At 36.5% G+C, this 72,089-nt stretch overlaps 3 protein-coding genes across 3 annotated transcripts; 2 read left to right on the top strand and 1 right to left on the bottom strand.

Annotated features, from left to right (window-relative positions):
- The first annotated feature begins 30,265 nt into the window (after positions 1–30,265).
- On the top strand, positions 30,266–30,784 carry LOC131604870 (pterocarpan synthase 1-like). Its single transcript, XM_058877285.1, has one exon. The coding sequence runs from the start codon at positions 30,266–30,268 to the stop codon at positions 30,782–30,784; it is 519 nt and encodes a 172-aa protein (XP_058733268.1).
- A 6,729-nt stretch (positions 30,785–37,513) lies between these two features.
- On the top strand, positions 37,514–38,239 carry LOC131604869 (uncharacterized). Its single transcript, XM_058877284.1, has one exon. The coding sequence runs from the start codon at positions 37,514–37,516 to the stop codon at positions 38,237–38,239; it is 726 nt and encodes a 241-aa protein (XP_058733267.1).
- Positions 38,240–48,070: 9,831 nt separating this feature from the next.
- Positions 48,071–50,738, bottom strand: LOC131604868 (uncharacterized). Its single transcript, XM_058877283.1, has 4 exons — positions 50,381–50,738; positions 49,868–50,121; positions 49,421–49,822; positions 48,071–49,336 (listed from the first exon to the last, which is right to left on the bottom strand). Exons 1-4 carry the CDS (start codon positions 50,736–50,738, stop codon positions 48,071–48,073), a joined length of 2,280 nt encoding a protein of 759 aa, XP_058733266.1.
- Between the last annotated feature and the right edge of the window lie 21,351 nt (positions 50,739–72,089).

The raw sequence follows: 72,089 nt of genomic DNA, 5'->3' as shown, positions 1-72,089 counted from the left end.
GGAAAATTGGTAAAATGACAAAAATGATCAAAGAAAATTGGTGCCAAAATGATGTCATGCTTCCCTCCTTATATTTTTTGAATTTCGCCCCAGGAAAATCGATTTCCCTCATGGGTAAATCGATTTCCATAGTGAAATCTTCAAAAAATCTGTTTTCTTGCACTATTTTGATTTCTGCCCGATCTTTTACCTGTAAGATATAAACAAAAGAGACAAAATACATATTTTTGGATTTTGGTTAGTATAAAACAAATAAAAAGCTAAAAGTGCTTGATGATTCCCCTGAAAGGAAAAATGAAACCTCAAGATTGTGATCTTGATTGATGATTGAAATGCAAATGATGTATGATCTTAGGGTCAAAAATTGGGGTATGACAGATGCCCCTATTTACGTTTCTTCTATCCGGAGATGTGAGGGTTAAAATCCTCAGCTCGACGTGATTAAAGAGACTTAAATATAACACACACAATTTTTGAACCTAAGGTATAATGTGATGCTAGTGGATGCATCAAGTATGATTATGGAATAGAGAGAAATATAACACTACTAGGGGGATGAGAAAGGACTCCACTGGGGAAAAGGTATGTGTTATCCAGGAATAGTATTGGACTTCGCAGAAGAAAGAGACAGTCGACAGAAGCTTTCAAGGATAAAACATGAAAGGAAATCTGGACAGGAAAACAACAGAGATGTTCAGAAAGAAAGATCTCCGGAACCCACATCAAAGACACTCAGGGATAAACAAGAATGAATTTGGAAGGGACAGCAAATCGACAGAGACACCTCAAATGGTGATGAATGAAACTGGAAACCCACATCAAAAACACTCAGGGGTAAACAAGAATGAATTTGGAAGGGAAAGCAAATCGACAGAGACATCCACAAATGGTGATGGATGAAACTGGAAACCCACATCAAAAACACTTAAGGGTAAACAAGAATGAATTTGGAAGGGAAAGCAAATCGACAGAGACATCCACAAATGGTGATGGATGAAACTGGAAACCCACATCAAAAACACTCAGGGATAAACAAGAATGAATTTGGAAGGGAAAGCAAATCGACAGAGACATCCACAAATGGTGATGGATGAAACTGGAAACCCACATCAAAAACACTCAGGGATAAACAAGAATGAATTTGGAAGGGAAAGCAAATCGACAGAGACATCCATAAATGGTGATGGATGAAACTGGAAACCCACATCAAAAACACTTAAGGGTACACAAGAATGAATTTGGAAGGGAAAGCAAATCGACAGAGACATCCACAAATGGTGATGGATGAAACTGGAAACCCACATCAAAAACACTCAGGGATAAACAAGAATGAATTTGGAAGGGAAAGCAAATCGATAGAGACATCCACAAATGGTGATGGATGAAACTGGAAACCCACATCAAAAACACTCAGGGATAAACAAGAATGAATTTGGAAGAGAAAGCAAATCGACAGAGACATCCACAAATGGTGATGGATGAAACTGGAAACCCACATCCAAAACACTCAGGGATAAACAAGAATGAATTTGGAAGGGAAAGCAAATCGACAGAGACATCCACAAATGGTGATGGATGAAACTGGAAACCCACATCAAAAACACTCAGGGATAAACAAGAATGAATTTGGAAGGGAAAGCAAATCGACAGAGACATCCACAAATGGTGATGGATGAAACTGGAAACCCACATCAAAAACACTCAGGGATAAACAAGAATGAATTTGGAAGGGAAAGAAAATCGACAGAGACATCCACAAATGGTGATGGATGAAACTGGAAACCCACATCAAAAACACTCAGGGATAAACAAGAATGAATTTGGAAGGGAAATCTAGGAATAGAACTAGATGGAGAAGACAAACAAGTATCTGTTTTTTGTAGATGCCAAGTGAGTTGGACTTAGATCTCAAGGTAAGATGTTGACAACAACAAGACCTCGGAAGAATGTAAATGAGTATGAATTTGTTTCTATGCATGATGTTAAATTTTTCTATGCATGATGAATGCTTAATGAAATGCGATAATTTGTGATTATTGAGGTAGACTCTTTTATGAGGCACAATAGGAACTCGATTCCTCAACACGGGAACTCTGCCAATTCTGCTTACGAAGAAGATGCTTGGACATACTTCTTGTCACATTGGTAACTGTATCAGTCTAGTGATCCTCTAAGAAGGACTGATAAAACTGCTTGGGGATTACTGAAGAAGATGGCCCCTTATTGACTAATTGTTGCAAGTTAAATGATCATGGCTTCAGCGGAACGGTATTTAAGGATGAACTGATCATGGCTTCAACTGAACTGTACTCGGGATGAACTGATCATGGCTTCAGTTCTTGAAATGCATGCTGGAATGGCTTGCCCCAGTATAAGTCTTGAAAGGATATTCTGATCAACAAATCTTGATTGAACATCTGAACAACAGGATCTTGAAATAACATGCCCCTGATAGGATCACTGATCAAGTTTCTCGACTGTTTGAACTTCCTGAAAGATGAGTGCTTACTTGCAAATAAAATGTTCATTCAAGAATGGTAATTTTAATGCAATGCTCAAAGCATATTTTTGAAATCAAAATCATTTTTGGAATGATATTATTGATGTAATGCAAAGGAATCATTGTTCAAAACATAAAGGTTAAGACATTCAAAGTGAAAGGTAAAGCAAAGATATGGTATCAAAACAAATGATTGGAAAATCTCATGGGAGTTAGCTTACGCAACCTTGTTGTAGTATGCATTCAAACAAACCTTGCTTCAATTAGGTCTTTTAAAGGTTGTAGCGTGGCCTGGTTCACAGTTTAAGAAACAAAGGATATAAGGCTCAAAATTTGATTGTACCCACCCCATCTTCGTGATGATCTCCAGTCCTAAACTCAATTAGTTCAACTTATGCATTTAGGTTCCAAGAGACTTCTGGAATTGCACCTTTGTAATGATAATAGCTCACAAGCAAAGAGAACTTTTGAGATGGCAGTCACTTCTTCCTTTTGGTAGTCACAACATTTTGTTGTTTAGGAATTATTGACTTCTCTTTTTTCATCTTTTCTTTTTATATCCCTAACTTTTGCCTGAACTGTTTATTTTTGAACTTACAGTCAGTGGGATGCCCTTATTTTTATCCTAAGTCATCCTTTTGATTTGACTTAGCAGGTTTTTCTTTGATTCTTTTTCGATACATTTTTTTTTAAAAGATAGTGACTGCCTTGCTTAATGATTGATAAACTATCATTGGCCTTGATTGACATCTCCAACATTTCTTTGGTGTATGCGGAGGATAGCTTGTGATTGAAACCTTTGTTGAAAGGTGTACTGAATGATTCTCTTAAAATTGAATGCACAGCCAAATTAACTGAGAATTACCCTGCCCCAGGTTAAAAATGCGGGTTTTTCGTACAGAAAGAAACTCCTACTTCGAAGGCTCAAAGGGGTTGACAAGGGATTAACTTCCTTATTTCTCCAGTGTTTGGGAATTGAAACAATGCCTGTACATCATCAGCAAAGTTTTATTTGAAAGCATACAGTTCAACAACTTGGGTATTTCGTTGCCATCATCCTTCCTCCAATCTTTGCATAAAACACAAGTTTGATAGAGAAAGCAAAAGGAAGAAAAAGTTTTGTAAAAGAAGGTATAAACATAGTAGATGTGAATGAATTCAAAATATGCAATGCTCATTTAATTAAAATCACCATTCAGAAACAATCAAAGTTTGAAAGCAAACAATACAATGAAGGAAATACAAACAGTATGGAAACAAGGCCTAGTGACTAATCAGCAACAAAGATGAGCTATCTCGTCTGAAACACTTGGCTTTAGGAGACTATCTGGCTTTACTTGTCTTCAGCCACTTTGATCTGGCAAAGGATTAGTGACAACATTGGGACCAACATCCTTGAAAGATAAAACATTTGTCCTCATCAACTCTTGCACTCTAGTCCTTAGTGCATAACAGCCTTCTAAATCATGACCTACACCACCTTGATGAAACTCACAACAAAGATCAGACTGAAATCCTTTGGAAGGAGGATCTCGAGGAGGAGGCATGGATCTTGTTGTGATCAACCCTTTTCGAACCAAAGCAGGATATAATTCAGTGTACGACATAGGAATAGGATCAAAGCGAGTCCTATCACGATTTTGATCTTGTTTCTGCTTTTTGTTACCTTGAGAAGGAACAGACAACGAATGTTGATGTAGAGTCCTACGAAGCACTGATCGAGGAAAGCAAATAGGCGTTTCCTTCTCTACTCCAAAATATGAATTACATGACATAACAGATGGTTGCCCTTGAGTTGGAGTAGCAACGGAAAAGGCTAAAGGAGTACCCACTTTCTTTGTAACAATCGGAGGAAAATTGCATTCTCTTTTCAACAAGACTTGTAGGGTTTCCATAATCTGATCCATCTGGCTTTTCAAATGGCTAACCTCTGCTCTTAGCAACTCTTGGTCTTGTCTAAGTTCTTCCATACTCTTTAGATACATGCTTCTAGTTCTATGTGTCAAGGAATCAACTTGACAGTAGATAGACGAACTCTGAAGATGGAGACAAACAAGAATAAGTTTTCTGGACAACCTGGATGTATGTATGCAAATGATGCAATTGCTGTTTTTTTGTTTTATTTATTTATTTGATTTTTAAGGAATTCAAGTTATTAATTTGTAAACATCAAAACATGAAGGAGGTAAATCCTATATTGGATCAAAGCTTTGATCAAGTTATCATCAAGATCAATCATCCATTTTGGTGGATTAGAGTTTTCACCCCATCAACACCCAAGATCCATTGAGTTTAATGAAACTTATGATGTTTACAAAGAAAGACCTATGAGTTCCTTAGAAATCAAATGAATGCATGGATGCATGGTTTATGCATCAATCACAATCAAGATCACACATTGTCGCACAAACAGGGTTCAAAGGTTCGACGTCAAGAGCATGGAGTCAAAGTTAAGAACCACCCACAAAGGTATGTACTAGGGAATTTTGTACCTGCCAAACGGGTTCTACAAAGGTTCCCAGAGTTTTCAATCTTCTATCGGATATTACCGGCACGCACAACTGCTCATGGGCGCCAATAATATGCCTAAAAAGACCTCGTCTGAGCGTAGCATCGCATGACAACAAGCTCAAATTGGTACTTGACCTTGTTTCTGCGCTACATCCTAAAAAGGCTTAGATGGGTTAAGAGGGTTCTAGGTCATTCAGCTTCTACGGACACTCATTATTGAAAGTAATAGCGTTCTTACGATAGTTCGTAACAACATCCACTACCTTCCATGAGGCCTCCACTGATTGGGGTTCCACCATATGATGATCATGTTAAGGATTGCTCCTGACATGCAACTATTGGTCTTACCACCTCCTATCTCAAGTTACTGACCAAAGTCCGGGTTAGGACTTTATCTCATTACAGAGGAACCATCGAGCACCAAAAAGAAAAAAAGGAAAAAAACAAACAAAGCACACAATAATATATACAGATAAAAACACACAGATAAACAAAAATAGGCTTAACACACTTAAAACTGGATCCCCAGTGAAGTCGCCATTTTTTCTGTAGCGGGGAAAATCTGAGATCGAAGCCATAGTATTGACTCGACTCAATATTTCAGTAAAAGTAGCCACCGCGCTTTATTATATCCAAAGAAGGGGAGGAGATATTTTAAGAAAAGGTTTTGAAAAGATTTGAAAACATAAGAAGGTTTTGTAAAAAGGGAGAAGATTTTGAAAATTAAAGAAGGGGAGGAGATGAAGAGGCTATCCTAATGCGTAAAATAAAAGCTAAGGAAAGAAACGGTCTAACCAAAAAAGAAACCAACCCTTGACATTATGGGTCAAGGTAAATTTCCCATCCTTTGGAATATCAATACTAAACCAACACATTATCTCTTGGGGATCCAGATGAACTTATTATCTTAGCACCACTTTGCATTAAGCACATTAAAATTCTGACGAAAATCGGGCAGAGTAACGGCTGTTTTCGGGTAAAATCCTTATATCAATGCCTTGGATTTAGCCATCAAGTACTTTCAAGGAAATACCTGCATGCACAAACAGACAACAATCCAATGCCAGACAGACAGAATAACAGCAGAGTAATAACGGAATAAGGGTCCAGAGGTACTAAGTCCATAAGTCCAAATCTCCAGAATGCTAGGGATAGTAATTAATAGTCCGAAAGAGAGCCTTAAACGTTTTTTAGATTTTTGTTGTTTATTAGTGTTTTAGCATAAAAGTAAAGTATGGTCCAAGTGGACAAAAGAAAATAGCAGAAACATAAACATAATGTCCAAATGGATAAAGAGAAAATAGCGGAATATAAACGTCCAAATGGACAAAGAGAAAATAGCGGAATATAAATATGATGAAATGATAAAATAAAGCGATAAAGCGAGAAATATAGAGAGCAATATAATAAATTGCGGAAATTAAAGTTAGTTGTTAAATGTTAAAGATAACCATCTTGAAACTTGTCAAGTATGTTATCAAAGTTAGTAATAAAGATCGATGGTGAGTGAAGGATGTTCTCGGATTTAAATTCAATGGACATTTATCAGAAGCTTGATAAAATCATAGCGACTACACGATAAACTTCCATAAGTCATAAATCAACCGCATACAATTCTCTTCCATATTTGATCTTTTTTTATTCGGGACACGAAATATTGCGCTATGTTAAGCAGATCGCCAAGTGATTTATGTAGAAATCACCCTACAACGAGGCCGGTCAAAACTTTATGTGCTAATGCATGCGAGGGAAGCGATATGTAGATCACTCTCCGAAAGCAATACCGCACGAAAAGAAAATAGGTAACGATCTAGTCTTTACCAAGAATCCATAAGAATTCTCAAGGTATTAAGACTTTCATCGATCAAAAGGAAAAAAGAAGGAGAAGAAGAATAAAATGCATAAAAGATAATCAACTCACACTATCATTAATATCATTCATCTAATATTATGGATTTGGTCATTTCAAAGCTATCAACATCCTAGATCCAATGATATTAATGAAGTGGAGGAAGAAGGAAGCCAAAACAAGCATAAAAAGGCAAAAAACACATTCTGTCCCAGGGGAAATCGATTTGCCTAAGGAGGAAATCGATTTCCTTAGTGCAGGTTTTCAAATCTGGCGCAGAAACGGAATGGAAATCGATTTCCCTAAGGAGGAAATCGATTTCCTCAGTGCAGTTTTCAAAAAATCAGCATTAAGAAGCACAAAACTTGACTTAAGCAAACATACAAACACCTTATGATCACATATCAATTGGAGCACGATTTTTCCATCAATTCACCATCAAATATGACCAATATAGCATCAAAGATGCATTGAACACAAGCAACAAAGATCTACATCTTAGAGTTTAGGAATTTACCAATTCTTGAATCAAATGTTGAAATAGCTTCAAGAACAAGCACAAAGTGTGTAGATCCTTCAAAATTGGAGATGAACAAACAAAGAAAAGAGAGAAATGTAGGAGGTTTAGTTCAAAACTAGTAAGATTCAATGTGAATCTCACTAATTCTTTGAAAATGAACTTTGGGTGAGGGTTTTGGAAAGGGTGAGAAATGGATTTGCAAGCAATTTTTTGGCTCTCCAAGCTTGAGAAATGAATTTGCAAGAACTTTTTTGGCTATCAAAAGCTTGAGAAATGAATTTGCAAGAACTTTTTTGGCTATCCAAGCTTGAGAAATGAATTTCCAAGAACTTTTTTGGCTATCAAAAGCTTGAGAAATGAGGGAGTAGAGACCTCTATTTATAGGATGGGAGCAAGAGTAGTGGTAGTTTGGTCTTTTTGCATTTGGTAATTAACTTGTGTTTAATTGGTGTTTAAATGGTATTTAAATGGTAAAATGGTAAAATGGGGTTAAAAAAGGTTTAATGAAGGGAATTAATTTTGATGAGGTGGAAAATTGGTAAAATAACAAAAATGATCAAAGAAAATTGGTGCCAAAATGATGTCATGCTTCCCTCCTTATATTTTTTGAATTTCGCCCCAGGGAAATCGATTTCCCTCACGGGTAAATCGATTTCCATAGTGAAATCTTCAAAAAATCTATTTCTTGCACTGTTTTGATTTCTGCCCGATCTTTTACCTATAAAATATAAACAAAAGAGGCAAAATACATATTTTTGGATTTTGGTTAGTATAAAACAAATAAAAAGCTAAAAGTGCTTGATGATTCCCCTCAAAGGAAAAATGATACCTCAAGATTGTGATCTTGATTGATGATTGAAATGCAAATGATGTATGATCTTAGGGTCAAAAATTGGGGTATGACACCGTCTCCTTCACGATAAAGGTCTTCACTGTCATGGAAGTTACAGTTCTTTAAAGACCAATACGGCGGGAGCTACGACAGTTCGCGCTTTATGGAGGGAATCCAAGGTTCCTCCATCAATGAGAGCAATAATAGCTCCAGAAGTTATAAATAAGGCTCTCAACCGAGGGATAAGCAAGATGCATATTTTTCTTGGGCTCGCATCAGTTGTGCTGCTCAAATCCGTATAGCTTCAAACCACAAACTCCTGTGTGACCTTTCCGGAATCTTCTTCGGGGAGGTAATCAAAATTATTTTACCGGAACAGTAACCTCAACATTAAGCTCGACACATGAAGAGCCACCGATATCAATCCGGGCACACAAACAAATCCATAATTATTCAATCGGAATCAAAGTTTATCACCAAAATCAAACTCAACACAACAATTAGATTCCAATATGTTAGAACATAGTTTGGTTCTAATCATATTTGTAGTGTTTTGATGATAACAAGCAAATAAATTTTGTATAAGCAAATGTAGTACTCTAACTATATGTTTCTGATTTCAGAAGATGATTCAGTACAAGTACCATCAGAACTTGATGTGCAAGATGAACAAATGCAAAGATGCTCAAGTCTTACGGCAACTTATGATAAAGCACCAAAAACGCTGCGAACACACTGATACAAAAGCTAAACAAAAGATCATGTAGTCTGATTCAAAAAGAAAGATACCGTTAAAGACATAATAATAGCAAGGCGGCTGCAACACTCTAAAATTGCAACTCCCAAGGATGATTGAAGAAGCTATCCACATGCAGCTCATTGGAGAAAACAAAACGAAAAGCAACACGCAAGCACTAAATGTTGTGTTCAAAAATCAAGTTAACGGACAGAAATCTTGAGCTATATATATTCATGTTCGTTTGAAACATCAAAAACAACGATCACACGCACACAAACATCATAAGTCTGAAAATCATCAAAGTGTGGAGATACATAAAACTCGGTGAAGAAAAAGGTTCATATCCAAATCTCAGAGTTTCAAACATTTTGTACTAAACATTAGTGAAATATCACAATTTTTATTAAAGCTTTTTAGAAGCAATTGTAAACACTGTTAGTTGAAGTTACTCTGTAACAGATCCTTAAGAGACCAGCTGGGTCAGAAGTCTCAAGAAGTCTAGGACTAGTTAAGTCTTAAAAGTTGTTTAGTCATAAATAGTTGGTTTATGCGGGTTGTTAGTCACCAGCAGTTTCACTCGTGCATTGTATTGTTATTCACACCAGTGGGTTGTGCAATTGTAATCAAGTTCTGATTAGAGTGGATTAAGTCCTCGTTGAGAGAGGCAAATCACCTTGTGGAGGGTAAACTGGAGGTAACCTTATTGAGAAGGTGAACCAGGATAAAAATAACTGTGTTCTGTCTATCTTTATTCCAAACAAAAAAGAATCAATTATTCAACCCCCTTTTCTAAGTGTTTTCTCAACCTTCAATTGGCATCAGAGCGTCGGGTTTTGGGTGCAAACATTTTACCGTGTCAGAAAAGATCCAGAAGGAAAACACTATGGCGAATGACTTAAACAAAAATGGTTATACAAAACCCCCTGTGTTCGATGGAGAAAATTTTGAATATTGGAAAGATAGAATAGAAAGTTTCTTTCTAGGACAAGATCCTGATCTATGGGATATTGTGGTAGATGGCTACAATCATCCTGAAGATGCGGGTGAAAATATAGCTTGGAAGAACATGACGGATAAACAAAATAAAGAATTCAAAAGTCATCACAAAGCCATAACTATTTTGTTAAGTGCCATTTCCCATGCAGAATACGATAAAATCACAAACAGAGATACGACACATGATATATTTGAGTCACTCAAAATGACTCATGAAGGCAATGCTCAAGTCAAAGAGACAAAAGCTCTGGCCTTAATCCAGAAGTATGAAGCCTTCAAGATGGAAGATGACGAGACCATTGAAGCCATGTTCTCGAGATTTCAAACTCTGACTACTGGCATAAGAGTTCTAAACAAATGATATACTAAAGCTGACCGTGTCAAGAAAATAATTAGAAGTCTACCAAGAAGATGGGGGGCAATGGTTACAGCATTCAAAGTCGCAAAAAATCTAGATGAAGTATCCCTTGAAGAACTCATCAGTGCTCTAAGAAGTCATGAGATTGAGCTCGATGGAAATGAGCCTCAAAAGAAAGGTAAAACTATAGCTCTTAAATCTGTTAAAAAACTTGAAACTAACTCTTTGCAAGCCAAGGAAGAATGCTTAAATGAATCCGGATCAGAGGAGGAAGACGAGTTGTCTCTTCTTTCCAAAAGAATGAATCAAATGTGGAGGAGCAAGCAAAGAAAGTTCAGAAATTTCAGAAGACCAAAATACAAAGGAGAATCCTATGAATACAAAAGGACCAGCAGAAAGGGTAGTGTATGCTATGAATGTAATGAGCCAGGACACTTCAAGAGTGAATGTCCCAGACTGCAAAGGGAAAGGCCTAAGAAGAGGTTCGAAAAGAAGAAAAGTCTTATGGCTACGTGGGATGATTCTGAATCATCCGAAGACGAATACAACTCAGAAAATGAACACGCCATCCTAGCATTCATGGCCACCAATGAAAATAGTTCATATTCAGAAGCAGGAACTAATGAGGTATTTTCTGAACTTACGAGAGAAGAGCTAGAATAAAGTCTATCAGAACTTCTAGAGAACCACAACAAATTAAAGTTCAAATATAAGAAGCTAAAGAACAATTTAGTAGATGTAACAGAAAAACTTGAAATTGAGAATGCTGAGCTTAAAAACAACAATTTGAAACTTGTAGAAGATCTAAAATATCAAAAAATCCTTAAGTCAGAAAGTTCTTCAAGCACTAAAGATATTTTGAAAGAGTATGACGATGGTTTTCAAAAATTTCTTGCTAAAGGTATAAACAGAAGTAAAATAGCTTCTATGATTTATGGTCTAAGTAGAAACAATAGAACTGGTATTGGTTATAGTACACCCAAAGGAAAGGAACCATATCAACCTAAACCGGATGATGAAATGGAAATCACATATAAACCACTGCACACACAATTTATGTTTGGACACACTCATGACATCAACTATACATCATACTCTGATAGTTCTCATGGCAGACCTAAAGTCATACAGAACTTTAGGCACACTAACACAAAAGAACCCAAAAAGATATGGGTACCTAAGAAGAAAATGATCTATGTTGCAGATGTCCTTAGCAGCAAAGTCAAGACACCAGTCATGGTACCTGGACTCTGGATGCTCGCGGCACATGACGGGAAGAAAGTCTATGTTCCAAAGCTTGGAACTTAAATCTGGCGGGGACGTTAGATTTGGAGGGAACCAAAAAGGGAAGATTATTGGTTCAGGAACTATCGGTAAAGGTAACTCTCCCTCTATAACTAATGTATTACTAGTAGATGGATTATCCCATAACCTATTGTCTATAAGTCAGTTGAGCGGCAACAACTATGATATAATCTTTAATCAAGAGTCTTGTAAGGCTGTTAGTCAGAAAGATGGATAAATCATTTTTACTGGTAAGAGAAGGAACGACATTTATAAAATTGATCTCTCTGAACTTAAAACTCAAAAAGTAACTTGTCTTCTGTCTGTTAATGATGAGCAATGGGTTTGGCGCAGAAGAATGGGACATGTTAGCTTGAGAAGATTATCTCACCTTAACAAACTCATTTCGGTAAGAGGTCTCCCAAATCTGAAGTTCAACTCAGATGCTCTTTGTGAAGCATGCCAGAAGGGAAAGTTTTCAAAAACCTCCTTCAAATTAAAAATGTTGTTTCCTCATCTAGACCATTAGAACTTCTGCATATTGATTTGTTTGGTCCAGTTAAAACTGCATCAATCAGAGGCAAGAAGTACAGATTGGTCATTGTTGATGACTACAACAGATGGACATGGGTAAAATTCCTAAAACACAAAGATGAATCACATACCGTGTTCTTTGATTTCTGTAACCAAGTTCAAAATGAAAAATAACTTAAAATCATAAAGGTTAGAAGTGATCATGGAGGAGAATTTGAGAACCATTTCTTCGAAAAGTTCTTTAAAGATAATGGAATCTCTCATAATTTCTCCTGTCTTAGAACTCCTCAACAGAATGGAGTGGTAGAATGTAAGAACAGAACATTACAAGAAATGGCTAGAACTATGATTTATGAAGCAAATATGGCTAAGCATTTATGGGCAGAAGCTGTTAACACATCATGTTATATTCAAAATAGAGTCTCCATAAGATCTATTCTTGAAAAGACCCCCTATGAACTATGGAAGAATGGAAAACCTAACATTTCATATTTTCATCTGTTTGGTTGTACTTGTTTTATCCTTAATACTAAAGAACATCTGAACAAGTTTGATTCTAAAGCACAAAAGTGTTTTTTCTAGGATACTCTGAAGGCTTAAAAGGCTATCGAGTATATAATATAGAAACCTTGATTGTTGAAGAATCAATCAACATCAGATTTGATGATAAGCTTGGCCATCAAAAGCCAAAGCAGATTAAAAATTTTGCAGATATAGATGAACATATCACGAATCTTGATGATCCAGAAGATAAAGATGGTTCAGAAGTTCCCTCAATCACATCAACTATGGAGAATCTGAGAATCTCTGAAGAAAACCATCATAAAAGATTTCCAAAACTCAATACACATCATTCGGAAGATGTTATACTTGGCAAGAAAGATGATCTTATCAGAACCAGAGCATTTATGAAAAATAATGAGAATTCATTATTTGGTTTAGTGTCAATGATTGAGCCAACTTCAGTAGATGAAGCCCTTCAAGATGCGGATTGGATTATTGCCATGCAAGAAGAATTAAACCAATTCACCAGAAATGATGTATGGGATCTTGTTCCGAGACCTGAAGGATTTAACATATTTGGAACAAAATGGGTGTTTAGAAACAAGATGAATGAGCAAGGAGAAGTCATCCGAAACAAGGCTCGACTGGTTGCTCAAGGGTATAGTCAACAAGAAGGTATTGACTATAATGAAATCTTTGCCCCAGTCGCCAGGTTAGAATCTATTAGATTATTAATTTCTCATGCTGCTCAATATAACATAACATTATATCAAATGGATGTTAAAAGTGCATTTTTAAATGGCTATATTGAAGAAGAAGTGTATGTTCATCAACCTCCTGGATTTGAAGATCCAATATATCCTGAACATGTTTTTAAACTAAAGAAATCTTTATATGGACTAAAACAAGCTCCTTGAGCTTGGTACGAACGCTTAAGTTCATTCCTTCTAGAAAAAGATTTCACCAGAGGTAAAGTTGATACAACACTATTTCGTAAAACATTTAAAAATGATATCTTAATCTGTCAAATATATGTGGATGATATTATTTTTGGAACTTCTAATATCTCTCTTGGAAAAGAATTTGCTGAGTCTATGCAGGCAGAATTTGAAATGAGCATGATGGGTGAGCTAAAATCCTTTCTAGGAATTCAAATAAACCAAACTTCTAAAGGTACTCACATACATCAAACAAAGTATGTCAAGGAACTTCTGAAGAAATTTAAGCTATCAGAAAGTAAAGAGGCAAAAACCCTATGCATCCTACTTGCATTTTAGGTAAAGAAGAGGTAAGTATAAAGGTAGACCAGAAGCTCTACAGTGGTATGATTGGTTCACTACTCTACCTAACTCCATCTAGAGCTGCTATTCTATTTAGTGTGTGCTTATGTGCAAGATTCCAATCAGATCCTAGAGAATCATACTTGACCTCTGTCAAGAGAATTCTAAGGTATCTGAAAGGTACTACTAATGTTGGACTTTGTTACAGAAAATCTAAAGAGTTCAATTTAGTAGGTTATTGTGATGCTGATTATGCTGGAGAGAGAGTAGAACGTAAAACTACATCTGAAAGCTGTCAATTTCTAAGAAATAATCTGATCTCCTGGTACATCAAAAAGCAAGCCATAATTGCACTATCAACTATAGAAACAGAATATATTGGTGCTGCAGGCTGTAGTACTCAGATGTTTTGTATGAAAAGTCAGTTAGAAGATTATCACATCTATGAGCGTAAGATTCCTATTTTCTGTGATAATACTTCTGCTGTCTATCTTTCTAAAAATCCTATTATGCACTCAAAAGCTAAACACATAGAAATTAAGCATCATTTCATTAGGGATTATATTCAGAAAGGGATATTAAGCTTAAACTTCACTAATACAGACCATCAATGGGTTGATGTTTTCACAAAACCTCTTTCTGAAGATAGATTCAAATTCATTCTAAAGAATATTAGTATGGAATTGTGTCCTGAATGAAATTATGATCAATATCTATTGTGATTCGGTTGCCTAAACATTGAACTATCTGATTTACAACTTCTCACAAGTTATAAACAGGAATCATATAGAAATATCTGACCCACTGGGCTCAGAAGTTTGTTTTCTAAGATGAATCAGAAGTTCAGTAGATAAAACTGCTAACTCACGTTAACCTGAGAATTTGAGCACATGTTCAATCTCTGAAAGGTCGCGCGTGCAAAAGCTAATGAGTCATAAGTCATTGGTAACTATTGCCCCAATTTCTCTACATTATCCCTAAATGTCTTTAATCATAACGCTACTATTCCTTGGTCACTTAAACATTTTGCATGCGAGTCTATGCATTTATTTCTTTTGGAAAAACGTCTCACTTCCATCGTATCTCACTTATAAAATCCAGTCCTGTGTCAAAAATCCAACAGTACTCTAAAATCAATTTGTGTCAGGTTTTCTTCTAAGTCTTCCTTGTTGTCATGTCTTCTTAACCAACCCTTACCGTAATCAAAGAAAAATTCTTATGGTTAGCCAGAAGAAATGATCATTTTATCGACCTTTGCTATCAACAAGGATGGAAATCTTATGTTGATATTCTTAATGGTCCAATCTTTATCAACCTAGTAAAAGAATTCTGGATAAATGATTCAGTTAGTGAGGACAATCTGAGCATTACCTCCTCCTTCCATGACTGTCAGTTATCCATCTCTGAAGACGTTATTGGTGACGTAATAGGGTGTCCCTCTAGGCACAATGCAACATGTCTAACAATATTTGACTATGAAAATGCATTTGTCATTCCAAATGATCTGAGCAGACTTGCTCGTCGTATTCGCAACAACCCATACTATCTCTCTCCAACAAAACAAGTCTGGTTTCATCTCATTCTCTCGAACCTAATTCCTCGAGGGAAATTCCACAAAATCTTGTCTGCAAGAGATAGATTCCTAATCAATCGGCTGGAATTAAACAAGCCAATCAGTCTTGCTGCCATTATCTTTGGACACTTGAGAGAGTCTCTGAAATCCTTCAAGTGTGGTCAAGACTTCTTTATACCATATGGAAGAATCATGTCCGCTATGTTCGAGTCTGCAGGCATTGTGAGCACTCTTCTCTCCACAGAACATCTTAACCAAGAAGAAGTACTATTTGCTGAACCTAGTGAGCATTTTCCCTTCACTAGAGGAAACTATGAGTATGATTACTAGGCGTCTTAGCTATTCGTGTCTGTAAAAGTCTGTCTTCTTATTAATGAATTTTTCCTTTTTTTGTTTGTCATTTTGTCTGGGATAACAATGATTTTAATACGTATAACCGTTTACTCGACCTAAAAACTCGTACATTTTAAAATTTTTTTTGATTATGACAAAAACGGGGAGAATCAATTAGTTAAATTAGAAATTTTGAGGTTCAAATCATTGAAAAAGAGAAAACTAATATTCTGATCATGAAACACGTAAAGGAAAATTTATTCTAAATGATTTGAACATTGCTAACTAGTACAAAAGTACAAAAAGTTTCTTTATGAAAGTCTGCAGATAAAATCAGAAAGAAAGAATTTCTCAAGAAGTGCACGAACTCATTCTGAATAAAAGATCTTCTGAAGCAAAAAGTGTTCTATGTGGTATCTGAAAAAAAAGATACTTTAGAACTTTTAGAAGATGCAGAAATTACTCAGGGAAGTTATCATTTACATTTTTCATCAAGTATTTATTTCAGGGGGAGATTATACATCTCAGGGGGAGACTATTTCTCTTATATACAAAATTTCTGAACATAACATAAATGTTTTGTCATCATTAAAAAGGGGAGATTGTTAGAACATAGTTTGGTTCTAATGATATTTGTAGTGTTTTGATGATAACAAGCAAATAAATTTTGTATAAGCAAATGTGGTAATCAAACTATGTGTTTCTGATTTCAAAAGATGGTTCAGTACAAGTACCATCAGAACTTGATGCGCAAGATGAACAAATGCAAAGATGCTCAAGTCTTACGACAACTTCCGATAAAGCACCAAAAACGCTGCGAACATACGGATACAGAAGCTAAACAGAAGATCATGTAGTCTGATTAAAAAATAAAGATATCGTTAAAGACATAATAATAGCAAGGTGGTTGCAACACTCAAAAAGCGCAAGTCTCAAGGATGATTGAAGAAGCTATCCACATGCAGCTCATTGGAGAAAACAAAACGAAAAGCAACACACAAGCATTAAATGTTGTGTTCAAAAATCAAGTTAACGGACATAAATCTTGAGCTATATATATTCATGTTCGTTTGAAACATAAAAAACAACGATCTCACACACACAAACATCATAAGTCTAAAAATCATCAAAGTGTGAAGATACATAAAACTCGGTGAAGAAAAAGGTTCATATCCAAATCTCTGAGTTTCAAACATTCTGTACTAAACATTAGTGAAATATCACAATTGTGATTAAAGCTATTTAGAAGCAATTGTAAACCTGTTAGTTGAAGTTACTCTATAACAGATCCTTGAGAGACCAGCTAGGTCAGAAGTCTCAAGAAGTCTAGGACTAGTTGAGTCTTATAAGTTGGTTAGTCACAAACAGTTGGTTTGTGCAGGTTGTTAGTCACCAGCAGTTTGGCTCGTGCATTGTATTGTTAGTCACACCAGTGGGTTGTGCAATTGTAATCAAGTTCTCATTATAATGGATTAAGTCCTTGTTGAGAGAGGAAAATCACCTTGTGGAGGGTGGACTGAAGGTAACCTTATTGAGAAGGTGAACCAGGATAAAAATAACCGTGTTCTGTCTATCTTTCCTCCAAACGAAAAATAATCACTTATTCAACCCCCCTCTTCTAAGTGTTTTCTCTACCTTCACAATCAACCGATATTTTCTGGATTTTAACTCATGAACCACAACAAGAATCACTCAATTATATTTCAAGCATTTAATCGAACATCCAAACTACCACAAAGTGCATCTTATGGAAATTCAAGAAACAAGCCTCTCAACAATTATCAATCCCCAACTTTAATTCCAAGACACAATTTAGTTGCAAACAAATATCAACAATCCAACTTAATACAAAAATATTCACACAATCACTTAATCCTAAAATGAATTATCAATAAGCAATTATTTAAGTGAAGGATTCAAGAATTACGGAGATGAAATTGGAGAGTTGAATTTTATCCGAAGAGGAAGAGAATATGCGGAAGCGAAGGGAAGCCGAGACGGAGAGGTGACCGGCGGAAGGAGTATCGCGCACGATTGCAAGTCAGAAAGGGAGATCGCCGGAAAAATCCGGTTGAAGAGGGGATTCGCGGCGGCGGAGGTCCTGGCCGAAGCAGCAGTGATGAGTGGAGGAAAGCGGCGATCGGAGGAGAGAGAGGGAGATTTGATTTTGAGTTTTTTACGAACTTGGATGAAGTTGTTATTGTTCTTGATGAAGTTCAAAGAAAAAGGTGAGTTTGATTATGGAGAGAAAGAGAGAGAATTGAGAAAGTGTTTGTGGGAATGAGAGTTAATGAGAGGGAAAATCTAAAAATGAAATATATAGTGCTCCCAATTGCAAATTTCAAAAATTGCGCCAAAACGCCTTTTTGAGCCCCAAATACAAGGAAACATGTTTCGGTGCAAAATTCAGACTCGTGACCAACGACAAAATTGAAGATGAAGAAATTTGAGAACCTTTGCTGCGAGAATAGGCTCAATCCGTTAAACGGTGAAGAAGTTATGCGCGTTTGAATGGCGAGAATCATCTGGACATCTGAGGCAGAAAACTTAATTGTGCAGAATTTTCATGCGCACCTTGCAAAGAATGCGACGAAACTCGATCTTATGATAGATATCTAAAGTCGGGGTCTGAAGAGAACTTGTAACCGATTTTTTTTGAAACAATACCGCCAGAATGAGCCTGATACGATAAAAATTGAGGAAGTTATGCATTTTTTAATCTTGTCGCACAGTGTCCAAAATTCCATTTCGACAATAAATTCTCAATGCTTTTGCAATATTCTAGAATTTTTGGTAGGGAGTTGGACTTCGGTCCGAACGTACGGAATGTCAGGGACATCGAGATGGAATTCGTGTCCAAAATTCATCAAGAGATGGTAAACGGTGCATAAGTTATGAATTTTTTATTGTCCGAGAAACAGCGTTTCAACACACTTTTTTGTTGTAAAACTTCTAGTTAATTGCAAATTTGGTGATCTTCTTCAAAGAATCAACTCTTGACTCGAACACATGAAATGTAATAGACCTCAAGACGGTTCTTTTGACATAAGAATCGCTTCAAACTGATTTACCGATCAGAAGTTACGAATTTTCGAACATCCGAAAAGCAGTTGAACAATAAATTTGAATTTTAAGTAGTTTGCACATTCGAGAATCTTCCTTGAAGAATTGGCTTCTGGCCCAAACAAGAAAGATGTAGAGAATATCAAAACTGTCTTAGCAACACGTGAACCAAGCCAAGACAACCTTGCAGTCGAAAGTTACAAATTTTGCACTTGTGCCGTAGGAGCAGACTTTTGATATGAATTGTCTTGAAACGGTGGAAACTCTTTAATTGCTTTAAACAACGAAATAAACGTCTACCATAACTTATACCAAAAAGAAGATGGCAAATTTTAGGATGCAACACCTCACAAAAAAGGTTTGGATCTAAGATGGTCCAATCTTGAAAACTAAAGAAAAAGAATATGTGACATGCAAATTGTACATATTAAAAGCTTTCTAATCACGTTATGTTCAAGAAAACGGTGAACGAGTACCTTGGCGATGCACAAAATTTGCAATTTATCATTACTGTACAAGAACGTTTTGAGACATTTTACTTGAAAATTCACCATGCTACCTCAACAAGAATGAACCAATAAATGAACACAAACAACAACCAATATTATAAAAAATAAACAAAAGGATAAATATAAAATAATGGGGCAAAAATGATTAAGAGATGAATTTTTCTGTATGCAGGGGACCATGCTAAGCGGGCTCCTGCAGACCAAAACTCCCACCAGCTTAAAACATATCCACTTCTAACCTCTCTTACCATTTCTTGACCTATACTAAATCATAAAAGAATGTATAAACGATGGAGTGCCTCCCACAAGCGCTTATTATACGTTGTTAGCTCGACGCCTTTTATTGTTTCGTGCTTGGAAAGTAACTTCTCCACGACACATCGGTGCTCTCGCCACAACGCAACCTAAAGAAAACATCCTAACCCAAACACTTAACAAACAAATCAAAAACAATGTATACACAAGTATGTGTCAAAAGACAAATATTCACAAAACTAAAATATTCAGAAAACTTTAATTAGCTAAACAAATTGAAAAGTGAAGATTTGAGAATTCAAAACTAGTCCTATTTGGAGGTTGAAGGGTCGTCGCAATATCGTTCGCCATAAGACTGTCCCATGCCATAGAGAGGCAGGTAGTCTAAGGGAAAGATCAGAATAGCCTTTCGTAGGCAACCAGAGGATACCTCAGCACTTTGTAGGCAACTTCCGAGGGACGAGATCATATTAGTGTATCGACGGCAGCATCATTAGGGACCTATGATCTTTGCATAATCGAGGTAACATGGCTGAGGTATCCTCGTATTCGAGGGACATGGCTATTCTGCAAAAAAAAACCAAGGCAACAGGCAACAAGAGGGGTTACCACAAAAGCGTGCGTGGGTGCAACAATCATGTGATTAATTCAATATATTATCTTATAATTAGTTATTCTAAATTGATTAACAGGCTTGCACTCCCTAGGATTACTAACCATACAAAAATATAAACAATATAATTAAAGCAATATGGGGAAGGGGAAAAAGAAACCAGCAGGGGGAAAGGGAGAATGAAGCCAGCGGGTTTGACATAAGTAATAATTAAAAGCAGAAAAAATAAAAGAGATTAGAGTTTTAGGGTTACCGACTATTTGAGCTTTGGCGATTGGCAAACCCTGAAAAGGTGGGAAAAATAGAAACCCAAAAAGGAAGTGAGTACATTATCAATTCCATAACAAGTAAAGTTAACCCTAATTAAAAAAAGGCAAAAAGAAATTAAAATAAATATGAACAAAACTTAGCTTTGGATTTGATCTGATATGGTTGGCAGTCGGAGATAGCCTCGGGGTTAACCCTGAAAATGGGCAAAACAAAGGCAGACAGAAAATTGAGTGTAGGCAGAGTTCATTATATTTAAAGGTAAACCCTAAAATAAATAAAATAAATGAAAAATATTAAGATAAGGATTAGATCGGGACTTAACTTTGTAATGGGCATGGAGCGTAGTCAGAAGGAAACCCTGTTGCTAACCCTGAAAAGAGTACACAAAAATAATATTTTAGTGTAGGGCAAATCCTCGTAAACCCTGATTCGGGCGAAAATTGAATAAAGTAACAAATCGATTTAATTAATTATTGGTTTCGCAACCTAATTAATTAAATCGAGGAAAAGAAAATAATTTAATCGGACAAAAAAATGATCTCATAATTTTTGTTAATTAAAACAAATTAATTATGGTTTATTAAAGAATTTAAATAAATAAAAACTAATTCTAATAATTAAAATAAATAAATAGAATAAATAAAATAGATAATATAGATAAAATAAATAAGTATAATAAACAAAATAAATATTATAAAATATTACTATAAAATAAATAAAAGAATTTAATAAAAATATTTTGTTAGAATAAATGTGAAGAGGGAAAAAAACAAATATATATATATATATATATATATATATATATATATATAAATATATATATATATAAATAAAAACAAGTTGTGTAATTAAAAATAAAAAAAATTATAAAAATCTTAGCTTGTGATCGTATGCAGCGCGCGCGTGAGGTAGCATGGTAGACTGGCACGTCCAGATGCGTTGGATTGAAGATGATGATGATCAGATGGTCTGGATTGAGAGTTGCGTCACGCTCACGTGGGTTGGCACGCACTGGATCCATCTGGGGAATAAAAAGCTCGCGCGCGCAAACTTTTGAATTCCAACCAATCAGACTGCGCCACGCAGTCATCTTCTCCACTAAAAACTGTAAAACATCTTTTACAGCGCTTTTGGCCGATGCGCTGTAAAAATCCCTTACCTATTATACCGAGGGGTGTACGTACGTGCTCTTGATATTTTGAGCCTTGCTATTGATTGGAACAGCTTCCTTGGAGGTCCAGAAACGTATTGCAATCGATGAACACCCTTGAATCGCCTTGTAATTCAGAATTGAAGTTTGAGTTTCTATTGAATTTTTTGATCTGGATTAGGGTTCTCTGAATCATAATTTTTGTAACCCTATGGGTCTGGAATGATCATGTATATATAGGTGAATATTTTAGGTCAACTTTTATGGAGAAAATCTTATTGAATCAATCTTTGCAAATTGTGAAAATTTGATTGAAAATATGTTATGAAATCCTTCTATATTTGGCCAAATATCAATCTTTCTTCAATCAATCTCTCTTGCACGAAATTATATTAGCAATATGCCTTAAATGATGATTGAATATGCTTAGAATAAGATCCCTAGCCAAATATTTGATTTTCCATGATTTATATTATTTTAATTCCTTTTTAATTAAAATAAAAAATAAAAATAAATCGACCAAGTAATATATTTTCGTGACAAGGGGATCTTGGGTTCTTGGATGCTTGAGGATCAAGATTGAACTAAAATTATTTGGGCCCATTTGCAAAATATTTCAATTCCTTCACATTTTTCCCTCCAAAATAGTCCAACTTTGACAAGGCCTATCTCTCTCAATTTTTGAGGTATGGAAGTGTTCTAGGACTTTTTAGAAACCTTAGAGAGTCCTCTAACCATTGTTTTTGGTCCCATGTAAAAATAATTTTCCATGCTCCTTGTGTGTCCTTTTGAAAAAAGTGACTTTTTGTTGACCTTTGAAAAGGACCTATAATGTTTTGGTCCAAATCTCCCAAATGAAGCATTTTTAGACTTGGCATGTGAGAGACAAAATTGTAGAGCATTCAATTTCCTTCAAAATGAGCTTTGGATGGAAAATTTCTGATGTTCCATGTGAGAGTTATGGCTGGTCAAAGTTCAAATGACTTTCTCCTATACAAACCCTAATTTAGAAACTTTTGGAATTGTTGATTTCTGATATTTCCTTGATGAACCATGATCAATTCTTGATTAAATGGTGAATGATACTTCAATATAAGGATGTTGACAAAAGATCAGGAGTTTTGACTGTACTTTGACCAAGTTGACTTTTAGGTCAAACTGGTCGACTGTTGACTTTTTGAGCAATTGAGTGACCAATCTTTTCTATTGAGCCCTGGATTTTGTCATGGAGATAATTTGGGGTATCATGGACCCTATGGGATGCTTTGGAGCCTTTGGTTCATTGATTTTCCTTCAGAACAACAAAACCCTAAATCTTTGAGCCTTGTTTAGGAGAGGGTGTCTTTGAGCTTTGTACCTTGATTTGAATTTGAACAAGAGAAATAGTATGGGCAAATTTTGCGGTATGACACTTAGGTAGATTGTTAACATTTGATTTTTGTTGAATAGGTTCTACTTGATTCTCATTGTTGACTTTAAAATTTTCTCCTTGAGGTTCCGTTTGATTTTCATTGTTAATTTTGGAAGTATCTATGTGATTCTCCGATTGATTCTTAATATTCATCTAGAAAGTATCTTCTTGAGGAATTACTATTATATCATCATCACCATGATTACAAATAATATCCTCCTTGGAGGGATTAGATTCATCAAAAGATACATGCATAGATTATTCAATTTTTAAAGTTCTTTTGTTATATATTCTAAAAGCTTTACTAGAAAGAGAATAACCAAGAAAAATACCTTCATCGGATTTTTCATCAAACTTACCAAGATTGTCTTTGTCATTGTTTAAGACAAAACACTTGCATCCAAAGATGTGAAAATAAACAATGTTTGGTTCCTTCCTTTGAATAGTTCATATGGAGTTTTTTTATAATAGGTCTAATATTAACTCTATTACTTACGAAGCATGTCGTGCTTACCGCATCCACCCAAGAGTATTTTGGAAGATCTGAATCACTGAGCATTTGTTCTTGCAAGTTCCACAAGTGACCTATTCTTTCTTTCCACTAGTCCATTTTGTTGAGGAGTCCTTGGCATGGTTGTCAAACTCGCGGGTAGACTCGTAAACTCGTACGAGTTTACGAGTCTAGGAAGTAAAAACGAGTAGACTCGTGCATATAATCTTTTTTTGATAGACTCGAGTAGACTCGGATAAACTCGCTCAAACTCGTATAGACTCGCGAGTCTATTGTGAGTTTACGAGTCTATAAGTTTTTCTGAATTTTGTTTTTTTAATCCTAAAACCGCCCAAAATTCCCCAAAATAATTTATTTTATTTATAAAAAAAACTTTTTTTTGCTTCTACGAGAATTAGAAAGTCTCTCTCCTAGTTTCTTGTTTCAGCAAAAAAAATTTCCTCTCTTCATTGACAGTGTCGCCGCATTTTGTTATGTCTTTTGATTCGTTTTTATAATTCAATCCTTTGTTGTGTAAGTATTTTCTTGTATGTTTCACATGGATGCTTCCTTGTATGTTCTTTTGTATAAAAATGATGCACAATTTTTCAATCAGGTCCATTAATCTTGATCCCCATGTATCAATTTCCATATGACAAAATGGTTTAGAAGATTTATGATTTATTAAAGAAAATACTATAGTCTTTTTTTAAAATAATGCACTTCTCACATGAAAAATTTCTACAAGTTTTAATAATGAATTAATTATTAATGATAATTATAAGGAATCTACGTACAAGTGTTGTAAGGAAAGCTCGGGTGAGTGGATGACCTTGATGATAGAGATATGAAAACACTTCAATTCAGAATCTATTTTGACATAAGGCTAGAATAGTTTGAGTAGAGGCATAATTTTAAATTGCGGTCGCGAGGGTGGTTGCGGTTGTAAATATTGCGATTGCTCTAGAGCTTTAAAGCATCTCAAGATACCGATGAAGGTGATGATGATGATGATGATGATATTAATGGTGATAGTTTAACTGGAGCTTTGGATGTTTGAAGCCATTAGGATATCTGTTTTATGATTTTTTTTTTTTGCTTTATGTAGTAGCCACCAACCAATTAAGAAGAAGTTAGTACTTTAAGTCTTTAAGGATATACTTTGCTATTTTGTTTTTTTCATTATCAATTTTTTTGGCTAAGAAATTTGTTATGGAATATGAGATTTAAATTTTGATGTATTGATGTTCTATAATATATTTATGTCATATATGAGGCATTTACATGTTCAAAAATATATGTGTGTGCCATATATGTGTCACTTACATGTTTCTGAAAGTCATTTTTAATTTTTTGATAGACTCGTACGAGTTTGCGAGTCGAGTCTACGAGTCGAGTTTACGACCCTTTACGAGTCTAAGTAGACTAGCGAGTTTAACAACCTTGGTCCTTGGTGCAGAGAAATTATGAGATATTCCATGTTCTTCACAAAATTCTTCAAAAGAAGCATTTTGAAATTCTCCACCATGGTCACTTCTTATGGAGGCAATTGTTATTGACTTCTCATTTTCAATTGGTTTGCATATTTCTTGAACGCTTCGAATGCATCATTTTTCTGCACTAAAAAGAATGTCCAAGTATATCTAGAGAAATCGTCAATAATAACTAAGGCATATACATTACCTCTGAGACTTCTTGTTCTTGATGGACTAAATAAGTCCATATGCAACAATTGTAGCGGCCTTGTGGTGGACACCACATTCTTAGACTTGAAAGTTGATTTTTGTTTGTTTCCCTTTTTGACACGCATCACAAAGTCTATATTTGACAAACTTTATCTTAGGCAATCCAATGACAAGATCATGCTTTATTAGTTTATACAAATGTTCCATATGAATATGAGCAGTTCTTTTATGCCAAAGCCATGAGTCAATATTGCACGCCATGAGACATCTTACCTTCATAGATAAATCATCAAGAGAAATCATAAATATATTATTAATTCTTTTACCTTTAAGTTTAAACTCGTGTGTGACTTCGTCATCTATCAAGCATTCATCTTTAGTGAACTTGATCTTGAAGCCTTTGTCACAAAGTTGGCTAATACTAAGAAGATTATGCTTTAGTCCTTCAACATAAAGAACATCTTCAATGGATGTGAAAGGTGGTGCACAAAATTTGCCTATGCCAAGAATCTTTCCTTTATTGTTATCTCCATAAGTAACATAACCCTTGGCCTTAAGCTTTAGATTTGAAAAATTGTTAATGTCTCCCGTTATATGCTTGGAACAACCACTATTGAGATACCATAGATTTGATGTGGTCTTCAAGCATACCTACAAGACAAATTAAGTTTTGTTAGGTACCTAAATTTCTTTGGATCCTTCATAATTAGTACCTTTCTTTACCCAAACATAATACCCACTTGCTACACTAAAGTTTCTAACATAGCAAGCATTAGGTGTATGGCCACTTATACCATAGTAAAAACATGTAGGAACAAAATTACTTCTATATCTAGGAACATAAGGTTTCTTTTTAGGAATTTTTTTATAGGATGGTGATGAACCACTTTAGGCTTGTTAACATTCTCTTGGGATGTTTGGTCACTAGCCTTAACAAAAATAGTTTTGTTAGAACTTGGTTTTGAGAACTTTGAATAACCAAGCCCACTTCTATCATTAGAATATCTTTGTTGACTAAGGACACCCTCCAAACCAATTTGTCCTTTTTCATATCTTTAAAGGACTCTCTTTAATTGGACAATTTGGAAAGAAAGTGATTCACAAGAGTTACATGTAGATTTTTGTTTTTCTTTATTAACATATTGTTTCTTTTCAATCTCGAAATCTTTTTGCATAATATCAATTTTCTCTTCAAGAGATTTAATTTGTTTCTCTTGTGTTGATATGGTTCTATATAACATTTTGCATTCACTCAATAGGTCATTTATGCCACCTTCTGAATCATCATCATATATGGAAAATTCATTACTATCCTCATCGTTCTTTTCATAGGAATTGTGTGAAGCCATCAATGCTAGATTTGCACTTTCGTCGCTATCCAAATCGGATGATGAACTTATCTCATTGTCTTCCCATACCACACAGGCCTTTTTATGCTTGAAGTCCTTTTTGCCTTTGACACCACCATTCTTGGAGAGTTTAGGACAATCTGGTTTTATATGACCTTGCTTACCACATTCATAACATGTGACATCTTGTGTTGAAGTGGAAGCCTCCTTTTTCCTGAAATGTTTCTTTCATTTTACATGAGAGGATTTATCGTTTTTACCAAAGAACTTACCAAGTCTTTTAATAAGGAGCATGGAACTTTCATCTTCCACTAGTGGATCATCGAACATAGAATCTACTTTCAAAGCGATGCCTTTGGATTTTGTCTATAAACATTCGTGCTTTTCAAGTCTTCCGAGTTCAGTTTCGTATTCTTGAAGTTTTCTGAACAGTGTTGTGAAAGTCATTTTAGTTAGAGTTTTCTTCTCGGATATTTCCGTTACCTTTGTTGCCCTTCCCTGGTTAAGGATCTTAGGACTTTAAGATTTTGTTCCTCGGTAGAGAGTTTCTTTCCAAGAGCGCTTAAATGATTTACTAAGTGAACAAATCTCTTTTGTAAATCAAGAATGGATTCTACAGGCTGCATTCTAAATAACTCATATTATTGACTCAATGTATTTAATGGAGATCTCTTAACTTCAACGGTTCCTTCATGAGTTTCTACTAACGTATCCCATCTTTCTTTAGCTGTTGTACATGCCGAAACACGAAATAATTCATCCATGCTAAGTGCACCTTGAAGAAGATTGATAGCCTTTTATCAGCAAGAACTCTTTTCTTATCTTCGTCATTCCATGAGTCTTTAGATTTATCTGATCCAACGCTATCGACAACAGTTGTAGGAACAAAAGGACCATCTTGGACAGCCTCCCATACTTCTTCTCCTTGTGCTTCTAAGTAAGCATTCATCCAAATTTTCCAAAAATCAAAGTATTGTCCACATAACAATGGAGGTTTGCTGTTGCTACCATTGTCTCTAAAAACTGGATTTTGATTTGTGGAAGCCATCTGAATCTTTTAGGAACAAGTTACCTATAACCTGCTCTGATGCCAATTGTAAGTATGAAGTGCGCCTAAGAGGGGGTGAATTCAGACAAATAAAAATTTCTAGTTTTAGAGACAAGGATGTTCTTACTTTCTGGTTTGGTTAAGTGTGGATAAAGCAATAAAATACAGAAAGATAAAGGACACAATGATATATCCTGGTTCCCCTTACAATCCGAGAGTACTCCAGTCCCCTAACGCAGTAAGAGATTTTCACTATTGTTGGTAACTTGTACAACACACAACAACAACACCAAGAACAATCTTCTTGGACCAAGAACAATCCTCTTGGATTTTTCACTAAGACCACTTATGAGAACAATCCTCTTAAAGTGCCTAACTTGTTTCCAACAATCCTGGACAACAAGTGAATAATAACCAATGATCTTCTTTTCAACAAATCTGAAAAATAAGATACAATATAAAGAATAATTTGATTAGAAAATTTTGAAATAATGAATCAATCACTTGATTGATCTTCTCTTTCAAGCAACATATCTTTTAATATAATACAAGTGTTTATGAATGTATGAGATGTATCTTTGCAATTTTCACAGAAAATTATGTGCAAAGCTTTTCAATTAAAGTAAGTATATGAACACTTGGATATTTTGAATGTTAAAGAAAATTTATGATTTAGTGATTTGTGTATGAAAGAGGTAATTTGTTATTGTCTGAAAATCTGAGTTTTATAGCCTCTAAAACATCCCTACAAAAGGTCATTATCCAGGGAAGATTGTAATGGTTTAGGGTGAAAAGGTATAACAAAATTCTATTGGAAAAAAAAAAGATTTTTTTGAAACTAGTACAGGGGAAACCGGTTCCCTTAATATAGAATCTGGGTTCCCTATTCCAACGTTAAAGAATTTTTGAAATTTTGAATTGGGTAACCGGTTCCAAAAATGGGGAACTCGGTTCCCATCCATTTGTGCGCAATAATAAGGAGGCAGAGGGTTTAGGGAACCATAGTGTAAAAACTCAAAAAATTTAAGTAAAATGGTTTGTTAGGGTTTTAGATGTTTTGCAAGGTTTATGGGAAATGTATGTATGTTTGTAAACACTTGTTTATGCATTAATTGATTTGTATGCCATATACCTTAATTCTTTTAGACCAATCAAGCTTGAATCCTTTGAGTAAAACTTGAAACTTGTTCTTCAAGGCACATTGATCCATTCCTTTTGCAATTGAGATCTTGTCTTCATCAAAACCAAATAATAAGAAGCCTGTCTTCACAAGGTCGAACATAGCGATGGTGAGCTGTCCTCGACATGAAGGAGGAGCGAGCCAGATGAAGGGTTGGGGGAGACAGCGGTCCTACTGCCCTTAATTGATTGGGTTAAGATATAGGTGTCGTCCTAAGAACAGATATGAATTGGGCCCTTATTAGCCGTCGGGCTAGTCCAGAACTATATATATATAGATATATATATATATATATATATATATATATATATATATATATATATATATATATATATATATATATATATATTGTTTAATAATAGTTTTAATTTTATACTTAACACCTATAAGATATACTGATTTATAAAAGATAATATACAAGAGACATTAATCTTACTATTTTTTGCTCTATCCAAATTTGCTATCTCATTTTTTTTTTCAACTTTTTAATTTTGTTAAAAATAAATATTATTATTTTTTTCATTTAAAACTATTCCATTTTCTATAATTATTTAAAAATTAAAAATAAAATAAATATTCTCTAAACTGTTATTTTAATACAATAAATTATTAATAATAATTTAATAAAGTTAATGGTAGAGTTACTCATATAATAGTTTTTTGGGTGGATTTACTCATATGACAGTTTTTTATTTTTTTAAAAATGTTGGGTAGAGTTATTCATATAATATTTTTTTTTTGAAATTTAAAATTAATTTAATAAAAAATTAAATATAAAAAAATAAATGACATTTAAGTGATGAATTGAATATACATTATCCAACTTTTAGAGATTGGTAGATATATTATCACCTAATATTTATCTAAAAGGATTGTGGGGTAAGAAATAGAGTGAATCTCAACTCTAAGAAATATTATGTTGTGTTTCGTACATATAACTATATCTTTTATTCCACAACGGTAAATGAAACACATTTCATGTGAATTAATCCGGTGTTAGAGATGCATTAATTATCACCAAAACATAACTTGTCCAAGTCGGTGAGTAGAACAAGCACAAATTATAATGAGGCTAGAGAGAATCACATTAATTTATTTATGTAAATGATTTGTTCACAATATTATTCATATACTCACGTTTAAATGACTCGCATATTTATTTGAAATTAAAGTTTGTTGTAAAAAAAGCTTTAATTTTAAAGAAAGTCTTTCTTTAAGTATAAATTCTGTCCCGGATCGCCTCTATAAATTTCAACCATTTTCAGAAGCTTTTTTTTTTTTTAAATAGGCAATGGTATTAATAAAGAGCAAAAGGGTTACTCCTCCCGAATACAAGACTAAAACGGACCTCTAATCAATAGCAAGATAGAGGAAGAACATGCCACATGTGGAAATTACATTTAGAGATACTCTTGGAACACCAAAAAAAATGACGGCAAAGTTTTCAGTTCCAATATTGCTTTTCATAACCATTAACATAGCTAATGGTCAAGCTCAACCAACTCAATCAACCTTGGTGTTCTACCTACAAGATGTCGGAAAAGGACCTAAGGCAACGGTTGCTACGGTTATAGGCATCAATGGTAAGGTTTGGTCTTATAACACATTTGGAACAATATTTGTTGTTGATGATCCTGTTACATTAAGTCCTAGTTCATTTTCAACTCAAATCGGAAATGCTCAAGGTACAATTACAGTAACTTTGCAAGATGGCGCAAATGTGAACATTGTTTTGTCAATTGTGTTCAACAATGAGCAATATGCTGGTAGCACTTTGGAAATTCAAAGTACATGTCGCCAACGTGATAATTTAAGAGAGTTAGGTGTTGTTTCTGGAACAGGAAGGTTTCGATTTGCAAGAGAAATTGCTGTGCTTGAAACTATATCTTATGATCCTACAAGTAGTCAGTCTGTTATTAGGTTGACTATAACCTTGACAATACCTTGAAAACTTATGTATTTTTACATGGTTAATGCTAGTTAAAATAGAACATCATATGATGCAAGATTCATATATGTACCAATAAACTAAAATCAAAGATATCACCCTTTTATCTTATTTAGTTGTATTTTTTTCTTATTAGTATTATCTTTTATTCTATGTCCAACTTGGATTGTGATAATAGACTACTTGAAAAATATTTAATTTGTTAAATTGAACGTAATCATTTTTTTTAATAGGCAATGATATTAGAAATCGCACTAGGGGTGCAACCCCTACATCGAAAAGACTCTAAGAAGAGTTGCATTAGTTCAAAGATAATTTATACCAATCATAAAAAATAAGTCTAAAATCGGAAACACTATTACACATCCATCTCCAAGAGTAAAACATTATGTTGGATATGACCACATTAAAGGCAACCAAATGTTGGATAATAGCATTCCTCATTAACCAAATGTTCCAAATTAAAGGCAACCAAATTAAATTAAGTTTAGCTCTAGTCTTGGCTTCTTTCACCTTGTCTTGAATGCAACCGAAGTTCTTGAATACTTCAAAAGAAATTTCCACAACATTTCCCAACCAAAGAATTTTTTTTTCCCAAACCCCTTTCGATATTAAACATTGGAAGAAGAGATATTCCAAAGTTTCCGGATGATTAGTACAAAACAAGCAATCAAGAGAAGTAGCATTAGACAAACCTTTATTGGCCAAAAGGTCTTTTAGAGTCATCATATTTAATGTCATGTAGTTTTAAAATTCTAAATGTCACAATTTTGAGGTGAAGTTGTTTCTTGAAGGGGTGATGTTGGAGTTTTGTTTGAGGTTTTTGTTTTTAAATTGACTATCAAATGCTCAAATTTTGAACAACACTTTGAGGAATTTCTATAACCTTAGGTGTGCTTTGAGTAGAGGATATAGTCGCTTTAATATATTCTAGTCAAGCAAGTGACAGAGGCTCACAAAAATAAAAAGAACCAGAGCCTCAATAATAATAATTCCTTGGATAAGATGAATAAGGCAGACAATAGTATAACCAATTCTTGCACTAATTAGGGCAAGATCTAAAGTAGTAACAAAAGTGAGAAAACTAGGTATGATTATCAAGGAAACAGCAAAGGCAAAAGGATAATCACCATGAAGTATAAATATCAACAACGGGTTAGAGATAGAGAGGAGATCTTTAGCTTAGATACCATTTGGTGTTAAGGTAAAACCTTGGGAATAATGAACAAGTGTTACATGAATCAAAAAATCAGATACACACAACACCTCGAATACATCAAATAAGAAGGTTAAAATCCAGGAAATTCATACAAAGAACATCAACAACAAAAAAGTCAGTAATAGTTCCACTCGCTAAGATGATTCTGAAACTCACAATCAACAAACACAAGGAGGACATTCATAGCACAATCAACATGCAAAGAGATCAAATCAAAAATAATAATAACACATGGAATAAGAGAACAAACAAGATCAATAGATATAAGTTAGAATGTGATAGGAGAAATAAATTAAAAAGTTGGAGAGAAGAAAGAAATAAGGAAAAACATCGTGAGGTGCACAACACCATGAAGAGCCTAAGAAAATTCCTTTTATGGATACTTTATAGAGAAAGAAAAATTATTATGTAGATAGTCAGAGTAATAACATCAAGCACATGCATGAAGGGAAGAGAAACAATAAACACAATAAAGATGAAAAATCTTCCTATAAAAAATAGGGATTTAACGGTCCATTACCATGATTAGAGGTGTGCATGGTTGGTTATTTTCAAAAATCAAATCATAACTATTTTAAAACCATTTAAATGGTTTAGATTTATAATCATAACCACATTTTAATCAAAACTGGTTATAAAACCGGTTATAAATTTGGTTATGATTATATAACCGGTTTTTTTTTTAAATTTAGTTTTGAAAATTATTTTTTCCGATTTTTTTTTCAAAAAAATAATAATTTATTTTGAACATTAAAATATTTGGATTTGGATAATAACCGGATTATAACCAAATCCAAAATAATTTAACCGGTTAATAACCATTTAATTATATTCGGGTTATATGAATGAATAACCAAACCATTAATAACTAAACCGGTTAATAACCATTCAATTATATCCAGATATTTAAAAGTGATTTGGATTTGGTTATGAATTTGGACATCACAACCGGATATTTTGCACACCCCTAACAATGATTCTTCAGTGGGACATTATCATTCTCAAAAAACCCTTGATTTAAGACATAAGAGCCTCTATAAGTATTTCACCCTTAGCGTGAGAGGAGACAGATCATATTAACACACGAAATACACAAAAAGCTACATTGCTTCACATCTCACGTGAGATGTCTCTCTTATCACCGGAAAACCCCACCCACCAGAGTCTCTCACAGCAGCGGACAAACCCTAAACCACCTTACAAATACTAAAGTCTCTGACTACTATTTCTAACACAGGGTTGTCATCCATTTTGTACTTTTAAGTACAGAGACAAATAGTTGCAACTCTTGGAATAAAAATACAAATTCAAACATATGAATAATTTGTTGAACCAATACAATAAAAATGCTTTGTGGCTTGCATTTGAAATTGTGTCAACCATATTGACATTTAGGATCAATATTATAGATAAACATTAAATCTTCAGGAAGAAAATAACCTCTAACTTTGGGATGTGAGGATCATAGACATATAGAGCCTTAGATCATGTGATAGACAAACCAAGAAAGGAAGCCATGTTAAGAAGAACTGGAAACAAATGGTTAGTGATGAAAGACTAGGTTTGGGAAAACTAAACAAGTGCTAAATATGAAACATCATGTCAACCCATAAAAGCATAATTATAAGTACATTAAGGGCATGTTTAGGGATTGCAAACCGGCATGTCTGTCCCGCAAAAGCCCGCGAATAAATGAGGCGGGGCGGACATATTTGAGAGTGCGGTTGCAGAATGTTGTCCCGCCCCACAAAAAGTTAGGGCGGGGAACGCCCGCGATCATTGAACTTTTTAAGTCTAAAAAATATAAAATTGTAAAAAAAAGCTCATGCCCGTAAAAAACAGAGTGAATACATTCAAGAGAACGGACCTAAAACTTTTCCTCGCTCTGCGGGCCGAACCCGTTTTGCCACCCCTAGGCGTGTTAATTTTAGTTTTAAAAAAATGGATTTTTTTCTTTGTATTTTTAAAAATATTAAAAGGTTTTTTAGATTTGTTTTTTCTAAATTGCAAGACTGATTTTGATATCTTATAATATAAACATACATTATTGAAGATTAAAACATAGTCAAAATCGTAACTTTTACAAAAAAAAAAATTGTATCTTAGTAATGATTTATATGAAAACTATTTGAAATAGCTTTAAAATTAAATAATTTTTTGAAATTTTGATATACAATTTTTTTTTTAATAAAATGATGAAATATTTAAAATAACATTTTAAAATTAATTATTCAACCAACTAAATTTTCATTTAAAATATTTATGAAAAATTTCTTTGTAAAATATTTTTATATAAAATTATATAACACTATAAAAATCATTTTGACCTAAAACTTATAAATTTTGGTTATGAATAGTTTAAATTTGTGTTAATGAGGATAATTAATTCTGAATTGAGCGAGGGAAGTTCTAAAACTTGCTATCAAAACCCAAGAAACATGGTTTCATCGATAGCGATAAAGGTGGAAGGATATTATTAAAAGGGACACCTTCTCTACCCAACACAAAAAATTGGGTAGTGTACCTTCAATCAATCACAAAGTTCTATTTAACTTTAACACGTTTAATTAATTATAAAATAGTATAATTTTTGTTGTTTCCAAAAAGATTTACATTAAAGGTAACTTTACCCAATTTTTTGAGTTGGGTAGATAAGAATTCACCTTATTAAAATTTGATTTGGGTCGAAAAAAAAGCCTTAATATGAACATTTGAATTATCATGAATGGCGATTCGAATGGCGATTTCCGACGTGTTCCATCTTCGGCGCTTTAGGTCGAAGTTTTGAGTTGTGTCTTTGCAGCGGGTTTCGGTGGGCTTTCAAGTGGTTTTTGTTAGGGTTAACATTCATCTTTTCAATTTCGGTTTAAATTCCTGCCCTTAGGGTTAGGGACCTTGTCGAGGAGGTGGTTTGTTTTCTCTGATAAGGCCTGGTGAGCTTCATCGCATCTTTCCCCTGCAATCGTTTCTTCTCTTTGTGCCTCTGAATCGTCTTGGTTGTTCTGTTCCCTGGGTTTTGTGGGTTCTCGTTTGTTTGCGTCTTCGCTTTTCTTTGATGCAGAGTGGTGACTGGAGTAAGGTTTCGTATAACAGGCGCCCTTCGTTGAAATGGGATACCTTTCCCTTTGGTGGGCGAAACCGAAATTTACAGTGTCATGATAAGGAGGTTACTTCCATGTATGTCTCTGAGTTTCCAGAGGAGTCAACTGCTAAACATCTTTTTGAGTTGTTTGGATGTATCGGGAGTGTGGTTGAAGTCGCCATTTCTCCAAGGAGAAACTCGTTTGGGAAGAGGTCCGGGTTTGCTCGTTTCGTAGAGGTAAGGGACGGGAGGCTTCTTGCGGTTCGCTTACACAACATCATCATTGCCGGTAAGAAACTTCATGTCAATCTCCCTAGATATTGTAGGGTTCGGCAGACGGGTGTGAGGAGGATTGCAGAGTTTGTTAGAAGAGATCGCGGTAGGACTCAGGTTAGGAATGCAGGTGTGGGGTTTGGCAACACTAGGGTCGATTCTTTTAGGAATGACAAATCTTATGCTGAAGCAGTGAACAATGATTCCCCAGCAAGTGAGGTTAATGGGGTTTCGAGCAACGCGTTACGTTTCAATTCTTCTTCTGAGCGGAGAGAAAGGTTGGCCAAAGCCTATGTTGGTAGAGTCTGCATTCTAGGTTCTTCTTATAACATACAGACCCATTTCAAATTGGAGGGGGTTTATGCGGTGAAAGTGTCACCTTTAGGGAGTAATTTGTGTCTGTTAGAGGAATTAAAGGAGGGTTACATCAAAGATTTGATAGCAGAAGGGGAGAGTTGGTGGAAGTCTTGGTTTTTGGAGATAGTCAAATGGGAAGAACGATTGGTGGATGAAAGTAGGGATGTTTGGATTAGGATTTTCGGGATCCCGGTTCATTCATGGTCCGCTGATTTCTTTGTAGCAGTGGCTAATCTATGGGGGAGGTTTATTTGCTTAGACAAAACGACGGCGAAAGGTGAAACTTTTGATGTGACAAGGATCTTGATCAGTGTTCCAATTGCTGTTAAGATCCCCGATGCTGTTAATGTCGTGATTGATGAAGTTTCCTTCAAGTTGTTTGTGAGAGAGGATGCTCCGACTCAGCTCAGAACTTCCGTGAAGGATTTAAAATTGGTTCCAACTTTTGGTAGCAATTCTGTTTCGGAAGAGGATTGGGTCGTCGATGACGAGGGAGAGGATGATTTGGGGGGTTCTGCAGACGCAGTGGACAACATTGAACAATTTTCTTCGAAGCACTGTACTGAGGCCAAATCTATGAATAATTCGGCTACCATTAATCGATGGGCAGAAGGGCAAGTTTTATCCGCTGCGGCTTGTGCTCAGGTAGGGAGTTGTGAGGTTAACAGCAGCCAGGTAGTGAGGAGAAATGCTGCCGTTTTAACTGGTAACAGTCTGGATATTAGTGAATCTTTTCAATCTGTGGTGGGCTGTTCTGTTTTTGATGCAGGTGAAAAAAAATGGGGAAAAGGATTAAATACAAGAATGTGAATGGGGTGGGAAATACTAGTAGAAAATATAAGGGTGCTGGCAACATTTTTAAATCTACATGCAGTAGCACAATCAAGGAAATCGGGAAGGCAAAGGGAGTCGAATCTTTAAATGTGAGGGAGTATGGAGTTAATAGTGGTAAATCTTCGGTGTGTTATGGGAATCAATTGGAGGAGTCGGATATTCGTAGGAATAATGGAAGGCAATGGGATTTTTTAAATAGGGGTGTGGGGTATAAATTATGGGAGGCAATTGTCGAGTTGGGGGTGGTGGATGAGGAGGGAAGGAGCAAGTTAATTAGTAGGATTGAAAGTCTGGAACAAAAGAGAGAGGTGGAAGGAGAAGAAAGGAAGGAGCTTAAAAAAGGTGGGAAATGATTGTCGGTTCTTTGAACGTTAGAGGGTGAGCGAATGCGCTCAAAAGAAGGAGAATAAGTTCTTTAATTAACAAAGGCAATGCAGACATTTTTCTCATTCAAGAAACAAAAATTTCTAACATGAACGATGATTTTTCTAAAAGTCTATGGTGTAATGTGGGGATTGGGTTTTCTTTTTCTAACTTGGTGGGAAGATCGGGCGGTTTGATTACTTTATGGAAGAAGAATAAAATGGAGGTCTTGCTTAGTTTCAAAGGGGAAGGATTCTTAGGTATTAAAGTGTGTTGGAAGGAAGAATTATATTATTTTGTGAATGTTTACTCTTCGTGCGATCTTAATAAGAAGAAGGTGATGTGGGATGAAATTCTTAATTTGAAGGAGGCGTTTAGGGATGGGAAATGGATTATAGGAGGAGACTTCAATTCTATCAAGAATGTTAGAGAAAGAAAAGGGTGAGCAGGAGAGGTGAACAAAAAAGAGGCAGATCTTTTTGCGGAGTTCATTTGTAAGAGTGCTTTGGTGGATATCCCATGTAAGGGTAAAAAGTTTACGTGGTTTAGTGGAGATGGCAAGTCTATGAGTAGGATTGATTGTTTTCTTTTATCTTACAATATGGTGAATAGATGGGATGTTAGTGGTCAAATGATTGGTGCTAGGGATATTTCGGATCATTGTCCTATTTGGATAATGACGGATCAATACAATTGGGGGCCGAAACCATTTAAGTTCAATAATGAATGGTTTTCTTTTGACTCTTTCTTACCGTTCGTTGAGAAGGAGTGGATGAGTTTGAAGGTGAAAGGAAGATGGGACTTTGTTTTGAAAGAAAAACTTAAACTCTTAAAGGACAAACTCAAAAGGTGGAATAGGGATGTCTTTGGGAAGATCAATTTGGATATTGAGGAAGATGTCAACGATATTAATCTTGCCGATGAGAGGTTAGATTCCACCCCTTTTTCTATTTCTTCTTTTGAGGAAAACTTGGCTTTTAAAAAAGAGGCGACATGTGGTTTTTGGCGGAATTTGAGAATTAAAGAAAATATGCTTGTGCAAAAGTCTAGGATGAAGTGGCTTAAAGAAGGAGATACTAATAGTGGTTTTTTTCATAAAGTTATGAAACAAAGAAGATTACATAACCATATTGGTCCAATTCTAATTTCGGGAGGCATGGTGGAGTTGGTGGAGGATGTTAGGGAGGAGGTGTTCAAACATTTTGGGAATAAATTTGTTGAACCGGAAGTGACTAGACTAGTGTTAGATGGTGTTCAATTCAACACTTTAAGTAGGGAGGAGGCGAGGGGGCTTGAGAAACCTTTCCTTGAAGATGAAATAAAATAGGCGGTTTGGGAGTGTGGTGGTAATAAGAGTCCGGGTCCGGATGGTTACTCTTTTCTTTTCATTAAGAAATGTTGGCATTTTATTAAAGCAGATTTCATCAATTTCTTTAATTATTTCTTTCTTGGAAAACCGATATCTAAGGTGATCACCTCTTCTTTTTTGACGCTTGTTCCTAAATCTAATAATCCGATCGGCTTAGATGATTATCGGCCCATTTTCTTGGTGGGTTTCTTATATAAAGTGGTGGCTAAGCTTTTGCCGGGAAGAATAAAAGGAGTGCTCAATTCTATTATTTCTCCGTGTCAAAGTGCTTTCGTCCCCGGTAGGCAATTGTTAGATTGAGTGGTTGTGGCGAATGAGGTGGTGGACTATGCAAGAAAAGAATACAAGAATTGTGTTTTATTTAAGGTAGACTTTGAAAAAGCTTATGATAAGGTGAGTTAGAGTTTTTTAAGGTTTATGCTTAAAAGAATGGGGTTCGGAGAGAAATGGATGAAATGGATGGAATTATTGGTGTTTAATAGTAATATGTCTGTGCTTGTTAACGGGAGTCCAACGAAGGAATTTAAGGTGAGTAGAGGATTGAGACAAGATGATCGTTATCTCCTTTTCTTTTTGTTTTGGTGGCGGAAGGATTAACGGGGCTTGTTAGAAAATCGATTGAAGTGGGTGAATTTCAAAGCTTTAATATTAATGGGTCTTGTCCGGTGGATATTCTTCAATTTGCGGATGACACTTTAATAGTGGGAGAGGGTAATTGGAAACATGTGTGGGCTATGAGAGTCGTGCTTCGGGCTTTTGAGTTAGTGTCGGGTATTGGAATTAACTATCACAAAAGTAAGTTAATTGGCATAAATTCCAATTTACATTTTTTGGAGGCGGTTTCTCATTTTCTCTCGTGTAAAGTGGAGGATAGTAACTTTTATTTTCTCGATATTCCTATTGGGTTCAATCCTAGGAAAGAAGCCACTTGGTATCCTCTTTTGTCAAAGTTGAAGAACCGTTTGGATGGGTGGACAAATCGCTTTTTGAATATGGGAGGAAGAATTACCCTTTTAAAGTCTGTGCTTAGTTCCTTGTCCATTTTTTGGATGTCTTTTTACAAATTACCAAGTAAGGTTGCTAAGAGGATTAATGGCATTCAAAGCAAATTTTTATGGGGTGGAGTAGAAGAAAGAAGAAGAATTCATTGGATAAAGTGGGAGGATGTTACTTTACCCTTGAATAAAGGGGGGTTAGGAGTCAAAAATATCGTTTTGTTCAACTTGGCTCTTCTTAACAAATGGAGATGGCGGATTCTTAAAGGGGCAAATTCGTTGTGGCATAAAGTGTTGCATGTTCGTTATGGAGATTTGTCTTTGAAAATGTGCGGTGGAGGAGAGGAAAAGAAAGTTTTCTCAAGATGCTCTTTTTGGTGGAAGGATTTAATTAAGATTATCCCTCTGTCATCTTTTGACCCTTTTATTGCTCATTGTAGGTTCTCGATTCATAATGGTTTTTCTACCCCTTTTTGGGAGGCCAAGTGGTTGGAGGGATGTACTTTGAAAGAACATTTCCCAAATTTGTACAAGATCTCATGTCTTAAGAATGTATCCATGGCGGCCATGGGTGGATGGGTGGAAGGAGAGTGGAAATGGGGGGATTTTGGATTATGTGATATGGGAGTGGAAGAGATGATCTTAGGGGAGGAAGCGGTGGCGTTGAAAGGGCGAGTGGAGGCGTTTAGAGGTTGGTTAGAAGGAAAGGATAACGTTGTGTGGGAAAAAAGCTTGAATTCGGAATTTTCGGTGGCGTCTTGCTATAATTTTTATGATAATATCCATATTCCGTTCGGTCCTCCCAATAGGAATGATGTTGCTTTCGGGTTTTTATGGAGGTTGGAGGTCCCGATGAAGATCATGGCTTTCGGATGGAGACTATTTCATAATAGGCTTCCGATGAAGGACTTGTTGGTGCTTCAAGGTATTTCTATTCCTTTTGATGACTTAAAGTGTTCTTTTTGTGGATATTGTGTGGAAAGTTGTAGTCATTTATGTTTTAGTTGTTGGGTGGTTAAAAAGATTTGGAGTGAAATTGCTTTTTGGGTGGGTAAAGAGGATAGAGTAGACAAAGAGTGTATGTCGAATTTTATGGATTGGCACTCATTTTTTTATAGCAAAAAGGTGAAGGAGAGGAAATTAGGTGTTGTTTGGTTGGCTATTACTTGGAGTTTATGGTTGATTAGGAACGGAAGTAGTTTCCGGAAGGAAGATTGGAATGTGAATAATATCGTTTGGAATATTAAGCATTTGGTTTGGAAGTGGTCATTTTGTGGAAAAATTACACACCCCAATTACTCTTTCTACGATTTTTGCAAGGACCCTTTGTACTTTTTATCGTAGTAGCAATTGGTTATGTAATTTTTTCTTTTTGCTGGGTCTTGTCCCGTGTATTTGTGTAATCGGGTTGGAGAACCCTTAGTTCTCCCTTATATGAATATCTTGCTTACACAAAAAAAAAATTACATTTGAGGAATGTTCAATATAGGAATGGACATATGAGAAAGAATATGCATTGCTAATATTTTTTTCAATGTCCCCTTAGCTATAGCTAAATTGTATAATGATTCTAAAATTTTGAACACATAGCAACAAATTAGGGAGAGAAACGAGGACCCCTCGAAGATATGCTTCAATAGATCTTTAACATTGAGAATATAGTTGTAACTTTTGGAATAAAACTACAAACTCAATGCATATGAATAATTTGTTGAACCAATACAATAAAAATGCGTTGTGCCATGCATTTGAAGTTGTATCAAAAATATTAACATTGAGGATCAATAATATAGATTAACATGAAACCTTCTGGTTGAAAGGAATCCCTAGCTTTGGAAAGTAGGAATCATAAGCATATAGAGCCAAAGACTATGTGGTAGACAGACCAAGAAAGGAAGCGACGTCAAGAATAATGGGAAACAAATTGTTGGTGGTGATAGACTAGGCTTGGGAACACTAAAGAAGTGCTCGGGTGCAGTTACCGTGCATAGATAAAAATCTATGCACCATGCATAGATTATTATGGACCCTTGGATCATTGGATCAAATTCTAGACATCAATTGTTATTAATCAATACTCAATACTCACCACTCAATACTCAATATTCAATACTCAATACTGGATTAAAAACATGATCCAATGGCTTATGTAGGCTTATGCATGGTGCATAAGGAAAATCCTTACGCATATTAGCCAAAGCCGAAGTGCTCTATATCAAACATCTTGTCAACCCATGGAAAGTGTAATCATATTATAAATACCTTACCGCTTATAGTTTTCACCATGGATAGTTGCCATTCCACGGTAGTTAGCTAGAATTGGTGAGGGGAAATTCTAAAATTTCATGTCTAAACCTAAGAAACATAGCTTCATCGGTCATAATAGAATGGAAGGACAATATGAAAATTGTTCTTGGATTAACAACGAAGCCATTCGAGAAACATTCAAGATAGGAATAGACATATGAGAAAGAACATACAATGTTATATATGTTGGTTGAAGTGTAATTGCATCTTCAGTATTGTTAGTTTATTTGGGTCATGTATTAGGCTTTAGCTAGTTGATTTAATATAGGTTTAGTATATATTGCATTTTTGCAATGTAATGTTATAGAGTAGAATTATTTATTGTAACTGTTTTCCAACTGAGTAAAAGTTAGTTACATATCCTCTTTTTTCTCTCTCTTCATCACCATCTTCCTCATCTTCATCTTCAACCTTAAGTTCCAACAATTGATATCTAGAGCTCTGGTTCAGATCCACGGAAAGGGAAGTACGAGTGTACGTGAGGTGTGTGATTATTTTGATTTCAGATTCACTCAATTTACAGTAAATTGAAGACCAGAATCGTATCAGAATCACATTTCTTGATTTTGAGAGATCGGGAAACACGAGTGTTTGGTGAGATCTAAATGATTTCTTGCATAATATCGAAGATGAATGGTGGAAACAATAGTTTGAATTTAAACCTTCCGGTGTTTGATGGAAATAATTGGAATCCGTGGATGATTCGGATGGGTGTGTTGTTTGGCGCTCAATATGTGCTTGTTCTCGTCAACGACTGTTACACGCATGTTGTTGCGGATGCAACGAAAGCGCAAATAAATGTGCAACAAAAAACAAAGAAGAAGGATCATAAAGTGTTGTTTTACATCCATCAATGCGTGGATGCGAATGTGTTTGAGAAGATCTCTGATTTGACGACCACAAAGGCTGCGTGGGACACACTAGTACGGTGCTATGGCGGTGACGCATCAATGAAGAAGGTGGAGCTTTAGTCTATACGTATGTAGTTTGAGAATCTCAACATGAAGAACAATGAGAAGGTACCTAAGTACATCTCCAGAGTGACTCTGATCACTAATGAGATGAAAGCTTGTGGAGAAACGCTCTCAGAACAAGTGATTATTGAAAAGGTACTGAGATCACTTACTCCTCAATTTGATTACATTATTGTAGCTATTGAACATTCTAAGGATCTGAGCACCATGTGAATTGAAGAACTGCAAAGTAGTCTAGAAGCACAAGAGTTGCGTCTAACTAAGGGGACCTCTGAGAGAGAGGTATAGCAGGCTTTGAAGGCGTCTTCTGGTAGGAAGAGTCATAAGCCTTTTTTTCAGAAGCCAAGAAGAAACATGGTGGTTCTCAAAAGTCAGAAGCGTCTAATTCTAATAAAAAGAAACATCACACGGGAAGAGAGAAGCTTGACAAGAAGAAGATTCAATTATAATATTGTAAGAATGTTGGCCGTTATGCTTTTGAGAGTTGGTCAAACAAAGGATAGAAGTTAGAAGGAGCAAACATAGCTAGAGAGTCTGATGATGAACCTCTAATATTGATGGCTTCTGATTTTGACTATAGTGAATGGCCATAATTGTGGTATATGGATATTGGCTACTTAAATCACATAATTAGAAACAAATAATGGCTGATAGACTTTGACTCCAGAAAGAGGAAAAAGATTAGATGTGCTGATGATAAGTTCCTTAATGCCAAAGTAATAGGAAATTCCAAAATTAAAGTGAAGAATGGTAAAACTGTTTTGATCAAAGATATTTGCTATGTTTCGTACATGAAGAGAAATCTAATGAGTGCAGGTCAAATAATTGAGAAAGGTTTCTTAATTACTATGAAGGGCAGTCTCTTGAAGTTGTATGATTTTGATCTGAAGCTGATTATGCAATATGAGTAGGGAAGCAATAAAATATTCAAGGTTTATGTGGAGACAACTGAAACTAAATGCCTTAGTGCATAAACCGCTGAAGGTGACAATGAGTTGTGGCATACGAGATTGGGGCATCTGAACTTCAGAAGCTTGGGGCATCTGAATTCTAAGAAGATGGTACATGGCATTCCAAAGATTGTGAAGCCTAATAAGTCATGTGAGATATTCATGAAAGGTAACCAACCAAGATTGTCATTTGCATCAGAAGTAGTTCCAAGATCAAAGCATGCTTTAGGATTTTTGCACTCTGATATGTGTGGGTCATTCCCCGAACCTTCATTTGGAGGAAACAAGTATTTTGTGTCATTTGTGGATGATTTCACAAGAATGATATGTGTAGAACTCATCAAGTTTAAGCATGAGGTATTTACTAAGTTTAAGAAGTTTAATGTGAAGGCAGAAAGTCAGAGTGGTCAAAACCTGAAGATTCATAACTGATGGTGGAGGTGAGTATAACTCTACTGAGTTCAGACAGTTTTGTGAAGAAAATAGAGTAGAGCATGAACTGACAGCTCTGTATACTACACATTATAATGCTATTGTTGAAAGAAGAAATCGTACTTTGCTAGATATTACAAAGAGCATGCTAAAGGATAAGAAGCTACCTCACTCGTTATAGGAAACACATGTGTATGTGAGGTGTGTTATTGTTTTGATTTTAGATTCATTCAATTTACAGTGGATTGAAGACTAGAATCGTATCAGAATCACATTTCTTGATTTTGAGGGATTAAGAAACACGAGTGTTTGGTGAGATCTTAGTGACTTCTTGCATAATATCGAAGATGAATGATGGAAACGGTAGTTTGAATACAAAAATTGTGGTGTTTTATGGAAAGTGAAGTTTTGGAACTTACAAAACAAATGTTAAGACTGATGTCCTAACAACTCACAATGTCAAGTTAGATGTTATAACATCTGCTGACAGACAGTACAAATATCAAAACTTAAATAAACTATAAAATGATAAATAACATAGTAAATTGTTAACCCAGTTCAGTGCAACAACACCTAATTTGGGGGGTACCAAACTAGGAAGAAAAATCACTATAATAGTATTAGTTCAAAGCCTAAACAATCCCAGATTACAACTTTTTTCCTAATCATTAACTCGTGCAACTTCTACCTGGAAATCAACATCTAGATGTGAGAAATCACCATATCACTTTGCATCACCTCAGTGATAAAAACAGTCACACACCTTGTGACCAGAGGAACCAAATAGAAAGACTAAACTTTCAAATAACCAATACTTGATCTTTATTAAAAGCTTCAATCAAGAATAATACTCAACTCTTATGCTTAAAATCTTTAAGAGTGAGAACAATAACTTGACAACCAGTCAAGTAACAATCACACTACCTCAATGTATCATAAGATACATGCGTGACACACAAACAAAAAACACAAGGAGCTTGAACTCCTTTTAAAACCTAAACCCTTATTTCACCCACAGTTTTCTTCTTGTAAAAGCTTGCTATACTAGGTTTAGCAAGTTCTTTCTATAGACTCTTGCAGTATGGGCTCAGATTTCTGGATAAAATACTATCTTCTCTTTTTTCAATCAGCTGCAAGATCTTCACCAAAAATAGGAAAAAATTAAATCAAATCAAATCTTAGTTTCCTAAAAAAGTCTCAATGATTCTTTTTCTGAAACTACATCAATCTCTATTTATCCTAAAAACTCCATTATTGGTTGCGCCTGTATGAGTGTTTGAATATTCTAGAAACTCATATTTTTCAATCATATCTTCAAGGATTAAAATATGTTTGAATTGTGATGATATTTTGGTATAGTATGTCACAACTACTGACAGAACCTATCATGACAGTTGGTCAAGATGTTTCAACATCTTGCTCTACATCAGTTAAAAACCATATTTTAGCAAAATTATGCCAATCATAAAACCATGGTACTAACAATCTCCCCCTTTGGCAAATTTTGGCTAAAACAACCAAAGCACAGTTATGTCCCGGAGATAGGAATAAAACCAGAACTACATGCCATGTAATCTTACATCAAACTGCAAACAGAAATATATATGAGATACACGGCAGTTACACAAAAGTCTTCTTCTTCAAGGCTCTTCAGAAGTCAAATGTTTAGACATATGGTCTGACATCATAGCTCTTTGGAGATTGTGCAATCAGACAGGTCCATTGCCCCCTGTCATAGAGACCTAATGCTCCATTTCAAAGGGAAAACCAAATATGAACTACCCAAGAAGTTAAGTTTGCCATGTTAGCTGTCTCTGAACCTGTGAATATAGAAGACGCACATCAAGAAGAAAATACTGGTGAAAGCCATGAAAGAAGAACTTAAGGCTATATAAAGAAACCAGACTTAGGAGTTGACTGGGCTTCCAAAGGAGAAGAAAGCCATCAATGTCAGATAGGTTTTCAAGGTGAAGTTGAAGCAAAGTGGATCAATTTCTAAACACAAATCAATGTTAATAGCTAAAGGTTTTCTTCAGACACCTAGGCTAGATTACTTTGAGGTATTTGCATCTGTAACTAGACATAAAACACTCAGGTTTGTGATTGTTGTAGCTGCTAATAGGAATTGGCCTATGATACATTTGAATTGTTATTTCTGAAAGGTCCATCAAAAGATGAATTTTATATGTCACAACCACCTGGATTTATATAAAGAATAACAAAGGGATGGTGTACAAGTTGGATAAAGCCTTGTAGGGATTAAAGAAAGCTCTCAAAGCTTGAAATTTAAAGATTAATTCATTTTTCAAGAAGAAGGGGATTCACAAATGTTAGATGGAATATTGTGTTTATGTTCAGCATACTTCTAAAGGCAATATGATTCTGATATATCTCTATGTTGATGACATATCGCTGACTGGAAGTTGTTGTGAAGAGATAGTCAAGTTCAAGAAGGTGCTGATGAATGAGTTTGAGATGACTGATTTGTAAAATAGGGTATATTTTCTAGGGATGTGGATTTTGTACTCTGAGAAGGGTATACTTTTGCATCAGCTAGAATATGAACTTGAACTTCTTAAGAGATTTGAGTTAACAAATTGCAAGTCTGCAATCACACCAGCTCAGACGAATCACAAGTTGGATTCTAATGTTGAGGATGATTGAAAATTCTAGTAACTCACGATGGATGTCGTAACGGATGTTATGACATCCACTTCAAAACTGATAATAAAATTTTGCAAAGAGTAAACAAAAATAGTAAAACACACTGGGAATTGTTTACCCAGTTTGGTGTACAACAACACCTACTCTGGGGCTACCAAGCCAGGGAGGAATCCACTATAAGTAGTATTAATTCAGAGCTAAACAACCAGTTTACTCTCCTCACTTAAGACCTACCCAATGCAATCTCAATCTAATTCTAGACCTGAGTTCCTACTCACTCCCCCTCAATCACAACAGTGATAACAAATAGAAAACTATGAAAAGCAAATTGGAGACACACTCCAAACAAATGTTGATCTTGCTTAAAAGCTTCAATCAAGAGACACAACACTCGTGCTTAAAAGCTTAGAGTGACACAACAAATTACAACTCAAAAACACCCTAGTCCAATGCAATCATCAAGGTGATAATTGCTTGGCTCACAAGAAACACTAAGAACAATTAACACAGAACACACATGTCGCAGCAAGCGCGTTCTTCAAAATGGACAGAATTTCTCACGCAAAAATATCTGCCTCTGAAAGTAGGATTAGCAATCTTCTTATAGGCAGCACTTGGGCCTCGGGCCTTCCAAAGATAAATTAGGGTTAACCAATTTAACCTAATTTCCACATTATCAGGGCGTTAACACATATTCTGTAGACAAGATCTTCTACTGATAACCATTCAGCAAAATATGTGGTTTCCTAAAATATAGCTTGAGATTAATAAGGAAACATAACAGTAAAACATAACAGCCACTGCTGTCAGATACTGATGTCATGACATCGAGCATGACATCCAACTAAATTCTGTATTAGCTCAAACATACAAAACCTTGCATAACACTATACACAGCATGTCATGACCTTAGTCAAGACATCACACATACATGAATGTTTTACCATAAGATGCAGCCAATATGAAAACATCTACAAACTCCCCCTTTGGCAAATTTTTGGCTAAAACAACCTGTCACCATATCAGAGATTCCATGAGGCAGCTGAAAAGAACATATCACACAACCAGTCAAGCATAATAGCTAATACACTTCCAGAAACACACACCTCTATGCTATCTCATCAGAAACAGCTATACTACCACATCAGATCAATCTTCATCACTACACACATCTATACTACCACAAAAGCATACAACTATCATCACACACTCATACTACCAATCATAGATCAACACAACTGACTGCAGAAATAAACTGCCGGAGTAAACTTCCAGAAATAAACTTCATTCAACATCATCATCTAACAACAATTGTTGGGCACACATTCAATTGTTATGGGGTGACACACTACACACTACTCCCCCTTTTTTCCAGAAATGTTGCCAAAGAAATCTTGATATTCAATTAAGTACAGGCCAGAAAACAGAGAAACAAAGAACACTTAAAATTCATTGTACACGGATGCTCTAGTCATTAGACTCATAGTCATTGGATCCATTCCCATCAGATTCTTCATCTGTGCCATCATCTATACTTACATCTACTTCAACTTCTTCATCTGATCCTGCCATTCTTCCATCACCAACATCATCAGGTTCAGCCTGTTCGTCACTTCCCTCAGCATCCTGTTCATTCATATCAGTGTCAGCAAACTTAGCTCCTTCATCCATCTCAAGAGAGCTGATCAAATTCTCAAGGGTCAGCTTTCTGGACTCCAGTTCCTTGCATGTCTCCTTGAGCATAGCAATCACAACATCTTTACATGTAAGTGTGTTGTCTTTGGATGTTCCAGCTGATGTTGTGACAATGTCAGGAACATGGGTTCCTTCAAATAGCTTGTAGTGAAATGATAGAGCACTTTCTCTCTTGCAAACAGAATCATTTTCACTTAGGATATTAGGAAACTGGTCCAAAATTATACCACATATGATAGATGGGAAGGCAATAGGACCTTTCACACTAAAACTTCCTGCATGCTTCATTGTCTGATCAAATATGTAAGTACCATTGTCAAACTTGGTCTCGGTTCCAACAACATATATAAACTTTCCGACCAAAGTAGCAACAGTTGACTTGTGGTTTGTGGGCACCCTGTTAGCAGCTCCAATCTTGTGTAGCATTGCATACTTTATGCTGAGCTTGCTTGCAGAAAGTTTTCCCTTCAGGGGCCAGCCTTTCACCTGCTTAGCAGTGATTACCTCACATATTTTTTTGTTAGACACCTCCAGCTCAGATTGAGCTTCATCAGATCTTCCAAGAAAATTGTTGATAACAGTTGAGGAGAAGATAACACACTTTCCTCTCACATACACTTTCCTAAAATTCTTTGATTTTCTATCAGCACAGTCTTTTGATAGATTCGCAATGAACTCTTTTACCAGCATTTCATAGCACTTAGGAAAATGAACAACGGTTTTCATTAGCCCAGCTTTATGAATCAGGTCCATGATTTCCTTATTCTCAAGGGCATTCTGAGCTAACTCCCTTTCCAAGGCTAACCTCTTGTGGTAGACATATTTCCACCTATTGACACTAGAAGGAACATGAAAAGAGATATTATCAATGGGTACCTGAGGAACACTAGCAGCAAGCTTGCTAGTTGTTAGCTTCTTCCTTAGTGGAATGTCTTGGACATCAACAGCAACATGAGAGTCAGAGTCAATAATAGCTTGAGCCTTCCTTTTCTTGAGGACCAACTTGCTCCAAGATTTGGTAGGACAAACAGAAACACTCTAAGATACAACTCTGATCTTAATGGGACATGTAGATGTACTTTTCTTCTTGATAAAGTCAGCAGAGGGACTTTTAAGAGCAACCTTTCTCTTGGGAGAACTTTGTACAACAGCCTTACCTTTCCTCCTAGTCATGAGCCTTTTGGCTATGCTAGGGTTCACAACAGTTACCAGATCATTATCAGAATAGTTATCAAGGTCCACAACATGTGTGCCTGTACTAGTAGCAGTACCTGTACCAGCATCAGCACCAGTATCCCCAAAGTCATTAACATCCTCAGTGACATCTGCATCATGATTGTCTTTTTGAACATCATCACCACTATCTTTCTCCTCAGTCATTTGTATACCACCACCAGGAGTGTGTACATCATCATCAACCATGTGGGCATCATCATCATTAGAGGACTTCCCTATGATGTTTGCCCTAGGTACAACAGCGGGTTCAGGAATCTCAGTTTGCAGAGGAACAGATATCCCAGGGACCTGATGTTACTCATCCAAGATACGAATAACAATTTTGGTAATGACTTCGTAGACATTCTTTGATCCTTCCTTGGGTAAGTTTGCATGAGAAGTGGACGATGAAGGATTATCGCCCTTAGCTCGAACATTTTCCTTGGGTCTTCTTGCATGTAGAGTTCGAGATTTCTTGATCTTCAGATCATCAGTGCTAACCATTCTTAAAGGAGTAACATTAAGAACTTGATTAGGGTTAACCGGTTCAGTTCTTGGAACGGAGTGAGGAGAATTGGTGGGGGACAACTTCTTGGGAGAGGAAGAATCTGATTGTTGCGACATCTTGAAGTATTTCAGAAAAAAAATTGAGACACAATTGTGGAGAGTGAGAGGACAGTTCAAGAACAAATTTGTGTTGTTGAATACAATAGGGTAGTGAGCAGCCTTTTGGTGTGATGGAGAAATAAGAAGGAACTTGATATAGTAATCAATTAGGGGATATTTCAAATATTGAATAATTAGAAAGCCCAACCCCAAATAGAATTAGTTGCTATAATTCCTCATGAAGACAAATGCCTAACTTACCCCTTAACTTTTCAAATTGATTTGCATCTAAGGCGTTTGTAAAAATATCAGCAATCTGAAGATCAGTGGCCAAATTCTCCAATGTAATAACTTTGTCTTTCACAAGATCTTTAATGAAGTGATGTCTAATGATATTGCAGAATAATGTTACGACATCCTCTTTGACATCATACTTAGAAGCACTTTGTTGTATCCACCCTAATTGAGACCAGTCATTATGTGCAGTTATGTGATCAACTTCAGTAGAGGAGATAGATACACAGTTTAGTTCATTGTTAAGCCGAGGTGTCTGATAGTTTTCAACGAGAACACATCCATTTGAGATGTCTGTACCCTTCTTATGAATCACAACAATCATCAGATTTACAAACTCATTTGTGATAATGAGGGTGTCATACCCCAAAATTTGCCCATCATATTTTGACTTACCTGACTTTCAAATGTTCAGAACTATGCAAGTATTTGACTCACTTACCTGTCTCCTAAGCAACAAGCCTCTAACTAGGGTTTTGTCTCTCTCCAAGTAAAATTAGGTTCTGATACCTCAGGTGGACTTTATGGCCTCTCATATGCTTCAAATTATCCTCATGTCAATTTTCAAGCCCTGATTCATAAGATTACTCATTCAACTTCTCAAATGGTCAACAGTCGACCAGTTTGACCTAAAGGTCAACTATGGTCAAATCACAGTCAAAACTCTTGATTTTTGGTCAACATCAACATTTTGAAGTTGCATTCATCATTTGATAAAGGGTTGATTATGATTCATCAAGGAAATCTCAAAAATCACCAAAAGTTCAAGTTCTTAAATTAGGGTTACTAGGAGAAAGTCAACCCAACTTTGATTGGCCATAACTTTCACATGGTTCATTAGAAATTTGCCAAACAAAGCTCATTATCAAGGAAATTTAGTTCTCTACAACTTTGATGTTGGGCCCAAGACCAAGAAATGCACCATTTGGTAAATATGGACCAAAACATTACAGGTCCTTCTAGAAGCTCGCAAAAAGCTGTTTTTTCCAGGACTAATATCATCAAGGTAAAATCCCCAAATGCAAAATATGTTCCAAAGTGGCTTATAGAGGACATCTTGAGATTTCCAAAAATTCCTAGAAAAGTTCCATATCATACAAATTGAGAGAGTTATGCATTGATGAAGTTGACCAATTTTGGAGAAATGCACAAAAGTCAATGTGAGCAAAATGGACTTTTTGGGCCAATGGGCATAAGATATGGATTGAAAACGTTTCAATGGGCTTTATAAGCATTCTTAAACTAATTATTTTATTTTTATAGCATTTCTTTTATTTATTTGAATTTTAATTCATTTAAATACTAATAAATCATGTAAAATATGAAATAATTAGTTTAAATCAAAGATTTGATTTTTAATCAATTCCTATCATCTAAAAGGCCAAATATAGACACAATTTCGTGAGAGATATGTTTGGAAAGGGAATTGAACCAAAATAGAAAGGTTTGAAGAATTTCCAATCAAATATTTCTCACCAATCAATCCATTCTTTCTTCAAACTTTTTAACGAAATTTTCTTAATCAAATCTGACTCAATATCATCCAATAAGCCATGATTAAAAGCCAAATATGCATTAAATAGGAATTAGCCCAAAAACATAAAGATTTTCATGCATATTTATTCAAAATTCCAAGTCACCAAACAAGCAAGGATCCAAGCCCATGACTTGACCTAATATGCTCCATTATATATACATAACATCTTCAGCCTCATGGGGGGGGGGGGGGGGGGAAAGGAGAATTGGAAGAAAAGCTAAGGTTCTAACTTACAAAAAAAAATCTCACAATAGGTGTGGCATCGTATCACCATTGGCAGCCACTTCCAAGGCCAAAATCTCGTTCCATTCAACTCACAAGGTGTTAGAGGGTAAGTCTGAACGAATTATAGTAGGTAACCATGCCAAAAGCTCGTGCTCTATGATTCACATATTCATATTTTTTTTGTTAATTTCGTATCTCGTTACTTAGTACGTTTTAACCCGAGCTAACAGTTTCTTCGAGTTCCTGGGACAATTTATAGAAGGCCTGACTCATTGGATAGGAGTTTTAACGTACAGAACATGACACACCATTGCTAGGGCAAGAATGAGTTTGTCTTTTGTATCACACCTTGCAGGCCCATTTAATGAAAACTAGCACCACCATCGTGTTCAGGAGATCTCAATTAGTGGATATGGGCCAGTATCGTTTTTGTTTTCGATTGATTTTGCAGGTTTTAAGTTGCTGCTATGGAGGAGGACGAACCCGCAACAAAATCCGCAGGTAACACTGCAACTAAATCCGCAGGTGTTTCCGCAGGCCCCACGAAGAAGATGATGAACTTTGCTCTGAAAGAAAGACCATGGCGTGGCATTGTTCTATTTGTGGGTCAACGACGGGTGCTCTTCTCTCCAACTCCAATTGGACAGTCAACCAAGTCCACCCTTCTCCCCAATTTTGATTGGACATGCAGGCTATAGTGGGATCCACATCAATTCTGTCTTTTAAATTCCATTTACCAACTGATTGTGTATATTATGTTTTTCTTTTGTTTATTTATCAATTAACGTGAATGGTACGGGTGGCTAAGCTGGGTTGATACATTGGAAAGAAAGAGAGCCTGAGTTCGATCCCCAGGCAAGACATTTTTTTCAAAGTTATCTGAACATAGATCCAGCGCACACGATCAATGCCAGTCCACTATACACCCTCATTCATGCACCATCAGATCTCATCAAGAATAAATCCAACGCCCAAGACACTGCGATTCCATCATGGATGCTCAGGGGCGTGTCATACCAAATCCAACGCCCAGATTGTTGTTTCTCTTTGGTATTTGTTTCTTTTAATCCCTTTTTTAATTATTGTTTCAACAACTTTCTTAGGGTTTAGTTTTAACTAATGTAGTGTTAGGGTATAATGTAGACATTAGGATTCAATTAATCATTTTAATATTTTAAATAATTAGGATTATTTAGTAACTATTATTTTTTAGGATTTTAATTAAATCATTTTTAGGCTTAATTTTTAATTAGGTATTTTATGTTAAACTAATTAGTAATTAGATTTAATTAATTAGGATAACTAACTTAGGAAATTAGGATTAATATTCGTTGTTTTATTTCTTAATTAATTTGTAAATTTAATTTAATAATTAGATTTTAATTAATTTGATTACAATTTGATAATTAATTTAGTAGGTAATTTAGTAAACTTAGGTTTATTCTCACATGCTTTTCAAAGACTAATTTTCCAACGCGATTTCTCTTCCCACCTCAAATCCATTGATTGTCGCATGCGTGTTTAAGCTCCTAATTATTTAATTTCTGTTATTTAATTTCTGTTATTTAATTTTTAGAAACTATGTATACGTTGCAAGTTTTTTTATGTAATAGTTAATTAGGCTTTTATTTCCTTGCACTTTACTTTCCGCATCCCTCGACAGGTTTTTATTATGATCCCCCATCCCGAAGCCTTGTAATAGCGTAGGACATTTACTTTCCGTAATTTATTTTCCGTAAATAAATTAACTGTGTGGTTAGTAAAATAGGGTGTGACAACAGTTAATTGAATCGTTAGCCCACTAACTCAAAGATAAATGATATACTCGACTCTAACACACGTGATTGCTGCACACACCCACCTCTAGGGTAACTCTCTCTTATGCTTCCTTCTCGATCATAATAGTCAAGTCCTTTCGAGTGTAGGGATACCTTAGCCTGCTGCCTACAATTACAAATCATCATAGTCCCTCCGATGAAAGATCATAGTCCCTTCGAGTTGCCTACGATTAAAAATGATCTTGTCCCTCGATGTTGCCTCAATAAATGATGATCGTCCCTTCAAATGCTATGGTATCCTTACTTGTTGCCTTAACGACTATTCTCATCAATTCATAAGACTTCCTACCCTTCTTATGGTATGGATAGCCTTATGGAAAACGATGACCCTCGATGACCCGATTACATCCAATGAAAAGACTACCTACCCTCCTTATGGTATGGATAGCCCTTTCAAACGAAAGACTTAAAGAACAAGAAAGACAAACTTAAGGTAGGTGGCTCTTGACTGCTTTCTCACAATAAATTCAAATTACTTTCTACACTCCTTTTCAAAACGATTTCCAAAAGGCTACGCTTATTGTCATACCCCAAAATTTACCCGATACGAGTCACGTTTATTAATTTATTAAAGGTATTAAATTTAAGAGTCATGGAGTTTAACATATCTATTGTTAAACCCGATCTCTTATAAAACCTTTTAATCAAATTTAGGTGTGTAATTAGCAGGTATCTAGGCCCAAACATTTGGCCAATTTATCTCATTGTTTTTTCCTTTTTCGGATATTCTATTACATTTTTTATTTACTCATTTTATCATTCATATTTTATTTATACTAACTAATATTATTATTTATCATTTGGATTATTATTATTAGTATTAATAGGATCATTATTAACCTTTTAGTTTATTAAGTTAATTAGGGGGTTAATATATTATCAAAATTGGTTTGGTTGTTAAAACTATTAATTATTTTTATTAGGTAATTAGTTGGTGAATTGATTAAATTATATTATTAATTTAGTTTAGTCAAAGTGGACCGGTAATAGGAGATTGGGCCATGGATCAGGATTTGGGCCAAACATGTGCACTGAGTGGTGGACCGGGTCAACCCAGGATCCAACCCGGTCCTGTTCACTTTCTCCCTCACGCAGAAACCCTAGGCGCCATTTGCAGTCTTCCAACCTTCAACAAGCATCCAAGATCCAGGCCCAGAGTTCATGAATCTTCCTACGAAATCGAATCAAGAAACAATCTCGGAACAAATCAAATAACATAATTAAAATCATATCAAAACGAAATAGAATCTGAACCAAATCAAATATAATTTTTTTATTGAATCAATTGATCAAATCAGAGATTACAATATTCTGAAACGAATCAAATCCTAAAAACTAACCTAATAATCTAATCTAATATTTCCTAAACAATCTCAACCCTAATACCATAAATCAAACAAGAAAATCAGACGAAAGGGGACGAAAATAATCTGAAAGTGAACCCTAAGCTGAAGACGGAGAGAGAGAGATCAGAGAAGCCGTCAATCTTTAATCTTGCGCCACCATCTTCAAGACCTGCAAATAGAAAGAGAGAGATTAGCGAAAAGGAGTTTACACGTTCCTGAAATCAAGACAAAAGGTAAACATCAGATTCACTTAGCTTTCATGTTTATCTCTTGAATTGCGTTTGCATGTGAATTTTGGGGCCGATTTGAGTAAGTTAGGGTTAGGGTTCATAAGGGTTAGGGTTTAGATTGTTAGGGTTCATATGTTTGGGGGTTAGGGTTCATGTTTTGGGTTGGGTTTCTGGGTTTATGCTTGAAGGTTGGGTGCGGGGAAGACGAAGATCATGATGATCTTCTTCTGAGTTTGGTTTTTTATGGGTTTTGGGTTGAAGTTTTGAATATTCCGATGAACATTCATCGGAAATTGGGTTTCCATGGTGGGGACAAGGGCGGTTCATGGCGGAGGTGGGGGCGGCGTTCTGGGTTTGTTCGCAGAGAGTGACAGAGTAAGAAGGGGTGAGAGAGAGAGAGAGAAACGAGGGTAGAGAGAGAAAGAAAACAAAAAATGGGAGGGGCTTGTTTGAGATATGTGATTTACTCCTTTCCTTGGCCGTTGGATCTACGCCATGTGGCCTTCTGATGGCCACATGGTCTCACACGTGAACATGATTCGGTGTGTATTCCCCACTGTATCTCTTGGTCAACCTTGAATCACAACCCTGCAGTCATTATACCATAAAATCAAACGACCAGGATCTTAATGTCCCACTGTAACACCACGAGCGCACACACACTCAATCGAACAAACTCAAATGTTAATTGGGCCAAGCCCTTTGCTATTAGCACTCTCAGTTCTTACTAGCCTTAATCAAATACACCCCCAGGTTAATAAAACAAAAAAATATTTATACAATTAACATTAATTTCAATTGATAATTTGTTAATTTTCTCTTCGATTCGACTATATCTAATGGGCGCACTGGCGAGAAATAAATCTAATAAAATAAAAATTAATTTACTTGTTAATGTTAATTCTTATTCAACTGATCCTTGGTTAATTTTCTCTTCGATCCGATCATACTTAATGATCGCATTGGCGAGAGATAAAGCAATAAAATACAATAATGAAATTTGTTATCATGTAATAATTAAATCTATTGATTATGAGAGATAATGATAAAACTAGTAGTTTAATTATCTAAAACTAAAATACATTTTATTTGCTATTCGTGATGATCGAATCTATCGATCAGAATGGTCAGCAATCCTTCATTTAATCCGTTAACTATGGTGATCAAACATATTGATCATCGCACCTAACAGAAACATATTAAACTAGGGTTGTACGCTATAATTAAAACACTCCTTTCATCTTCAAATTACAAATTTCTAAAACTATGATAAGGTAACTCAAAATTCCTTCAACAACTTCATATCATTCTAAGGCGTACAACCCTCCCCGAACTACGTTGACTCTGATCCTCCCTAAGGAGGTACGTAGGCACTTGGCAACAAGGCGAGTCCCCTTCCCTAAAACCTCAGTTCGTTCAAAATCTCACTTTTCGCCCTCTCCATTTCCTTAGCTATTAACCTCAATAATTTTGCCATAAACCTTTATCTTAAAATTCAAACCTTAGGAAAGGGTTAAGGGTGCCTAACACCTTCCCTTGACCTGATTATAATAATCTTACCCTGAATCTCTTAGCTGCGTATGGTTTCCTATTCGCCCTGGTAGGATAGGTGGCGACTCTAAAAAGTTAATTTTAGGGCAGGTTGCTACAGCTGGCGACTCTGTTGGGGACTACACTTTTGATTAATTATTATGCTCCTAGGTTTTGGCAGGGTTTAGGTTTTTGATAAATTATTTAGGTTTTTGGCGAATTTTTAGGGTTTGGCAAGTTTGCCATGTTAGGGTTTTGGTTTAGGGTTTTGGTTTAGGGTTTGTGGTTTTTTTAATAAATATTTAATTTTTGTTTTATTTATTTACTTTTCATCATTTGCCTGAATATTTGATTTTTATATTAATATGTTTGCACTATATGTTTAATTGTTATATTATTTGCACTGCTGGGATTATAAAGTGTTGTTAAACCTAAGCGAGGGGATTATCCTTAAGACCAGAGGGGACTTGCATTGCCTACGAGTCTTATTGATAATCCGACCCAGAGTTGGTTAAATATCTGGAAATGTCTGATACGAGGCTTGACTTTGTTGAGGGCAGAACTTGGTATTTAGCTGATCTCTCTGGGAACCTACCCCTAAAACTCGAACCTCATGGATAAATGAGCTGTTCTAAAATCCAAAGAGACAAAAGTCTCGGCGGCTACGAACGACTCCATGAGACCTTCTAGAACACACCCATGGGAATGGTAGGCTCCCTGAGCCGTTGCGTCGAACCTATGAATCTAGGGCTTATGTGATTATGTGTTAAATATATGTTTGTTTATTATTATTATTATTTTTTTGTGTGTATAATTGTTTACATGCAATAGACATCATGTGCATACCTTTATCATGTCTTATCCACAGGTAAAAAAAAAAGAAAAAAGGATAAAAAAAAATTCTTTTGGTGAATGTTCAGGAAAATGAATGCTAAGAAGCCTATCATCCACCATACTGTCTCAGTGCCTGATATCAAGAAGCTAAGAATAATCAAGGATAAAATGCCATCAAATGCTTTGAACAGGTTTGTGGGTCACTATGGTGACATTCTTGATTTGCTCAAGGTTATGGTTCAAGAGGAAGCTATCACCGCTCTGGTCCAGTTCTATGATCCTCCGCTTAGGTGTTTTACATTTCAGGATTTTCATTTGGCTCCTACCTTGGAAAAGATGGATACTATGCTAGGATTTTCAAGGATTAAAAAGGGATTTTATACAGGTGCTAGATAGACAGTTGAAATTGCTGATTTGGCCAAAGCCTAAGAAGTGTCCGCTGCCGATTTAGAACCTAATTATAAGACTGATGGTAATGTACATGGGATTAGGAGAACTTATTTAGAATCTTAAGCTATGTCTTATGCTCAAAAGAAACAATGGGACATTTGTGGACATTTTCTGGCTCTCTTAATTTTTGGTGTTATTTTATTGCCTAAGAAGGCGGAGTATGTTGATCATGCCGTGATTCATGTTTTTACATCCTTTAGGCTTTCAGATGAGGATCCAACTCCTACTATCCTTGCTAATATTTATTATGCCATCCATGCTCGATGTGAAAAGAAAAGGGGAATGTTATTTTGTTGCGTTCATTTATTGTACTCTTGGTTGACTTCTCATCTTTACAAAGCTAGTTATTTGATCAAAGATTTGACTAGGCATGAATGGTCTCAGAAATTAAGGGCTCTCAAAGCGGATTCTATCTTCTGGTTTGCAAGGAAATTAAACTCCGATAGAATTATTTACAAATCTGGAGAATTCAAAAATGTGCCTTTAATGGGAACTTTAGGTTGTATTAATTATAACCCCGTGTTAGCATTGCGCCAATTGGGTCATTCTATGGATTGTGAGCCTTCCAAACAAAAAGTGGAGGAATTGATTTTGCATGACAACGGAAAAGGTGATCCTAGGACATTAAAGAAAATAATTCAAGCTTGGAAGCATGTTCAAACAAAGAACTTGGTGCCGAAGAATGTCATTGCTAAGGAACCTTACACTAAATGGGTTCAAGAAAGAGTTGGAAAGATTTTGCTTCCTTTTGATGTGGATCCCGCATACAAGCCTGATTCTCCTAATCCTGTTCCTCTATCCATCGAAGAGATAGAAGGGATCAGGGCTGCCCTAGAGGCGTCCCGAAAGGAAAAAGAAAAATTAGAGCTTGACATACATCAACTTACCAACGAAAAGAGCCAACTACGCTTCGACCTTAAAGAGAAGAACCAAGAGCTTCAAGCCATTAAGGAAGAGAATGATAGACAAAGAGGTAAAAGGAAGCGTGCAACAGAAGGTGTCCTAAGTGCTAATTTTAATTTAATTGCACATAACGAAAGGTTAGAACAAGCAGGTGCGGAAATTGCAAGGTGGAGAAGGCGTTATGAAAAGGCCTCCCGTGACAAAGAGGAGTTCGAGAAAAATCTAGAAGCCGTGGTCTTTGAATTAACTGATAGGACTAAAGATCAAGAGGGGGAAATAAGGGATCTCGAGTATGATCTCAAGAAGCCCGCAATTCTGGACAAGAAGAGCGCACAAGGAGATTGACCGCAGAAGAAGCACTTTTACAGCGCACCAATGAGCACAATAGAGCACTTCTAGCTTTGGCCGCACTTAGGCAAGTATTTGTAAAACAAAGAGAGCTATTCGAGAAGACAAGGGATGAAAAGGATTATTGGAGAAGGCAATACACAATTGTTTCTACGGCAAGTGAGCATGTAAGCATGGTTCCTAAAATGCTTAAGGATTATGAACAATGTCGTGATAATTATGACAAGCTAGTCTTCTTGTGCAACGACTTAATCCAAGACATTCCGAAGAGTTTTGAAAGAGCGGAATCTTCTCCCGTAATTCTTCCCGAGGTAGTGAAGGAATTCATGGAGCTTTGTAGAGATATGGTGGACAAATTCATGGCGGATATCCAAAGGCGTTCTTAGACTTTTATTATTTCCTTGTTGCATTTATTTTGGGTGTTTAATTTTCAGTTCTATTTCTATTTGTAATTCAACAATGAATTGGTATTTCCCTTTTAAGTTTTTCAATTAATAAAGTGTGTTTATTTCTATGTTACTCATTGTTCCTATAATATTCACCAAAAGGATTATTTAAATAAAAATGATAAATATATATATATATATATATATACATATGTATATATTTTAATTATAAATGTGGATAAGACATGAATATAGCATAAACATAGCATCCATAACATGCATATCATTTTATCTTTGGCAAAGCATTAAAAAAGGGAAAACTGTCTTTATCTCCAGTCACGTCATTGCAACCATACCGCCGTACCAAACAAGGTCTCAAAAGAAGAAAGCAGTGGAACAACTAGAGCAGAATCAAGCCGTCCTTCGCGAAGAAGTAACCCAACTGAAAGGTACTGTGGAAGAGATTAAGGGAGGAATGAGTCAAATGCTGAGTTTCATGCAGGACCTCAGAGATAAAAAGGAAAAGGCTAAGGATGTTCAGGATCAGTATGAGGAAATACCAGATGATGGCAACCGGTTGTTGGGACACGTTCGGGATAGCGACCCTCACAAGGCAAATGCTCACTCCTTTAAGAGAGTTATCAAAACCCATGAAGAGGGAGAGGCCTCTCAGGAAGGATTTATTCCTACTACTCAGAAGGATGGGGCATCTCGCACGGTTCGCATCCCTGTCAATAATCCTCCTAAGGATGATGACTAATTGGATTTACAATATGGGGACGTGGATGATACAAACCAAGCACCTCAACACAAGCTGACTTCCCCTAACTCTGGGGGTGATTCTAAGGATAGCGGACAAATCAAGGCACTAGAGGAAAGGCTAAAGGCTGTAGAAGGGTATGATGTCTTCGATGTGGATACCTTCGAGATGAGTTTAGTCCCAGATCTGACTATTCCACACAAATTCAAGGTTCCCAACTTTGATAAGTACAAAGGACTCAGATGCCCAAGGAACCACTTGCGCATGTATGTCAGGAAAATGGCCGCTTATGCCCATGATCAGAAGCTGATGACACACTTCTTCCAAGATAGCTTAAGCGGAGCATCTGTTGACTGGTACGTGCAATTGGAGAAATCCTATATCCGAAGCTGGAATGACCTTGCTAACACATTCCTGAAGCAATACAAGTACAACCTGGATATGGCATCCAACCGGATGCAACTGCAAAATCTGTCACAGAAGAAAGATGAATCATTCAAGGAATATGCTCAAAGGTGGAGGGAAATGGCTTCTCGAGTCCAACCTCCCTTGATGGATAAGGAACTGGTAGACATGTTCATGGGCACCTTGCAAGGACCATACTATGATAAACTGGTCGGAAGTGTATCCTCAGGATTCTCAGACCTAGTGGTTATTGGTAAAAGGATCGAAAATGGGATTAAACACGGAAAGATACAAGGAGCATCATCTGGTTCTTATCACTCAAAGAGGCCCACCCCAACCTTCGCGAAAAAGAAGAAAAGGGAGACCAATGCAGTAGTGCATCAAGAATCTAGACCTCCTATGTCATTTCCACCGCAACAAAACAGGTTCCAAGGCCCTCAAAGGAAATTTGATCCTTTGCCTACGTCCAAAAGCGAAATACTGAGGTATCTAATAAGCGAATCATTGGTAGAAATCAAGCCGTTGGCGCCTCCCTCTCCAGGCAAGGCTACACCCAAATACAACGCTAACGAAAGGTGCGAATACCATGCTAATTCTCCCGGACACACCTTGGAGAAATGTTGGGCCTTCAGGCATAAGGTTCAGGATCTGATAGAGTCAGGGGCAATTTCCTTTGACAAACCTAATGTGAAAACAAATCCTATGCCTCACCATGATGGAGCAGTCAATGCAATCGAGGTTGTTACCAAGCAAAAGTTGGTTCAACAAAGAAGCTCCCCCATAGATGCACTTAAGAGGTATCTACTTATAAAGGGGTTCATCTTAGAACACAACAAAGCTTTTAAAGACACCCTGCAAAGACTCATGGATCAATGGTTAATTAAGCTGGAGGAACATTCTGAGGAGGAATATGTAGCTATGGTGGATAGGAATGAGCCATTGATGATACCCAGTCAAGGGGCAAGGAAGCCATTAATCATCCCCTGTTCTAAATCACCATTGCGGATACCTACACAAGAGCATACTAGGGTCATCCCGATCAGAGCTCCATATCCTGTGGATAAAATGAAAGCAGTACCCTGGGAGTACAATTCTGGTGCTAATACTGCTGTGTCAAGCATTGTTGGGCCTGGGGGCATAACTCGTAGCGGTCGCATATTCAAAACTGCACAGTCTAATGAAAACTTGACACAAGCTAGTAATCAAGCTGCTACGAGACCAAATGTAGAGGACATCCCCAAGGATAAGGAAACCACTGATAAGGATGCTGAGGATTCTGGCTTTGATCAAGAAGAGTGATTATAGGGTGGTGGATCAGTTGCAACAGACACCATCTAAAATATCACTCCTATCACTATTGGTGCACTCCGAGAAGCATCGAGACACCTTGATGAAGATTCTGAATGCCGCCCATGTAACTATAGACATCACTGTAAATCTGTTCGATGGGATGGTGGCTAATCTCACTAATGGGGCATGTCTAGGGTTCAGTGATCACGAGTGACCTCCACAAGGAAAGGCGCACAACAAAGCCATACATATCTCTATACAATATGGGAGAGCTCATCTTTCCAGGGTTCTGATTGATACTGGTTCGTCACTAAACGTGTTGCCAAAAGCTACCCTCGACAAGATAGCTTTAGAAGGTCTAGTGGTTAGACCAAGCCGATTAGTGGTCAAATCTTTTGATGGATCGCAGAGCCCGGTGTTTGGAGAAGTAAATCTTCCTGTTGTAGTTGGTCCTCATACCTTCTGCACCAATTTCCAAGTAATGGAGATTGAACCAGCTTACACTTGCCTACTAGGACGTCCTTGGATTCATGCAGCTGGGGCAGTCACATCCACTCTCCACCAGAAAATAAAATTCGTGGATGGGAACTCCATAGTAACTGTCAATGGAGAAGAAGATATATTCGTCAGCAACCTGGATTCATACAAATACATCGAGGTTGGGGAAGGGGCACTAGAAACTGCATTCCAAGCATTAGAGATTGCAACTGCTGTCACACTACCTGTGGAAAAGATATTAAGGGAGGTAACATTCTAGAGAGACCTGCAAGACTTGAATGTGGATGGCTGGGGCAAAGTACCAAAAATCATGGAGAAGAAAGATCGCTTAGGGTTAGGATATCAACCGTCGAAGATCACAAGCGCTGTGAAGGAGGAACAACGATTCCCCCCGATTATGCAGACTTTCGTGACAGGAGGGTATGAACATGTGGCTATGCTTACCAACATGGATTCTAAGGAGGGAACATCCGACTTCATCCGAAGGGTCAGATCAGGATAGCAGCTCCAAAACTGGACAAGACTGGAGATACCGGAGATAGTTTTCATTTCAAAGTAATTTGCTTTTGTTGTTTTATTTCCTTTCAATAAAAAACAATAATGCTCATGCCTCGCCCGAAGCATAGAGTTGGTTTGTAAGGGCACCATTTACTTTCAAAGTTCAAGGTTTATTAATAAAATTGTCATTTGCATTTGGTAATGAAAATATCGTCTCTTCTTGCATTTATTTCTTTCCAAAATGACAAATAAATTTCTTGCACAAAAAAAAAGGCACATCCATATCCGCATACTAAAAGCAAAACATAAAACATGTGCAGATAACCTTCTAACACTACCGATAATAATACTGCTGAAACTCAATATAAACTCGAGGCTCTCGCTAATCAGTCCGAGGAAGGGGATGAGGAAGATGATGAACTTCCGGAAGAGTTGTCAAGGTTAATGGACAAGGAATCCAAAAGCATGCTCCCTCCTCAAGAGGCCATTGAAATCATAAACTTGGGAACAGACAAAGAACCCAAGGAAATCAAAATTGGGGCAACACTGAACGAGGACGTAAAAGCAACGCTGATCAAGCTCCTCCACGAGTACGCAGAAATATTTGCTTGGTCATACCGTGACATGCCGGGGTTGGATACGGATATCGTTGTACATAGGTTACCGCTCAAAGAAGGGTGTGCACCTGTCAGGAAAAAGCGCAGGAGAGTTCGACCTGACATGGATAATAAAATCAGAGAAGAGGTGCTTAAACAATTCGACGCGGGGTTTCTTGCCGTGGTTGACTACCCACCATGGATTGCCAACATAGTACTAGTTCCTAAGAAAGACGGGAAAGTACACATGTGTGTGGATTACAGGGATCTAAACAAAGCAAGTCCGAAAGACGACTTTCCACTACCACACATAGATGTACTGGTAGACAATACGGCGCAAGCTTCGTTTTTCTCCTTCATGGATGGGTTCTCTGGGTATAATCAAATCAAAATGGCTCCCGAAGACATGGAGAAAACAACCTTCATGACATCCTGGGGCACTTTCTGCTATAAGGTAATGCCTTTTGGATTGCGAAATGCAGGGGCAACATATCAAAGAGCCATGGTCACACTGTTCCATGACATGATTCATAAGAAGGTCGAAGTATATGTGGATGATATGATTGCTAAGTCCTGTACGGAAGAAGAGCATATTACGTACCTGCAGAAGTTGTTCGAACGCTTAAAGAAGTTAAAGCTAAGGTTAAACCTGAATAAGTGTACATTTGGTGTAAGGTCATGAAAGCTATTGGGATTCATTGTGAGCCAGCGAGGCATAGAGGTAGATCCCGACAAGGTGAAGGCTATACAAGAAATGCCTGTTCCATGGACAGAAAAAGAAGTTAGTGGATTCCTGGGTCGTTTGAATTACATTTCGAGGCTTATCTCACATCTAACAGCCATGTGTGAGCCTATATTCAAGCTACTAAGGAAAGATCAGCCGATCAGGTGGAATAACGATTGTCAGGTAGCCTTCGAAACTATAAAAAGCTACTTACAAGAACCACCGATACTCATACCTCCCGTACCAGGGAGACCACTGATCATGTATCTCACAGTTCTCGAAAGGTCTATGGGATGTGTACTGGGGCAACAGGATGAAATAGGCAGAAAAGAGCACGTTATTTACTATCTTAGCAAGAAATTCACGGATTGCGAATCTCGGTATTCACCATTGGAAAAGACATGTTGTGCCCTAGCATGGGCCTCCAAACGTCTACGGCAATATATGCTGAACCATTCCACATGGTTGATATCGAGGATGGATCCGTTGAAATACGTGTTCGAAAAACATGCTCTCACGGGTAGAATCGCAAGATGGCAGATGTTATTGTCAGAATACGACATACAATACCTCACTCAAAAGGCAATAAAAGGGACTGTATTGGCAGAACATCTTGCTCACCAACCCCTCAAAGAATACCAGTCTATGAATTTGACTTTCCTGACGAGGACATTATGGTGGTAAGGGATTAGGAAACACCAGGACCCGACGAAGGACCTGAACCGGGGGAAATATGGACACTTATGTTCGATGGGGCCTCAAATGCACTAGGACATGGTATAGGAGCAGTCTTGACATCTCCTAACTATCGTCACTTAGCCTTCACTGCAAGACTATGCTTTGACTGCACCAACAATATTGCAGAATATGAAGCGTGCATATTGAGGTTAGAAGCTGCAATCGATCTAAGGATTAAACTGCTCGAGGTGTATGGGGATTCAGCACTAGTAATCCACCAAGTCAATAAAGAATGGGATACTCGAGATGCAAAGCTAATCCCATATCGGGACCTCATACTGGAGTTAATGGTTGAGTTTGAGATAATCACTTTCACTCACATCCCAAGGGAAGAGATTAAATGGCTGATGCACTAGCAACGCTTTCCTCTATGTTCAAAGTAACTTGGCTAAACCACGAACCACGGATAACGGTTAGACACTTCGATGAACCGGCCTACTGTCTCACAATTAAGGAGCAACCCGATGACAAACCCTGGTACCACGATATCAAAAGGTACCTGGAGAAACAAGAATACCCAGAGAATGCCTCTACGATTGACAAAAAGACACTAAGGAGGTTGGCGGCCAAGTTCTTCCTGAGTGGGAATGTCGTATACAAACAGAATTATGACTCGGTGTTATTAAGGTGTGTGGATAAAAATGAGGCCATGGAGATTATCAAATAAGTACACGAAGGAACCGTCGGAACCCATGCGAATGGACATTCAATGGCGAGAAAAATACTACTAGCAGGGTATTATTGGTTGACAATGGAGGCTGACTGTTTCCAATATGCAAGAACATGTCACAAATGCCAAATCTACGCTGACAAAATACATACGCCGCCAAATCCGTTGAACGTACTGAGTTCACCGTGGCCATTTGCAATGTGGGGGATTGACATGATAGGGATGATCGAACCAAAAGCCTCTAATGGACACCGATTCATACTGGTGGCCATAGATTACTTCACCAAATGGGTTGAAGCAGCTTCTTACACCAATGTGACAAGACAAGTGGTCACCCGATTCATTAAGCATAACATCATATGCCGGTATGGGGTTCCAAGCAGGATTATCACTGAAAATGGGTCGAATCTAAACAACAACATGATGAAGGAGCTGTGCAAGGAGTTCAAGATAGAACACCACAATTCTTCACCATACAGGCCTAAGATGAATGGCGCTGTGCAAATAAGAATATCAAAAAGATAGCACAAAAGATGGTGAAAACATACAAGGATTGGCACGAAATGCTTCCCTTTGCCCTACACGGTTACAGAACTTCGGTATGCACATCCACAGGGGCAACACCATTCTCTTTGGTTTATGGTATGGAAGCAGTCCTCCCGATCGAAGTGGAGATTCCTTCATTAAGGGTCCTGGCGGACACAAAGTTAGAAGAATCGGAATGGGTAAAGACTCGTTTTGATCAGCTTAATCTCGTCGAAGAAAAGCGACTGACAGCTTTGTGTCATGGGCAACTCTATCAGAAAAGGATGAAAAAGGCATTCGATAAAAAGGTCCGTTCTCGAACTTACAAAGAAGGTGATGTCGTCCTCAAGAAAATTCTACTACCTCGACTCGACACCCGTGGAAAGTGGACACCTAACTACGAAGGTCCATATGTCGTAAAAACGGTATTCTCGGGAGGAGCACTAGTTCTCACTACAATGGATGGGGATGAGCTACCGCACCCAATCAATTCAGATGCGGTCAAGAAGTATTACGCCTAGAAAAGGCAGGATCATAGGCTATGAGTCGAAGGTAAATTACAAAGGATAGGGATTCGTGCAATCATCTACTTCTAAGGTCAAAGGATTATTGGGGCCCTCGATAACAAAGGAGCAACGGCAGCATTAATATCATTTCTATTTGTCATTTTCTTTTTTCGCATTTTTGTACATTCGCCAATTCAAGGCAATATCAATAAAAGTTTTCTTTTTTTTCATACTACGCTTTCTCGTCATTTCAATACCATTTGCGAAGGATAAATTATTTTCATAAACCTTAACTTGGATTTAATATGAGAAACTTACAAACTTTCAATACAAAAGCAATGGGATAAAACTACGAAACATCCGGAGGGCAGTATATGCCTTACGGCGATCATTCTGATCTACCATGACTCTTTTACAAAGGATATTATCAATGGATCATTCAAGTACAATCCAAACTAGGATTCGCAAACAGCTCAGAAAGGTTAAACAAATTCAATAGGTGATAAAGAGATAAGACGTTGGAGTTATCATACATACATACTCATTTGCATACACGCAACATTTACATGTGTAAACATTCATACATCTACATTATACAAACAACAGGGTCACATGCATACGCATGATTCATACGCATTTACAAAACAATCTTCTATACAAGTAAGCTTGTCCGAACCAGGGCAAGTGACTCCTATTGGTGCAGGTAAAATTGTCCGAACCAGGCAAGTGACTCCTATTGGTGCAGGTAAACTTGTCCAGACCAGGGCAAGTGACTCCTATTGGTGCAGGTAAACTTGTCCGAACCAGGGCAAGTGACTCCTATTGGTGCAGGTAAACTTGTCCGAACCAGGGCAAGTGACTCTTATTGGTGCAGGTAAACTTGTACGAACCAGGACAAATGACTCCTATTGGTGCATGTAAACTTGTCCGAACCAGGGCAAGTGACTCCTATTGGTGCAGGTAAACTTGTTCGAACCAGGGCAAGTGACTCCTATTGGTGCAGGTGAGCTTGTAAGAACTATGATAAGTGATCCTATTGGTGCAGGTGAGCTTGCTAGAACTATAGCAAGTGATCCTTTTGGGTTATACCAACTACGGAAACTTACTAGAACTATAGTAAGTAGGGTTCACAAACTGCGAAATCTTGCTAGCGATATAGCAAGTTGATTATCTTCTACACAACTAATTGCGAGTCCTCGCTATGAAAGTCTCGGGCTTTAGCAGGACGATTCTCTTCTCTCACACTCAAGCACAAGGTAAATTTAGGGGTCTTCCATTATTTAGTAACTCTTTGATTCGAAAAGCGTGAGACCTGCGTATTCTCACTCCATTCAATCCAAGGTAATTAAATAGGGGCAGCTGTCATACCCCAAAATTCACCCGATACGAGTCACGTCTATTAATTTATTAAAGGTATTAAAATTAAGAGTCATGGGGTTTAGCATATACATTGTTAAACCCGATGTCTTATAGAACCTTTTAATCAGATTTAGGTGTGTAATTAGCAGGTATCTAGGCCCAAACATTTGGCCCATTTATCTCATTGGTTTTATCCTTTTTCGGATATTCTATTACATTTTTTTATTTACTCATTTTATCATTCATATTTTATTTATACTAACTAATATTATTATTTATCATTTGGATTATTATTATTAGTATTAATAGGATCGTTATTAACCTTTTAGTTTATTAAGTTAATTAGGGGGTTAATATATTATCAAAATTGGTTTGGTTGTTAAAACTATTAATTATTTTTATTAGGTAATTAGTTGGTGATTTGATTAAATTATCTTATTAATTTAGTTTAGTCAAAGTGGACCGGTAATAGGAGATTGGGCCATGGGTCAGGATTTGGGCCAAACATGTGCACTGAGTGGTGGACCGGGTCAACCCAGGATCCAACCCGGTCCTGTTCACTTTCCCTCTCACGCAGAAACCCTAGGCGCCGTTTGCAGTCTTCCAACCTTCAACAAGCATCCAAGATCCAGGCCCAGAGTTCATGAATCTTTGTACGAAATCGAATCCGAAAACAATCTCGGAACAAATCAAATAACATAATTAAAATCATATCAAAACAAAATATAATCTGAACCAAATCAAATATAATTTTTTTTATTGAATCAATTGATCAAATCAGAGATTACAATATTCTGAAACGAATCAAATCCTAAAAACTAACCTAATAATCTAATCTAATATTTCCTAAACAATCTCAACCCTAATACTATAAATCAAACAAGAAAATCAGACGAAAGGGTATGAAAAAAATATGAAAATGAACCGGAAGCTGAAGACGGAGAGAGAGATCGGAGAAGCCGTCAATCTTCAATCTTGCACCATCAACTTCAAGACCTGCAAACAGAAAGAGAGAGATTAGCGAAAAGGAGCTTACACGTTCCTGAAATCAAGACAAAAGGTAAACACCAGATTCACTTAGATTTCATGTTTATGTCTTGAATCACGTTTGCATGTGAATTTTGGGGCCGATTTGAGTAAGTTAGGGTTAGGGTTCATAAGGGTTAGGGTTTAGATTGTTAGGGTTCATATGTTTGGGGGTTAGGGTTCATGTTTTGGGCTGGGTTTCTGGGTTTATGCTTGAAGGTTGGGTGCAGGGAAGATGAAGATCATGATGATCTTCATCTGAGTTTGGTTTTTTCTGGGTTTTGGGTTGAAGGTTTGAATGTTCCGATGAACATTCATCAGAAATTGGGTTTCCATGGTGGGGACAAGGGCGGTTCATGGCGGAGGTGGGGGCGGCATTCTGGGTTTGTTTGCAGAGAGTGAGAGAGTAAGAAGGAGTGAGAGAGAGAAACAAGGGTAGAGAGAGAAAGAAAACGAAAAATGGGAGGGGCTTGTTTGAGATATGTGATTTACTCCTTTCCTTGGTCGTTGGATCTACGCCATGGGGCCTTTTGATGGCCACATGGTCTCACACGTGAACATGATTAGGTGTGTATTCCCCACTGTATCTCTTGGTCAACCTTGAATCACAACCCTGCATTCATTATACCATAAAATCAAACGACCAGAATCTTAATGTCCCATTGTAACACCACGAGCGCACACACACTCAATCGAACAGACTCAAATGTTAATTGGGCCAAGCCCTTTGCTATTAGCACTCTCAGTTCTTACTAGCCTTAATCAAATACACCCTCAAGTTAATAAAACAAAAAAATATTTATACAATTAACATTAATTTCAATTGATCATTTGTTAATTTTCTCTTCGATCCGACTATATCTAATGGGCGCATTGGCGAGAGATAAATCTAATAAAATAAAAATTAATTTACTTGTTAATGTTAATTCTTATTCAACTGATCCTTGGTTAATTTTCTCTTCGATCCGATCATACTTAATGATCGCATTGGCGAGAGATAAAGCAATAAAATACAATAATGAAATTTGTTATCATGTAATAATTAAATCTATTGATTATGAGAGATAATGATAAAACTAGTAATTTAATTATCATGTTATAATTAAAACTATTGATTATGGTAAGCAATCCTTCATCTAATCCGTTAACTATGGTGATCAAACATATTGATCATCGCACCTAACGGAAACATATTAAACTAGGGTTCTACGCTATAATTAAAACACTCCTTTCATCTTCAAATTACAAATTTCTAAAACTACGATAAGGTAATTCAAAATTACTTCAACGACTTCATATCATTCTAAGGCGTACAACCCTCCCCGAACTACGTTGACTCTGATCCTCCCTAAGGAAGTATGTAGGCACTTGGCAACAAGGCGAGTCCCCTTCCCTAAAACCTCAGTTCGTTCAAAATCTCACTTTTCGTCCTCTCCATTTCCTTAGCTATTAACCTCAATAATTTTGCCATAAACCTTTACCTTAAAATGCAAACCTTAGGAAAGGGTTAAGGGTGCCTAACAACTTCCCTTGACCTGATTATAATAATCTTACCATGAATCTCTTAGTTGCGTAGGGTTTCCTATTCGCCCTGGTAGGATAGGTGGCGACTCTAAAAAGTTAATTTTAGGGCAGGTTGCTACACTTATTTACAGGCTAAAGTCCTTATTCAAATCTTTTCTAATCACACACTACACTCTTTCAAATAATTCAAACAAAAGTGAGCTAAGCAATTAAGAGCCCATGGATAACCATGGATACAAAGGGTGCTCATACCTTCCCTTTGTATAACCTACCCCCCGAACTCAAAATCTTTCAAAGGTCTTTCCTGTTCTTTTTGCCTTTCTAATTCGATAAAATAAAAGTCGATGGAGACTCTTGCTATCCGCAACATATTAAAAATTTAGTTCTCCTACCATATTACAGAGGGTCATGTTCTTCTCACTTTCTTGATTTCTAAAGTTGACTTGTGAAGCATCTACTCTCACATTCCAGGCTTTTGAAGCTTGGTCTATTGCCAGTGGCTATTCCTTTAGATGAAATCCATGATCAACAGATATCCTGGTAAGTTCTGAGTTCACCATAAGATAAAAAATGTCACCATCACAGGGACTTCTCATTTTAGAATCTCCATATCTAACAAGACTGACAAACACAAACCCCCTTGATACCAAGTCCCATGCTTTGCTTCCCTTGAACAAGCAAAATTTATTTTGCATATCTCTAATCCAGATGTCATTATTAAGAACCACCATTATCTTTTTTAGGTCAAGGTTGCATATAGTCTAGGTAGTTGCAAATGTTTCCCTTGATCATCTGATAGTTTCTAGTAGTTGGTTCCCAACTATAATCTCCTTATGGAGAACACGTTGAATACTGAGAGATGAACCTTTATCAATTTCAGAGGAACCATTTATCTCAATGCTCACACTTGATTCTTTAACATATTCAGAT

Source organism: Vicia villosa, linkage group LG5, assembly GCF_029867415.1.
Source record: "Vicia villosa cultivar HV-30 ecotype Madison, WI linkage group LG5, Vvil1.0, whole genome shotgun sequence".
Classification (NCBI taxonomy): Eukaryota; Viridiplantae; Streptophyta; class Magnoliopsida; order Fabales; family Fabaceae; genus Vicia; species Vicia villosa.
This window is presented reverse-complemented; position numbering and strand designations above follow the sequence as displayed.

What these genes read in the sequence shown, in the direction of transcription:
- LOC131604870 (XM_058877285.1), top strand. Translation starts at nt 30,266, where the DNA reads ATGACGGCAAAGTTTTCAGTTCCAATATTGCTTTTCATAACCATTAAC.
- LOC131604869 (XM_058877284.1), top strand. Translation starts at nt 37,514, where the DNA reads ATGGTGAATAGATGGGATGTTAGTGGTCAAATGATTGGTGCTAGGGAT.
- LOC131604868 (XM_058877283.1), bottom strand. Translation starts at nt 50,738, where the DNA reads ATGATTGTTGTGATTCATAAGAAGGGTACAGACATCTCAAATGGATGT. An exon ending in TCAATTTGAAAAGTTAAGGG is followed by an intron (nt 50,122 to 50,380) that starts GTAAGTTAGGCA and finishes CGCAACAATCAG; the next exon opens with ATTCTTCCTCTCCCAAGAAG. An exon ending in AAAGTTCTCCCAAGAGAAAG is followed by an intron (nt 49,337 to 49,420) that starts GTTGCTCTTAAA and finishes GTTGTATCTTAG; the next exon opens with AGTGTTTCTGTTTGTCCTAC.